General features: G+C 41.1%; 1 protein-coding gene and 1 long non-coding RNA gene across 2 annotated transcripts; one reads left to right on the top strand and one right to left on the bottom strand.

Moving 5' to 3' along the window:
- The first annotated feature begins 30,277 nt into the window (after nt 1-30,277).
- On the top strand, nt 30,278-32,571 carry LOC139770818 (T-box protein 2-like). Its single transcript, XM_071703038.1, has one exon. The coding sequence runs from the start codon at nt 30,339-30,341 to the stop codon at nt 31,266-31,268; it is 930 nt and encodes a 309-aa protein (XP_071559139.1). The 5' UTR covers nt 30,278-30,338; the 3' UTR covers nt 31,269-32,571.
- Nucleotides 32,572-34,089: 1,518 nt separating this feature from the next.
- On the bottom strand, nt 34,090-35,290 carry LOC139770871 (uncharacterized). Its single transcript, XR_011717837.1, has 2 exons — nt 34,337-35,290; nt 34,090-34,203 (listed from the first exon to the last, which is right to left on the bottom strand). It is a non-coding gene; the product is annotated as an uncharacterized lncRNA (long non-coding RNA).
- Between the last annotated feature and the right edge of the window lie 36,799 nt (nt 35,291-72,089).

Below are 72,089 nucleotides of genomic sequence, written 5' to 3'. Positions count from 1 at the left end.
GACGCGCGCTCGTGCGGAAGCGAGTAACTCGAGCACGAGGAACGACGAGAAAAAGGAAAACTACGCATCCTTCGGCTCTTCTCCCGTTCCTTCCGGAGTTCGATTCGCGCGGATCTCTCTCTCGCGAGATGGACCCAAGAGAGAAACTGAACTCTGGAAGCAAGGGAAAAGGAAGAAGAAAAGTGAAGAAGGACTCTTCGCGAATCTTCATTTCGCTTCCCTTCTTCGCTGCACGACTTTGAGGTTGGAGATTAGAATCGTGTTTAAAACCTAAAAAAGTTTTTTTTAGTGAAATTGTTAGTATTAAATTGATATAAAGTATTAATTGTTGCACTGTGCATTCTGAGGAATTGTTTTGTGTATTACAAATTGTTGTGTATTTTTCTTTATTACAACTATGGGTTCACTATACTCCCAATATATATTCGAGATATACCCGGAACGGTCTCCGTGACTAGCGATATCGCCGGTTGGAGCTAGACTCCGATTGTCGCGTGCTCCGCATACACGCTTGATTCCCCTATCGGCGATACGCGGATTTAATTGTGTCGGCATTAAATATTTTAGCAATCAAGCTCTCAAAATTAAGATCCGGTGTGCCTCGCTTTGTATTGGAAACATCGATTTCTAAAAATACAGGATTTGTTTGACGATTGCACATTCGTGGCAACGATAAAAGATAAGCAAGAAACACGACCAAAAAGCGCAAACATACATACTAATTCATCGGTGAACAGAATTGAAGCTTAAAAACTTGAAACTCAATCTCAGATCGGATCGTAGCATGTTTTATATCGTAGACGTGATTTCACGAGATGCAAAAAAAAAAAAGAGACGGCGCGGAGACGTAATCGACGCCGTTTCCTAATCGTCCTATCCCTCTGGTCCATCCCCGCGTCTCTATCCGGAAAAAGGTTCCTTTTTCTTCTCTGCGGATTGGAATTGCGCACGCTTTTTCGAAAGGTCGGATATTATCGCCCTACTCGACGTTCGTGCTCCGAGCGAGCGCTCTCGAAACGCGTCGTCCTCCTCCGCCCTCTCTCACTCCCTCGCGTCGTTCTCTTCATCCTCTTCTCGGATCCCTGCACCTCCTATTCCTCCCTACTCTTTTTTTTTTTTTATTATCGGCCAACGCTCGACGTCGAAATGATTTTTCGGGGCTTTGCGTTTCCATGACGATGGTACAGAACAGTGCGCGGGATTAATACCGACCGCCTGCAGTCTCGCCCGTAATCGGGAAAAGGGAAAAATCGCCGCCTCGCCACCTGGTGACCCTCTTCGCTTTGCCGGGTTAGACGATAATTGGCGGATTTGCGAAATTATGCATGACGAAGCTGCATTCTTCTTCATCGAGATGCCTCTCCCCATAACTTTTGCGACGAATAAAATTAATTAGCACTTTGCAATAATTGCTACGATGAAAAAGAATTTTTACAATGATAAATAGGTTCTTTTTTTTATGAGTTCACGTATTATTTTCGTAACTTTTTGCCAAGTTTCGCGTAAATTTATGTACATCTCGTTTTAGAAATTTGTATGCGATGGCTTTTATTCTCATAAAGAACAGATCGTGCACTTCCTAGAATCAAAGGAAACCTTGCTCCCCATCTTTGAAACTCACGATATTCCCTCGCATTCAGATGGCGAATTCAGATCGAGCACGTCGGCACATCTCTGCATTCGCGAATCTTAATTCCGCGATGTTTCCTCGCTTACCGCTGTTGCGCGAATAAAAGCGCGTCGTAAAAGCGGGTCGGAGCTTTTCCATCGCTCAGCCATTGGTACTCGGAAATTTCGCTTTGGAGGTCAGTGGAGTGCTCGCTCGTCGTGAAGAAGCAGCGACGAAGAAAGAGAGTGTGAGAGAGAGAGAGACAGAGAGAGAGAGAGGAAGAGGGAAAGGCAAAAAGAGATGAACATCCGCGGCTTTTGCTGCTAAAGACGCATAGTTCGAATTTCCCCTCGACCCCTTCTCGTCCCTTTTACCACTCGGACGTATTCTTTCGGCTTTTTCTCGTCTTCTTTTCCTCTCTCTCTCTCTCTTTTCTCCCCTTGTCCAAGAAAGACGACATCTTCTCTTCGTCTCTCTTTCTCAGAACGTCCTTTCTCCTTCACTATCCTTCTCTTTTTCCTCTTTCCTGTGCAGCATCCATCGTCTCTTCCTTCGCACTCAGCACTTCCGCCATCCCCGCAACCTACCCCACTCGTCTTTTTTCCTCTTTCCGACCACGAGGGAAGAAATCGGGGGAAAAAGGAGGGTGGGAGCGAGAGGTGGGTGGCTTCTCTTCTTCCCGCCACGACGTTCCTTTTTATCCGGCATGGTGGACGCGGAATAAAAGGCGAAAGCTGCTCGACTCTTTTGATGCTGCGTCTGGCTCAACAGCGCGTTTCTTACGTGTGTACGAACGTTGCCATATATCGGGTAGTCGAGAGTGATTTTGCCTTTTCTACACGCGAGATTTTTTACGTAAAAGAAAATACATGTATCTAGATTCCTCTGAAGGATTCTTGCGAAGTCTTACGTAATACCACCGACGATCGTCTCTCTATAAATGTGTTCTATATTTAAAAAAAAATTATTCTCTTCTAAATTTTACCGAGTACCTATACATGTCTGACGAAGCTCTATAGGTATGTATGTGGAACTGTATAAATTATCGCAGTGACGATTATATTTGTATTACCAATCATTCCTCGATATTTCTCTCCTTAAATTCGCTTTTTGCACCAAGGAGACGCTTAGCTCAGCCGCAACCGTGTCGGTCGTTTTTTCGCAGCGACGCGATCGCTGTGATATATACAAGGGCCGAAATTTCCCTTTTTCCGTCTCTCGGGGCGCTTTAACCCTTTTCCTGGAAACTACCGGCCGACGACGTTATCTTCCGCAACGTGCACGATTAATAAAACCGGGATTCGCCGCCGGTGCGGGCGACCGGCGAAGGTTTTAATCTTTTTTCCCCTTCCGCGCTAATGGCCGCTGTAGAACCCGACGCGGTATTGTGCAGGGGTTTTGGAGGATTACCACGGTCCACCTCGACAACCCGCCGGGTATATCAGAGACTCGGTGATCCTGCGAGCTACCCTCTACCCGCGCCGCCCTCCAGCCCCACGATAGCCTGCCACGGCTGTCGCAATTGTCGAGAATCTCCCGGTTTTGCGTGGAGTTTCTTGCACGCCCGAAAATTTTGCGTGAACGCGAAAGCGTGCTCTCTCTCTTTCTCATGAAAATGAAATATCGCTTTGGAATTTTACATCACGTTATTGCGTTTCTTTGGACATATTTGGACACATAGAGTTTTGGAGTTTTAAATCGCTATACCTCTAAATATATCTTACTGTTTAGGATCCCAAATATAAGTTGTATTGTAACAAAAATGTTGGCAGTTATTTGGTATTGATTTGATATCCTTGGCAAATTTTTGACAAATTGAATTTCATGGATAAATAATAAATTTTTTTTGTAATAAAAATTTTCCCTCTTTTGAACGTCCTGTTTTAACGAAATCTTAGTTTCAGTTGTGGTTTGATCACCAATGTATTAAATGTCAGAGATTGTAAAGAAAACTTATATGACTACTCAATTTGAATTATATCCATTTATCGATTTAGTCTATAACTTCTCTGGAAAAATATTTGAGAAAAAATATTATTTGCATTATTTTGCTCTGTAAGTCTTCTTGTGCAATTGTTCAAATATATCCGCTGTGCGACCAAATCGATATGAAAAAAAAAACCGCGTAACTCCGGTGAAAATCGCGACTCGCTAAAACCTAACGTTTCATACGTCGCGTCGGCGGGCAATTTTTTCCGCATTCCTCGCACAATAATTTTCGTGGCTCGCGCTGTCGCTCGAGAGTGACGTGACGATTTTTCCCTTCGCGCCTGTCATAGCTCGGCTCTCATAATACGCCCGGACCGTTATCCGCAAGTTTAAACTTTCATCGAGCGATCTCTCGTGACCCGACTCTGTGTCGCACCGATATCTCGCTTTCAGCATTAATAGAGCGCCGCGTTTAAAAGGCACGCGTCATATTATTAACGTTAAAAGCGAGACGAAGATGCGAGAGAGAACCAGCGGCGCCCGCCCCCGAGCGTTTTACTCAATTATTCGATGTCCATCGCGCTACACCGCGGTCGAACCTGTTTGGTTAATTCTGAATTAACGTTGCGAAATTGGAAACGCGGATAGTGCCGATGCAACGTGATTTCGCGGCGGTACTTTGGTACTTTTTTTTTTACCATTTGAACCATGTCAGATTTTTCAATAATTTATAAAGTTGTTTATAAATTTAACAAGAAGACTTTTTATTTTAACGTGACGGTGTCACTGGTCGCTGATGAGACTGACCTAAATGTAACAATTATCGTCGAACTAGTTACGCATTCGTTTCAGGGACAAAGTTCTTTACAGTGAAAATTTAATTTAATAAGAATAATAAGTAATATCAATATATATACAACTATTTCCCGTATTCTAGACAGTGGCAGATTTACGAATAACAGAATATTTGAAAGCTATATAAAAATTTTTAACAATTTTTAAATTAAATTTAAATTTAAAAATTTAAAACAATTTTTAAATTACTCTAACAATTAAAATACGAAAGCTTTTGCGTGCTAAGAGTATTATAGTTGTATTAAAATTCGATCATCGTCGAATTGAAACTTTTCTTTCTAGAAATAAAAATATTATATCTTGTATCTTATTTAACGAGACGTTGCAATATTCAAGGAGAGAGATTAGATCTATTTTATGATCCTCGCTTCTTTAATAGCTGCAGGCTATGAATGCCATAATTCTGATGCCTGGGCGCGGTTCGAAAAGCGCGATATGTTACTAATTACATGTTACACATACAACGTATGTGTGCATGCAACGTAAAACGCCGACACACGATGCCGTCGGAAAATCCGCCATGTATCGCCGCTGTATCGGCGAAATCGGCGATCCAGTGGCATTTCAGTGAAACCGAATCGCCATCGCTTTGGCGTTATTGAAACACGATGCTTTTGCGCGCAATCCTCGTAATTCAGAGAGATGTTAATCCGTTAGCATCCTAGCTTGTGATCAGTGAAAGTCCGGTAACGGCCAGTATACAATCGCGAATGCGTAAGCGTGCTTGCGAAGTCTTATCTATATCGTCACGAATATAAGGTACGTCACATAATACGCTCAAATACTGATTGTTCGACTGTATCGTTGTTACATGATAACACGATACATATGCGTCTTTTTACCATTACAAAAAGCCCTAAAAAGCCCTGTCATGCTATAGCGTCTAAAAAAATTTCCTTTTTAAAATTCATCATTTTAATTTGTTTCCGAGTCTTTTAAATTTTCTTTTCACCAACTTATGTCTTCTTTTATGTAAGTTGGAATTTTTATTTTTTTATCGAAGTCTGTATAGTCTCTACCTAATGCTTCTAACACTGCCTTTTCTAAGGATTTTGCGTGAATCACTGGATGATCATTGGACTCAATAAACTGGACAAATTCTCGGATCAAGCATACTTTTTTATTTTTAAATTTATAAATTTGGTTAATTAATATGGCTTTTTTCTCGATTAATATTTCTGACATATTTACTGAGTTTAAATTAAATCCTAAATATTTGCATTTCACGTTTGAATTTAAATTAGATTTCTTCATATTTATTATAAATCCTAACGCTTCTAAAAACTTACATGTAGTTTGAATATTAGTTTTACATTTTTGCTTTGTTTCACCTAAACATAATATATCATCAAGATATATCACAGATAAAAACCTAGTGATCTCAGTACATTTATTACTGGTTTCATTAATTTAGTGAACACTAAGGGGCTTGAACTAAGGCCAAACAGTAAACAAGTAAATTCGTAAAGTTGATTATTGAATTCAAAACGAAGGAACTTTCTAAATTTTCTATGTATGGGAATAAAGAAAGTAAGCATCCTTTAAATCGATTGTACCCATGTACATACCAGGTGCTATAATTCTATAGGCCGCTTTTAAATCCTCTAATTTAAAATGTTCTGTTTTTACAAATACATTTAATTTTTTAAGGTTTAAAATAAATTTCCATTTGGTTTAACTTTTCCCCATATTATCAATCTTTCTCACGACGATTATACGTGTGGCTAGCTTCGGCACAAAGAAAACGAATGACGAACAAGGACGACTGAGGCCGCCACGATACATATATATTGCGGCAAGTTAAAAAAATTTGGCTCTAAAGTTGTGGAGTAAAGTTCGGAGTAAAGTAGCGGGACTACCTTCGTAATCTCGAAGGGCGAGACACGAAGTTTAATTGGAATATTATTGTTAGGCTACCAAGATCCAGCCCGGATCTTAAATGACAATTTCTCTAATTGATTTTATTTTACTACTTTATTTTTATTGCATTTATAAAAACGTATAATTTCTTGATAAAAGAATAGATATTATATTTCAAATGCAGAAAATTAATCATCTTTATGATAGTTGCAATGTGATCATTCGTTTGATATCTATTTCTCTGCAGATCACAATGACAACGTGAAAAATCGCGAAATAGACCACGGCCGATCGTGTCTGCGTGTCGGAACGATTAAATTCCATCAACTCGCCGAAGTAATTAGCTCATGCGTCGCTCCGCGTTTCGTCGTGTCGTCAGAAACCAGAAGTGTACTCGCGTGCGACGTTTCTCGTCGCCCACTCGTGCGATCTCGCGGAGATTTATAGGACGGTTATCGGTTGCGGCACGTTGCGTCGCGTCTCTGTTTATCGTATCAAAATAACGGAGGACGGAGGCGGTCGTGCGCGGGTTTTTGTAGCGTGTTATCCAATTATCGGCGGCAACGGGAACGACGACGACGACAACGACGCGGCCGATTAAAAGGCAGCGGCGCGAATAAATTAGCGGCGCTGCGGGCCGCCTCTTCACGCACGACGGCGCCGAGCGCGATTTATCGCGCTCGCTCTCGGCGCTCCCGCTTCCGTTTAATTGCCCGCGCGCTGCCGACGTTCATCTGATAAATGCGAAATCGCTGCGCGAGATTACAATTAGCCGGGCGAGCGAGCGGCTTAAACGTCTTAACAGCCCCCGTCGCTTTATCGCGCCAGTCTTCGCGCCGGAGCGCGCTAATGTACGAATTAGCGCCAGGCTTATCTTTGAGATACGAAATAGAAAAATTGCACGATATACGTGAGAAGAAAAACGAAAAATTCACGTGTGCTACTTAATTGAACATGTTCCTTTCAATATTTAAGAAAAATATACACGATAATAATTTAAATGTGTGTAATTATGCCCTCGAGAAATCTACCATTGTCTCAATTTATATTTTAAAAAATGTTTATCTTTTGTCATTTATATAATAGAGATTTTAAAAAATCGATGATTTCGTACAGTTTTTTTTATATATAATTTCTTTTGACTCTGATGCGAAAAAGGGTATGAGGTTAAAGTCCTCGTTTTATCGAGCGATAAAACGTCTAATTAACATACACGCAGGATGACACATACTGTTGCGAATCATGCGTTCGCGCGCCAACGTATGATTTGGATTCCAATTATGCGCGACCGGTTGACCAAGGTACCAATAAACCATATCGCCATACGCGTATCGATTTCGACTAGACGAACATATGTAGGCTCACATACAGGACGGGGGATGTCAGGGAAAACGCAAAGTGTTTCCGTTTGGAAAATTAGAGAGCGATCAGTCCACGTTACGAAATTCACATAAACAACCCGATGCAACGTCAAATTTCGGCCAGCCGTTCTAAATTACACATTACAATTAAGCTGTTCATTATTTTAGATATGACATAATAAAGATAAAAATGTTACGAGATGATTATCTCATAATCTAATTAATCATAATCAATACGTATATTTTTGAATGCATGCTATTTTCATCATTATGAATATCGTACTACACTCGTGCTTGAAATAATTATTTTATTTTCAGAATCTTATTTTAAGTCCCTCTGAAGCAAATCGAAGAATAAGATTCTGTCCTCTATCTTCATTCTGAAATTTGATGTTTATTTCAATCTGAAATTTCGTGTTTAATCGGATATTTTTTTGAATTTATTCGTAAATTTTCGTTTAATTAATCCTTCTCGCGTCCAAACTGACCCCTCGTTCTCCTTCGCTGGGGAGACGTCGAGCTTTCCGTTCAAGCTACGCGTTGGTGTTACTGAAACACGCGAGTATACACGCGTCCACCTGCGCACGGAGCCTACGCGAAAACCACGAGAGTGCGAGCACGCCAGCCGCCCCATTCCGCCACCCCGTTGACGAGAAACTGAAATCGAATCGGGCGCGCCACAATGAGTCACTGGCTCCCATTAATTATACTGATTGAGCAAACACGAGCCGGCAAGCAAATCAACGGGGTGTAAGAGAATGAGGATGAGGAAGGGCTGGAGAAAGAGCGGGAAGGTGGATACATGCCGGCGACTCGATATCCAAAAACGGATTTTACGACTGCATGTAAACTACTCTAACGACGTGATAATAAGAAAATACAGCGTTTCTTTATCGCGCCGATCTGCTTTTTGGTTATTCGTATTTTTTTTAAACCTAACTTTGCGAGTAAAAGCTATTTTATCTCAAACGCATTAATAATGAGAGAGAAAGAGAGAGATAACTATCGTATTTATAAAAACATTCTTCAATTGCCGCATTTATTGGCATAATTGTATTTTTTCTGGATGGAGATAAAGAAAATGAAGTGGGAGAGGGATTGAAGTACCGAAGTCTATTAGCATTTTCCCTACTAGCGAATTAAAAAATTTTAGTCCCCTCAAATTTTTACTCTCGAATCGCGTCGCAGCGTTAATGGAAATATGCCGTAATTGCCGCTTGGGTGCACTACACCTCAAACGGCAATAAAAAATCAGCAGCGTTTTTCGCGCAGCTCGTGCGCGCTCGCCCGCTGAAAATATAAAATGAAAGCCGATATGGGAATGAACGGACTCGTCCATCGTCGATGCGAATTAAGGCAGCATACGGACGCGTTCGCACGCGAAATGCCTTATCTCGCTTCGTGCCGCAACGCTTCGTCGCGTTTATCGGCGCTGACTGTATAATATCGCCCGTTCCCACCCAAGCGTCGACGTCAACGCCGGTGGCTTCCACTCTCGCGCCCGTTTTTCGCCTACTTTTTCAACGGAATCCGCGATCAGAAGTGGTGGAGCGTATTGGAAATACATCGCCACGCTAATGACTCGCCGCCACATTAGCTGATTTACCTCCGAAGATATTTCACTTCCACATAAATTTGCCTGCCTGTCTTATCATCTCATTATCATTGTCATATCATCAATATTATTGCTTCTGTAGATCGATACTGTGACGAATTTTATCTATGGATTCTTAGATCGATTTTCTTTGAAAAAAATGTTTGTAACAGTATAAACTTTTGAAATCTGAGCAATTAATAAAAATAGATGGCTTTAATTTAGTTAGCTTTCTCCGATGCATCTATAAAAATTCTTTTTTATCGTAGCAGGTATTGCAAGTGCTAATTAATTTTATTCGTCGCAAAAGTTATGGGAGAGGCATCTCGATGAAGAAAAATGCAGCTTCGTCGTCATGCATAATTTCGCAAATCCGCCAATTATTATCGTCTAATCCGGCAAAGCGAAGAGGGCCATAAAAAAGAACCTATTTATCATTGATTTCTAATATATTATTAAATTATTATTAAATTATATATATACATATGTGTATATAAACGGATAATTATTAAATTAAAACTTAAAACTAAAAATTAAAAAACAAATCCTATATAATCCATTTAAATATTCTATCTATATAAATTTCAATTATTCTCCTTATTTTTACAGGATTATTGTTATTGACAATAAAAATATAATATTCTGTTAATTTTATTCAGTATTTTTTTGAATATTGAATCGTCAATCCACAAAACATCTCAAAAATTTAAAGATACACATATCATGATCTATACTTTCGCGTAACGCATTAAACCGAATTCAGATCAAGCAAACAAGCGCAAACACGAATGAATGAGCTCGCGATGCCATCCGTATTGAAGCAAGTTCTCGAGCAATAAATAAAAGAAAATCAATTAATAATTTACTTACCCTACGATGGTTGCTCCATCATCGCCCGATACGTCTCTTATCTTCCGTTTAGACTCGTTGGTTGTACTCGTAAAACACAACACTCGTATTAATCACACGCGACGCGTACTTTTCTATTATACATTGCGACGGGATTCCGCCGAAATGCGATCGTGAACATAGGCTGGTATTCATAGTCGGATCTTATTTCAAGACTGTCTTAAGTAATGTCTTGAGATGCTAATACGGCTTTGTGATTGGTTAATGACATCTTAAAATTGTACTTAAGACGGTCTTAAATATAAGAACCGACTATGAATACCGACCTTAATGCGAAAAAAAATACGAAGCTCAATGATTCGCTCGACACCCGAGAATCTCGATGTGGTTAATAAAATCAAGTTAATGACTAATTTAGAAACAGATATCCAAAAATATGCAATCAAAATATAGTATTGTATATGCAATATGTTTTGAATGCGCAAATTCAATGAAATACATGTATTATACCAATAAATGATCGATATATCACGGTTTTCCATTACTTGGACAAATTCGATCCGGCAGATTTGTATGTTATTCCACGCTCACAATCCAAAAGTGATGAGCAAATTACATCGAAATCAGCGAAAAATTCAAAGCGCGATACATTCGAATCTAATTGTTACAAAGAAATTGTTACCGACCGTATAAATATCGCAATAAAACAATAATTTATAGCTCCCATCCCTTTCGATTCCGTGAGATGAATAAATTGCGCGAAATACTTGATTCGATAAATAGTCGATGCATTTACAATCGTTAATCGCGGGAGTTAATTAATCCGGCTGATAGCAGCTAATAATTATTCGTAAAAGATACTCACATTTAGTATCTTCTGGTACTTGAAATGATCGCATTTCGTCGGCTAATATATACGGCGACACGCGGTGCGGCTCGTGACGCAACCTGCTCGTTCGAACCTCGCTGCGTGAATTACAATGCTAGCACAGCCGCGGTGTCCTTGTGTACCTATCAAAGCAAACGCCAAGGCCGCGCGCCAACCGACTTGTCGTCTTTTCGAAATACTCAACGTTTTATTATAAACGATAAATTTCAAATACCTTCTTCTTTACCTACTTACATCTTAGATTTTAATTTCAATGCATAGACAGTTGTAAAGTAATTAATTTGACATTTATTTAAAGTGTAATAAAATTTAAAGTGTAATAAATCTGACATTTATTTATGATGTAATATATCGAAAAATTTATATAATTTAATTTATTATTACTTTTAATGACAGACTTTTACATCTCGAAACGATTTAAATGACGTGATGTTATAAATCAAAAGTTTTCCCAAGATTTTTTCACATTAGCGAAAATGTTACGAGATTCTAAAAACTATTAGTGTCGAAAAACTATAAATATACACTTTTACATATAAGCTTTTTCAAAGAATTTATTATTGAACCGCGAGGAATGAAATTCAAACTATGTCTCAAGACAATTGTATTTAATTGTAAGTTCTTAAATTGAATTGCGGTTGTAACGAATATTAAATTGATTTTCAAGATATATTTATTAAATCGTATTATTGTCTTTCGACTAATTTCAGTTAAATTCTTCGGCAGAAGTGCGACTATAAATACGAGCGTTAATTGCGTATACATTATGCATGTGCTAATCTCATAGCGGCGAACTTTCGGCTTCCTTTTTTTTTCTCGCGTCGGAGCGTATATAGAGTCGCATTTCGTGTGAACTCGCGTGCCATAAAACTTGGGTACTTTCGGGTGGGAGCTTTTTATGTGAATAGGTCGCGGGCTTCGCTATAACCAACGCGCGGCGTCTTTGTTCTATGCGCGTTACTTGGCATTCTTTCGCGCGCGTCCACGATCATTCGATCTCCCTTTCTTTCTGCTTTCTCACTTCCTCTCTGCTTCTCTTTATCGTTCCTTCCTCTGTATGTGAAAATGCAGAGTTCTCTTCAAGTTAAAACGACAAAATTATGCGGCTTATATTGAAATGACTTTGCGTCACCAATTGTCGCCGTAATTGATACTGTAATAATAATTAAATTATTAGAAAAAATGTTCTGAACCAAATTTTCCACATTTTTACAAGAAAATTTTTGTTAAAGTACTTAATGTAAAATTTAGCTATTTCTTTTTTGTAAAAAAGGGGTCTAATTTTTTATATCACTCAAAGAATAATTATGCACGAAAATCTAATATATATGCATATAATTTTAATATCTTTTTGATACTGTTTTATCTATAACGGCTTTAATTGTATTTAATGTAAAAAATGTATTTGTCAGCAGTAACTTAGTTTTATTTTTTTCGCCCCGATTTTGCAATTGAAATTTCGTAATCTCGTGTATTATGCTCGTAACTTCGTACTATCTCTCTCTCTTTCGCAACTATCGCGAACGCCCGGAGCACTTTTCGACGCTTATCCCTTCGCATCGGTGCAATTATGCGAGCATGGCAATTCGTTGCGTCTCATACGCGTTACGATCGATGCGCATTTTCCGCGGAGAGACTAAATGGGTTAAAAAACCAGAGGGGTGCGCGTATAACTGGGATGCATGCCAGGAGAAAGAGCCGGTGAAATAGAGAGAGACATGCGACGAGGTGCGTACACGCTGTCGCGAGATTTTCCGGGAAATCGCCGACGCGACATCCACAAGCGGGAAAACTTGTAATTGGTTTGCGGTAAGCCGACGTTTAAATTTCGGAACGCTCGCTCGCTCGCTCGTGTTCACGTGCATTACGCCGGAAACGGACGCGAGCACGCAACTTCCACAATTCGACTAGTTCAGGCAAAACAAAGCGATCCCATCGACCTTTTTTTCACTCGGTAGTTTCATCAGTTTGTGCCTCGTAAAATACGCGTATGCGCTCTACGATGGATTATGCGATTTATTCTCCGTTAACATCAGTTATATCGATTGATAGATAGTCACATTGTGGAAGATTTCATTGTCATAAAGCAGAATTTACCGAAGAATATTTCATCGAGATGTGTTCTCACTTATGTATGTCCATTAAATATTTTCGTCACAAGAACGACTCTTTCGTTCTGAAAGAATAAAATTGTTAAACGAATATTATTTATTTCGACTTTCGCATAACATTTGCCTTCCAAATGACTCCTGAATTAATTCGATGAAATATGCTCTGTGAGAATTTAAGTTTGAATTCCGTAGTTTGAAAAAAGATTGAGCATTTCATGAATTCACAAAATATTGAAATACATTAACTTTGAAGCTGCTAGTTAGAAAACATTTTTTACTGTACAAATCTCGATTGTACATGACAAACGATACTCTTCATATGAAAGAGACCTTCTTTGAAACAGCCTGTAGGGCAATATCGGCGTTACCGCGTGCGGCAAATATTCGGGGCGTGTAAAGTTGGCACCCCTACTTTAAAATTCGATAGTTCTGATTAGAGTTCCAGCTTCTTTTCGAAGAGTATAGGAGTATTTTTATGTTTATAAAAAGAGTTCCGGATTAACACTATGAAAAAGACAATTAAAAAATGGGGTGCTAACTAATTCACACCAAATTTTAAGACCGAATAGTTCTGAATAGCTCATCTGAAGCATTTTGACGAGTACTAGAGTTCCTGATAGAAGAACAAATTTTTTTGATTTTTTTCAAAAAAAAAATGAAAAAGTCTGACTTTAAGCTGGAATAGTTCTAAGTAGCTCATTTGATTCCTTTCGAAAAGTTCTAGAGTTCCTGATAAGTAAAAAATTCCATATTAATCCATACACTTCGCGCGACCTGATACCCGGCGTCGGTAGTCCAGTGCCGGATACGTGTGAAACGGGGCTTAGTCGAATTTCATCCGTTGCATCGAATATCTTCTTAATTAAAGTGGCCGGATCGCCACTAGTTAGTGGAAGAGTTGCAGGCGTTTTGATGGGAGTTTTGGATAGATCTGTAAGAGTTCTGAAATTATTATGGTCGAAAGCGATCCGGCTACTTAGTTAAGGCTGCATTCGAGGAGTGCGCTATTAGCACTATTTGCTTATTCCATCTTTCTTTTGCACCTAATGAGCGACAAAGATAGAATGATGCAATAGCGCTAATAGCGCGTTTCGAACTTCGACCTTCGACTTCGAAGGTCTGCCATGAACATCATTTGCGTTTTGATGATGATTTTTTAAAATAATTCTAAGGTTTTGCAATTTTTTACTTATCTCAACTCTATAGAACTTTTTTAAAGGAATCAAATGAGCTACTTAGAACTATTCTGACTTTAAATCAAACTTAATTTTTTTGTTTTTTGAAAAAAATCAAAAATTTTTTTTCTTCTATCAGAAACTCTAGTACTCGTCAAAATGCTTCAGATGAGCTATTCAGAACTATTCGTTCTTGAAGTTGGGTGTGAAGTTAGCACTCCATTTTTAAATTGCCTTTTTCAAAGTGTTAATTGCCGGAACTTTTTTTATAAACATAAAAATACTCTTATACTTTTCGGAAAGAAGCTGGAACTCTAATCAGAACTATCGAATTTTAAAGTAGGGGTGCCAACTTTACACACCCAAATATTCGCCGGGAGCCACCCAAGTGGACCACCGGCTAACAGAAAGGATCAAGGAGAGGCAGAAACGGTGCAGGAAACGAGAGATGAAGCAAACGGATCGTTCGAGATACTAGAACACTTACCGAGAAAAGAGCGAAGAGCTGTCGCGAAAAGTTTTCTTTTGGATTTTCGTGCTTCCATCGATTTTCCGGTTTCTCCAAAATCTCTGGACTTGCTAAAATTGCTTGTATTCATTTCGATCAACGGCGAAACCTCAAACTTTTGTCTACTCACATTTTATCGTTTCTATATGATATCAAGACGGTTAATTTGATCGTAAAAAATTGTTATTTTTATGCCTGCGGGAAGTGGAGAAATCATTTTTAATCGATAGAAGAGACGTACTCAAACATCGTTTTCAGTAAGCTACGAAAGTGCAGTTTACTTGTTCGCGTTCCTGAATCGGACACCGGCAATTCCGGCGGCGCGGCGTTGTAACGATCCGGTTGCGAGGCGGTTGCGAGGACGAACTTGTATAATTTTCGCGAGCGCCGTCGAGGAGTGATTCTGAAGTGACGGCGACCCTCGTCGTCGCACACGGTTGAACTGGTAGCGTGCCGTCGTTGCGAAACTTTCAAGTGACCCTCGTCGTCCCCAGAGGCGAACCAGACGGCCGCTCGCTGACTCCGAGCGTCCGACCGACACGAGGGACGCGTCCGCAGGTTCGGAATAAGTGGCGGGCGAGCCTCTCGTTAATGGCACACGTCTCTCTCTCTCTCTCTCTCCGGAAACTTTCTGTTATCTGTCTAGCGACGCGACGCTTCGATCCATAAATAAACGTACTTTATCATACTTTAAGGAATTTGCATGTGAGACTTTTAAAATAGAAGTTGAAATTTTATATGCGCGAATTAGCCGCTTTAAATATCTGTGACCGAAAATGTTACTTTTTGACGGATTACCTATATATTCCGCTACTTAATTCTTAGAGATTATTAAAGAGTAGGATATTTGGAATATGTGCATTATTATAAGTAAACATTGTTTAAAATAATTGCTGCAAACGTTATATTATTGATAGGACAGGCTACAAGAATTCAGCATTAATAACGTTAGCGACGTTACATTTGCAAACGCAAATAGAAACATTTATGAAAGTTTGTAAAAAACGTGTCACGAAAACCTGGACGTGTGTTCATACATTACCGAGAACAAAGACGCTCATTTTTCGCACGTCGCCGAGAACCGAACGAGAGTAATTATCGAATGCTAATGGCATCGACGGTTTAACCGTCGTCCGTAATAAGCAGCGATCCGCTCTCTCAGCACCTCTTCCGTTCTCTTCATCCTTGTCCCCTCGCCCCTTTCACCCTCTCTCATTCATCGCGCTCGTTCGTCCTCGTACTATTTTTTTCCTTCATCCCCCGGTTTCTCATCCCACCGCATTTCATCTCTTTTTCCCTCCTGCCGTCTCTGCCATTTCGCTCGTTTCTCTCTACGTCGATCCTTCTTCTTCCTTTCGCGTCACTATGTACGTGCCCTCCCTCTTTCTCCGTCTCTCTCGCTTATATCTCATTCACTCCCTCTCGTTCTCTCGCGCTTACGCTCGTTCCAACTCCCTCACACTCCAAGCCTCTCCAACAGCACCTCCACCTTCGATGGCCGCAAGCGCAAGCACTCACGGAGGCGACTCTCGCGCGGTCCTTCCCATCCTCTCTCCGGCCGCCGCCACCGCCTGCACAAGAGTTCCATCGCTGCCGCCAGTCCCTCCACCTCCGCTCTTTCTCTCTCTCTCTCTCTCTCTCTCTCTCTCTCTCTCGTTGCACAGACAGAGGTGGGTGGAGGCGAGGTGGTTAGAGGGCTGGGAACTCAACCCGCCCTAACGAGCCGGCGTTCGGGTCGCGTTCGCTATCACCCACGCGAGTCAATGACGTCACCGCATGAGAGACCGTTAAAGAGCGTTCACAATGGCCGAGCGATTTTTCCGATTTTTCAGAAGGGTCGCAACATCGATCGCACAACGTCGCACTGACATGGAGTGTTCTCCAATTTAATATTTGCTGCATTCGCACTGTTTGACTTTTTATTTATAATTTCCTTCTTCCTTTATATTAAAAATAATAGTACCTATTTTCTATTAATAAAATATACGTGAGTGTTTAACACTCATTTTTCTGTTATTTAAATTTGCGTAAAGAAATTGATAAAAAATGACACATAAATATCTAGTAGAATTTTCTATTGAATAATTTTTGACATGAATCGATTGTTAATCAAGAGAAAGAAAACATTTTAGTTATAAATTGCATAGCTAACTCGCTTTTTCTCAGTGCGATCGCGAAATGGATTTTCGACGGTGGCCGAAACCACCGGAAGTCGGGCGTCACGAGCTCTTCCGTTGCCCCGTTATTTCCGGGCAGGCTTGTAATTTTCGTCCTATGACGCCGCGTACGTGGCGACCGTGTTCGTCGGCGATCATCGATCAATTTCGCGGGGAAAGAACACGGGGATAAATTGAAAAATTGTCAGGCTCGAATTGGTGGGGTGGCCGCCGAAAAAGGACGAAAAAAATAAATAAATAAAAAAAAAGAACGCACGTGCACACGTCGAGATTTTTTTGTTCGATTGAACGCACTTCCACAGCGGCGTGACACACCGCTGAACATCATTCGCTTTAAAACAACTGCGAAACGGTATTATTTGTCGGTCGAAATTTCCAAGAGCGGGACAGTGGCGACGATTTCTCGGGGTCACATGTGTACGGGAGTAAAAGAGAAATTCGGACGCGAATCTTCCTCCGTCGAAGAGTCTATTCGATAAACCCGACTAGCCTTTCGGCAGGAACGACTAGCAATGGTTTAGGTACCTGTAGAATTTAGCTGTTCGTTTATTGATTCACTAAATACGTTGCAAACTATTCTTGTGCACAAAATATTGCTGTATTTTTATTTCTCTCTCTCTCTCGCTCTCTCTCTCTCTAAAGTTTAGAGAGTAAACTTGGAAGTTTATTTCTCAGTTTCAACTTAAAGGTATCTAGCACACATAACTTTCATCATTTTTTTAATCGCACATTCAGAAACAACTTGCGGACAACGAAAATAGCGCTGTCTGCTTTTTAACTGTGATAATATTGCTGGAGCACAAGATACGTCGAACGAAAAAAAAAAATTGATCGCGATTATCGAGTGCGCTTAGATGGTCTGAAGTTTGATCGGGCGGAGGGAGGAGGGCGAACAGAGAGTGATCTCTACTCGAGAGGTCTACGGGGGTTGAGCTTCGTTGCTGTCATACACAGTCGACGTCACAACGAGCGTCCGCTGCGACGACTCCTCTTCGTCATCATCCTCATCCTCGTCCGCCACCTCCTTCCGCTGACTGGTTACCCGTTCTGACCCTCCTCCTTCCTACGGCCAACCTTTCAATCAAAAGCCATTGATGAAGTCGCTAATAGCCGGCGCCGAACAATCCTCTAGATCACGGGAGAAAATTCGCTGAACTACACATGAGCGGAGAGACGGTGTCCCTGAATGTCGCCAACGAAATTATTTCCGTGGATCCGTTCTTCTGCCTTTTCTCTTTCGAGTAATGCAGTTCGTTGCAGTAGGGCTTGCTATACGACAACGCGTTCTTCCTATTTTCTTCTCGTCGTCTAATCACTTTTTATTTTTTCTCTTTTTCCCCCGGAAAAGAGAAGTAGTAAGTTTTGCGATGACACGCGGGTAAAATTGGATATTGCTCTGCCGTAATAATTTTTTATTTAATACTTCCACACAGGAGCTCGCGTATTATTCGATATTGCGTCTAAAAGTGAGAGAGGGCAAACGCGCGTTTCGCTTTCGGTCAAAAACAAAATAATAAAAAAAAAACGGAAGTTGAGGGAACGATCGGTTTGGCTGTATCCCCTGTTGTCCGTCCATTATTTATTCGGCGAACTATGCATTCGTAATCTGCGGCCGTATCGGTCGCGCTTCTGCTCGATTCGCTTTTTTGCGTGCCCCAGCCGTCGCTTTTTTCCCCATTTTTTTCGGCAAAACGCGACGCTCTCTTCGAGACCGGAAATGAACGATGTGCGCTCGTGGCCTCGCGCCGGTATACCGCGCGTCCGGTTGACACACGCCGAGCGCACGTCCGTGTAAAAAAGAGTAGTCGTTCTCCCTTTTTTTCCGATAAAAGAATAAGAGCGCAGTTATGTCTAACTTGTATAAGTCAGTAAATGCTGTAGCATTATAAACCATTTACTTAGAAAACTATCGTGTTGCATCTTTCGCTCAGCGAGAATAGACTTTGAAATAGAATATAAGAGAAGATATATTTTTTATAGAATAAAATTTTTCAACTTGAGGTATTTAACGTTGCTTCAATAAAAAGATAACGTCAAAGTTGATCAACGTCTCTCAGGCGAGGCCGGTAAAACGAAAATGCAAATACGCAAGAGAAAAATATACAGGATACGTTCAGTATTCAACCGTTTCTCAAGATTAGTTTGCAACACGACGAGTCAGAGTCAGTTGAATCTCGTCAAGCTATCTTGTCGTAGACAGTCGCGGTTGTTCGAGTAACCGGCTCGAGAGCACCGGCGCGCTCATTCGGGCAAGCGTATCTGTCGACGGGGCTCTTATCGAGCCCGCTCTCTCGCTACTCCCCGACCCCCGCCCGCCCCCGCGACCAACCCCGTAATCTTTTTCTCGCCCTCTGCCTCTCCTCGTAACCGCGCGCACCGGTTGTGTAAAGGGCGATCGCAACGGGCCGGAAAATAGGCTCATCTGAATGCGGCACGGCGGACTCGGCGCCGTAGCGCGAATCGGAGGCATCGGGGGAGTTGAAGGAGGACGGAGAATGAAGATCGTCGAGAGGGAGGTTGCGCGAGAGTGGTTACGGAGGTAACGAGGACTCGGGGACGACGATGCGGCTAGAGATACGCTCCGCTTGATGGCGATACCGCCTCGAGAGAGCTTCGCGCGGAAGTGAATCGCGCGGGGACGTGGAAAGCACTCTTCCCCCCTTACCTACTTCCTGCTATGTAGATGGAAAACGGTCAAGGGAGATCAGACGTGGTCGTCGAGACTGCGGAGGCGTTGCCTTCTGCTCTTTCCACTACATTCGTTGCCGTTCAATCTTCCCGATATCGAATACTTTTGGGAAAGTATTTGATTTGTGAAGACGGATTCGAAGTACATGAAACTGAAATTAAACCAAATTAAAAATCGTAGCTGGAAGAAACACGTCTCGAACTCATGCATGAGCACTTGATATTCGGCTGACGATCTGTTCGATAATCGAATTGCTATACTTATTTACTTCGTTACGTACATACATATTGGTTGCTATGTGCTTGAGATTAAAATACAAGTCTTATATTTTAATTAACCTTAACAGGTGTATATATATAGTATTTCTTAAATTTGCAAAGCATTCATTTTTTTTTAGAAAATTTTTATCATCAAATTTTTGGCCAGTAGCCGATATAATTTATGTATTCTGACTACAATGTTATATTTCAAAAAGAGGCATTTCAAATTTTCTTCTTTCTCTTTGCAATGACCTCTTTCCCAAATTTAATGCTAATATCTGCGCACAGGTATAATCGCCTCGCGGGAATCATTCAGACCGCCGATTTTTGCAGTCACTCTCTTTCGTTTTCCACACACACACACTCTTTCTCTCTCTCTCCCTTTCTATTCGCAGTTTAATATCACGGACCGCTCTAAATCGGACGCGCACAAAAGCGTGATAACGAATCACGTCCGTTGCAGACGAGGGCAATGGCACCGGCAGCGGCGCCCCGGGGGCTCCTGGGAACGCGCAGCGCATTCGTCCTCCGTCCCTCCCTCCCCCTGCCCTTTTTGCGCCCCCTCGTCGACGGGCGCCATCCCCCGTTTTTCGGGGGGGCGTCACGCAGCGGTAATGATAGCCGGGCGCATTATGTTTTACGTGGGAGTGGCAACAGCCGTGACCGAAATGCCCGTTGCCGTTCGCTCGCACGCTGACGGTAATTGCATCCTACTTTTCCCGGCCACGCGTTGCGCGTTTTGATAAACACACACATGCATGCACGCACGCGGAGAGCGGTCGGGGAGCGCGTTACGGTTCTGTCGAAATGTACGCGGGGAGTTAGATATATCGCGATGATTTCCGTGGGTGTTTGAATGAACGTTTAGAATATATTAGGGAAAACATTTTCGTTCACATTAGTTGAAGGACCGCGTCAAACGCGCGAACGTGTACGAATTTATCATTCTGCACGTATCGCTGGCGGAACTTAGTTAGTCTTAGAACGCACTTCGCCCGGTGACTTTCGAAGGAAAAGTTTAGACCGTTACACGTTACAGTTTCTGATACGTTGTTCATACGCTGAATACTTTACAACGTAAATGGCATCGCGTGTCGAACAGTTTTTCTTCCAAGAAAGTACACGCGACTTGCAGCGTGCGACGTGCTTGTTCTTTTCCTATTGGAATAACAAAACGGTAACTTTTTGCCGCGACACGGGGTAGGAGTCCGAGTCAACCGTGAAAATCGCTCGTTACCGAGTTCCAGGTAGTCCCTCGAAAACCTCGTTACGGGAATGAAATACACTTCTGGGAGTTCGACGACCTAGGCTTCCTCGAAGGGAGTCTTACAGCAGCATCGTAGTGATCCTCAGATTCCTCAGAACCATCGTCCTGCGGTCTCTCGTCTACGGTTTATTAGTTTGAAATCTCTGGATGTTACACACTTTAGGGAAATTGTTTTCGGATGGAAAACGTTTTTCGATAAATGTCGACACCATTCTTTAAAGTGCAAAGGCGTACGTGTTTAAAAGTTGTACGTGATCATTCTATTAAAAATTAGAATTTTGTTTTTCCTCCCGAATAAGTATCGAAGTAATAATATAAAAACAATTGAAAAGCCACTTTTTTACAAATATAATATATCCTATATTACTAGTCGATTAATAAATGATCAATATGCTAAAAAATAAATATTAATGTATCTCTTATATGATTGTTGAGGTAAAAATACACATTAGGTCAGCCAGCTCCAGAAATTACCTCAACGGACCAAAACCCATGGTCGAAACCAATAATGTCTCGATGACTGATCCGAAAAAGTGCTGTGCGAATCCGACGAACCAAGTTGGCTCACAGCCCCTCCATATGTTCATATCGGGAAGACACTACACACTGCCAGTCACGGTCGATTCAAATTACTTTAATTATAATATTACAATTTATAATTGCCTAATTTAATTTAAATATTACAATTTATAATTTATCTACAATGATTAAATTTACCGCGAGAGATTCATGAATAATTGGATCATATCGATTTATGTACAAATTTGCGCCCTCGGTGGGATGTGTGTGTGTACACTACTTCTTATATTTTTGCATATGTCTGTGTAGTGTTGATTCAGGTATTTTATATTTTATAGATGCCTGTGATATGGTGAGTTTGTCGTTACGGATATCTTTAATCGCTTCTCTCAATGCTTCTGGAGTATATTTCTTGTAAAAGTTATGCTTAGGTTTCTTCGGGTTATTTTGCATTGCTGATGGTGGTTTTGCTGTTTTGGTTATTGCTGTTGGTGGTTTTGTATTTTCGTTTTCCTGTATCTCTTCTCCATTTCGAGTAGCTTCTTTTGCCGGCAGTCGAGGACTTCTTTTGGGAACCACTTGGCGGTTCTCGATATTGAGAGACGGCCGCCTGCCTGCGCTGTCTCTGTCTCCGACTGATTTAAGGGTTCCTGTATTTTCTTTATAACGCCTTTGTTGCTTTGTTGCCATTGTGCGTATATATGAGCTAATGCGTCGATTCGATGCGCAGCAGCGGAGTTGTAACCGACTACGATGATTAATTAAAAACGCGGCGCTCCGAATCGATCCGTCCTAGAGTCCCTCTAATCTTGACCTCCCGCACTAGTAGACATAAACAAAATTTTCATTTAATTAACGCTTCTGCACACATATACATATATCTCTGATGTTGCAAATAGATATATAACGTCAAATTTTCGCGGAGAAAAAAAAATTATATCATCCGTAAGTCTATAGAAAAATTGCTGCGATTAAAAAAGACTGTGCATTTCAATTACGTTCGTTTTAGCGCATCATCACCCATCTTAAAGTTTATTCTGCGTACTTTCACACAAACTTTGCAAGTATTATCATATGTTATCTCCGATAACGAGAAGAAGTCGACATGTCTTGTCGCCGCCCCGTCGACATTCGTAAAGCGAAATGCAATTCACCTCCGGGGTGGTGTCGGCGACGGTTTGTGCTATCGCGGTAAAACCGTTCGCCCCTCTCTTCGCCATCCCCCTGGCACGGTACAGCCACGAAGGCGAAGGTCCACGAACCGCCTCGTTTCAGGCAGTCGGGTCGAGTATCGTCGCAGGTTGCCGTGTAATTAGAGAGGTAGCAACGTAATCAGGCACAGCCGAGGTATCTGCAGATTGCCCCGAAGCCCGGCCCGGCCTCTTTCCCCGCCCCCGTCAACAACCCTCGGGCTTCCCAGTTCCCCCATCTCTCCTGCCCCTATCACCCCGCGGTCGGTGGATCTCGTGCGCCACAAAATGTACGTACGTGGAGGTAATTTCTGGCCTGACCGCGTAACCAGACACAAAAAAGCGCCACGTGCATTTCCGCGCGAGGTTATTGCGGTCGCTGCAATCGATTCTTTTGCGTTTCGATAGCTACCGATTTGCATTATTTCTTTGCGGCTCTTTTTTTTTAGCGATATTAAACGAGTCTCGCAATTTACAGTTGTAACATATTGTTACACCTTATATGTTGCTTTGTATACATAATGTTAATCAAGAGTTTTAACAGTTGTTAATTGAAAGAATTGACGCAATTTTATGTATAAGACCTTTCATGCACTTTAATTTATCTACGGCTTTTATTATTTTATACAGAGTATGTATAAAATAATGTATGATATGTTTATAATATAAATTCAAATATAAATAAATTCAATATAAATAAATTCAAATATAAATTTCTAAACGCAAATTTTTAAGGCAAATATTGAAACACTAGTTTCAATTGCTTTGTTTCAAATATTAGTAATTTAAATTAATAATTAAATGCTTTATCATGATTTATCGCAATATCGCATCGTGAGAATAAGTTCGAAAAAATCGACGACGTATATTTAGTTCCACATTACCGCAAAATGAATCGTATAAATTTAAATCAGGGGTGCCGCAGGAGTGCTCGCGAAGGGTTGAGTTTTAATCATGACACTCTTTAAGTTTAGATAAGATATAAAATCTTAATCAAACACGAACTAGGACTCTAATCACCATTGCAATGGCCACGTTTTCTAAACTGTGATAAATAACCACCTTGGCTGACATTTGCGAATAGTTGGTAAAAATTAACGCGCGATTATGGGCTTTCTCGCGTCGTTATTCCCAAGGCGTCAGCGCCGACGCCATAAATCATGAGATTCTTGATCTAAGCACTTCGAGCCTAGACCGGAAGTCCGTCGAAAGTAAACCCGGAAAGATATCTACCCGTGCCATCGTTCATTTCCGGCTAACTTCCACTTGCTTGTCGCTTTCCTCTCTCGCGCGTCCCGCCTTTACCCTGGGGTTTTGCTGCGCCTTATGATGCACAGGAAGTCCTAGGAGATGTCTGCTACATTTCGACAATGTATTACTTACGCGAAGGCCCGATATAAAGAGCTTTTAACCGCATAATTAAATTCAGCGTTACGCTTTTCGAATAGCCGCTACAGGTAAAAACAATTATCTCACTTTATAAATTATTTGCATTATTCTGCTCTGCGACTTCACACATTTAAATAAAAGGGATAATAATGTATTGCTTGAACGGAAACCGCAAATTGTTATTTATTTGCGTATTTGACTATACGTTGTAAAGCTAATAGACACAATTAGGATTTGAAACGGTACGATTCATGAATTGTTTAGATTGAAAAGATCGATGTGCACACGTTCAAACCGCGCGTCCGCGCAATTTTCCAATTGAAATTACTTTTAGGAGAATTAATTATCGGACGCGAGTATGCGAACGGGCGCCGCATTATTAAAATGGCGAAAATTTTTTTCCCCTCACTCGAACGTCTGAGAAACAACATTGTGATAAAGCGAAAATGGAGGAGGGAGAAAAAATAGCGGACGACGCAATCAATGTTTGCTTACGTAGACCGCGAAAGAATTTAATTATACCGGGCGTATTTTCTTGCCGCTCTTGCGGAGTATGCGAAAGCCAGGGGGAAGAGGATAGGCTCTGTTCGGAAGGGCGCGTGGTGAATTCCATTTTCGCGTTCCCCACGAGGATGACGGTCCTCCCGCCGTTGTCGACAGCAACAGGGAGCAAAAAAAAAAGGCTTCGTGCGTTCATGTCACCTGCGTCGTTCGCCGCGATTTTACGAGGGGTAACAAGATCTATTTATTCAGCGCGCGGGTCCGAGGGGATGCAACGAGGATAATTGCGAATTCGCGTCCTCGAACAGTCGGCTGAGATTCGTGAACCGCGAAATCGCCGACGATTATCGAAAACTCATTCATTTGCAATTACTATGCAATTACTACGTGCCCTTAAATATATGATTTATTTATGTTGAGTTCAAATTGTGTGATTAGCCAGTACTGACGTAAAAATAAAGAAAAAAGATACAGGGATATATAAAAAAGTAGGCAAAAGAATTTATTTAGATATTATAGAAAGTGGAAAAAATTTCTTGAAAATTACGAACTCTTATTTTATGTAATATTATTTATATATATGTATTAACAGTTTTTGCATCTCGTATCAGTATGAAATCTTAATTCATTAAAAATTACATATGAAACCAAAGAGAATTAAAAAATGATTGTGTTTAAATACTTCCAATAATTTAAGCTCGTATTTATAATCAGATATCTACTGAACAGATATCTACAGATCTACTGAAGAATTCAATTAAGTTAGAAACCAATTTCGAGACACGTAGTTTAAATTTTAATAATGTGATTGTGCAATATTTTCTTTTATTTATATTTGTTAAATGCATATAAAAAAAATCTAAATATTACTTTTTTATATCAGCTTATATAATATTTAATCCTGGAAATATATAAAGCTATCAAAAGCAATTCTTAAAGTTTATTTTAAAAATATTTAAAAAATATAAGATAAATTAACTCAGCTATAAATTAGGTATTCACTTTTCCTGATGTTTTACAAATAATTGATTTTTATTTCACGTACTACATAATGAACAGAAATAGTACACAAAATCTTGTTCCAATCTTCATTATCAATGAGAGAAGAACAGTGAAGTTAAATAGAAATTTTACATTTTAAAAATGTATAAATGCTTGATTATTACTTAATATATTTGATAATAAAAATGCCGATTAATATTAATATTAAGATGTCATATCTTAATGACATTTTCACACACATAATGGTATCTCTTGAAAATCTAAGTTTTGTATATATCCTGATTTGCACAATAAATCAATAAATTGTACGTATTTCAAGATTAAATATTCATTATGTATACTTATTATCTCTAATTTGTTCAGCCCATCCACTTTGAGGCAATAAAATATTATATATACATCTGTTTTATTCTTATATTATTAATTTGATATATAGCATCTCATACATCTTGTGTATTTTATGGATTTATTATTCCCCCAAATTAAAAGATAATCTGTCACTCACCGATACGAGTGTCTGTGAAGTTGGCATATCATTTTCCAGCAGATCAAAAATAAAAGGGAGTTCTTGTCGCATGCAGTCGAGTTCTATAGTTCCTGATACTTTTTAGTAATAGTTCTGGTGATTTTACTTAAAAAAAAACAGTCGATCGAAAAAATGATCTGCTAACTTCCCGTAGCAGATCATTTTCTAGCACATCAAAAATAAAAAAGAGTTCTTGTCGCATGCAGTCGAGTTCTATAGTTCCTGGTACTTTTTAGTAATAGTTCTGTTGATTTTGACAAAAAAAAGTCCATTGAAAAAATTATCTGCTAGTTTTCCGAAATCTCGGAATTCCGGTTTATCTAAAATATTTTTCGAATAATTCTGAGCATACTGAAGCATTTTCTAAAGAGTTTCCGACATTGGCAATGTTGTATGATTGTTTAAAAAATTAATACCGCTCGAAAACCGAGTATTTAGAGAGAATAGGGTGATATGCTGTACAAAATATCGCAGTTTCGGTTTATCTAAAATATTTTTCGAATAGTTCTGAGCGTACTGAAGCATTTTCTACAGAGTTCCCGACACTAGCAATGTTGTATAATTTTTTTATAAATTAATACCGCCCGAAAGCCGAGTATTTAGAGAGAATAGGGTGATATGCTGTACGAAATGTCGCGAGTGTGTGAAGTTGGCACCCCTACTTTAAAATTCGATAGTTCTGATTAGAGTTCCAGCTTCTTTTCGAAGAGTATAGGAGTATTTTTATGTTTATAAAAAGAGTTCCGGCGATTAACACTATGAAAAAGGTAATTAAAAAATGGGGTGCTAACATCATACCCAACTTTAAGACCGAATAGTTCTCAATAGCTCATCTGAAGAATTTTGACGATTAGAGTTCCTGATAAAAGTAAACATTTTTTGATTTTTTTTCAAAAAACAAAAAAATGAAAGTCTGATTTTAAGCCAGAATAGTTCTAAGTAACTCATTTGATTTCTTTCGAAAAGTTCTAGAGTTCTTGATAAATAAAAAATGCCAAAACCTTAGAATTGTTTTAAAAAATCATCATCAAAACTTACGCAAATGACGTTTACGGCAGACCTTCGAAGTCGAATATCTTCTTAACTAGTGACTGGATCGTTTTCGATCATAGAAATTCCTTTCAGAATTCTTAGAGTTCTACTAAAAAACGGAACTCTTATCAGAACGTCTAGAACTTTCAAAATAATTTTTATGCGGACTTAGTCGAATTTTACGCGTTGCATCCTCGAAGTCGAATATCTTCTTAACTAGCCATTAAGAAGTTAATATATTATGTCTTGCTCAACATTTAGAAATTAAGTTAAAAGTACCAATACCCGGACATGTACCTATATCTGAACACCGTTATTATTTATAAGTATAACGCGAATTAAAATCAAAGATAAAAATATTTTTTTTGTAGTTTGAAACTTTAGTTATGGTATCCAGACGTTTATTTCCATAAATTTATATTTTTTTAAAGGTATTCAGACCTAGATACGTGTCCAGGCATTGGTACATTTACCTACTCTTAAGTGTCCGTGTATTAGTACCTTTATACCTTAATTGGATCTGAAAATTAAATAATTTCCTTCCACACGAACCGAAATAATTAATAAGGTATTTTCTTTTTACTATTATATGCAAAATAAAGATAAACTTTATATTCTACAAATTTAGGTTTTGTAATGATTAAATGTCTAATACAAAATCTAAATTTGTTCGAATTTTTATTAGAAAATTCGATAATTTGTATATGACAATTAAAATTAAATCCATATAATTAATTGCATCTTTAAGCTTATTGGTTAAATGAGTTTTGATAAATGATAGCATTTATTTTGTGTTTTTGCTAAATCTAGAATTTATTGGTACCTACAGTATATGATAATGAATAGTTTACAAAAGGGTACTTTTTAATGAAAAGTAGATTACAGCGGATATACTGAATAGTCCGAGCTTGTGAAAATATCGTTTTGTTAATAATACCACGTAAATGTAATTTTCAAAAAAGGCAAAAAAAGTGCAATAATTTCTTCGTCTGAATTATCGTTGTTGGAATATTATCGAATCATTAGAGAATCTTAATATCTTGAGTTCGATTGATCGAGATTCAGCGGAAAGGCAAATATGTATAATATATGAGAAGCTTGAAGAAGTGCAGGATGTCTCTACTGAGATTACTCGGAAAAGGAACAGACAGTATCTGAACATTTTTAACCCTTTAGGGGCCTGTGTATATAATTATGTACATAAAAAAACAAAAACAAAAACAAAGAAACAAAAAAAAACAAAAACAAAAAACTTAAAAAACTAAAAAAAACTAAAAAAACTAAAAAACTTTCATCAGAGACGTCTTTTAAGACTATCTTATAAATTATAACATTTTACTCCAACGGGATCGATGTGTGGCCACTAAAGGGTTAAACAAAGAGAAAGTTACGACAAATGGATTAACAACGCGTAATGAGTTAATATTTATTTTAACTGGCTTAGTAGATTAGTGTGATTATGGCATTTAAAATTATCACGTGAACGTTATTTGTTACCTTATATATTATCTTTTGTCAATCGTGGCAGAAAGGACAAAAGATTTATGCACGGAGAACTGAAAAACCGTAACAGTTCCTGTATTTTTGCTCGCTCTCAACTTTTAGTCTTTCTTTCAGTAACTATTACGTACTGCTACAGTAAACATTTTTGCAGTAACCAGTACGGATTTCACAGTAACTATTACGGATTCTACAGTAACGAATACAGATCGACTGTTAAGGTTTATTTCCTAATCCAGTATTGGATCAGTATTGTATCGTTCCATAACCATTACGATAAAGACCAGTAATGATTCCGGTACAATATTATAACGAAAAAAAAAACAATTTTTTCTTTTTATTTTTTAAATTGTTCTTATTTTTTTTAAATATTTTTATAGTTTAATTTGTATTCGTGGTTCCGCATATATTCTATTTTATTAATTAAAATTACGCATTTGTTTTACAATTTTTGAGAACGCATCGACGGGATTTGAACCTAAGATGTCCGGGGTCGCAACCTAACACGCTAACGCTGAGCTAATCATACGCTTGTGGTATCTATCATTATAACAATCTATATATTTCTACTCTTTATCAGTATGACAGATTTGGCTGTTATGCCACACATTTTTTTCTAAAATTGCACGTAGAAATCTTTAGATTTTTTTAATGTCTATCTATAATTCTTTTACTTAGATTTTCTTAATATAATAAAGTTATTTTTAATAAAAAATTAACATTTGTTCCTTAAAGATTCGTCATTTCTATCACGGGAATAATACAATTTGTTGTATGCATTGTTTAATGTTTTGTCGTGCCGGTGCCGGTACGTGTCGTTGCCGGAACGTGACGGTCCGTGCCGTATAGTGTGAATCAACCTTAAATCACTTACGTTCTTATTTGCACTTTATACTTTTTTTGACAATCAATCTTAACCTTTACGCACAAGAATACGCACGACAATGAAGCTGTGATTTTCCTTTCTCAGCCAACTCGTCTGAACACGTCGCGCTACTGTCAATTGTCATCGCCAGCGCTGTATTCTACAGTAACTATTCTGAATCACCTGAATCTCGATCTCTGAGGTCGCGCGATAGAACGAATACTGAGAGCCAACAGTAATGGTTACAGAATCGCACATGATTGAATAATGAAACTCCTCAGTAATTATTTATTTTTTCAGACAATATCGCTTACAATCTTAATCTTTAGATACTACTGTGTTTTTCAGCAGACATTACTTTTTTTTCAGTAAGCATCTGTGTATTGAGACTAAAAGTTGAGAATGAGCGAAAATTCAGAGATTATTACTGTTTTTTAATTCTCCGTGTGGACACATAGTTGTCTCATGTGTTGGCGCCGAACGACCGACGACACAAATAGTTCGCCTAGTTTCGGCGGTTTGCACTGGTCCCGTTTTGTGGTAGGTCACTGGTAGGCGAGAACCGGTCGTCTTAGTTCCATTCTACAACTGCACGTGATTTCGACGTTCGTTTTGAGCATTTTCGTGTTTGCCTTATACCTTACACCGACGGTGTCGGAGAAGAAACGTCAATCATCGGAGATGTTTCTTCAGGATCCAAACAACGCACTGATGCCTCTGGAACTGAATATGCAACTAGCATCGCCACTTTTCGCGCAGTCACCGATCGCTCTACAACGCAAATTAGGTGAGAGGATGAATTCAAGCGAATGGGTATTTCATCAACCCTTATTGCTGCGCGGAGTCAACGTGGAGCTGCTTAATCGAAACCTCTGGCAGCAATTTTACGAGAATAATACAGAAATGATAATTACCAAAAGCGGTCGGCGCATGTTCCCGTCCGTTCAGATAAACGTAAGCGGTTTGGAGAAACGTGAGAATTATTATGTCCTCATGGAGATAGCACCGGCCTCCGATCGCCGTCACAAGTACTGTGGATACCAGAACGGGGGCAAGAACAGCAATATGGGTAGCTGGAGTTTTACGGGGCCGGCAGAGACGCAACAGCCTTTCGGCTATAGGATTTATAAGCATCCCGAGAGTCCGGCAACGGGGAGCCACTGGATGGACAATTCGATCACCTTCAATAAATTGAAGCTCACAAACAACATCAACGACTCCAATAATAACGTGGTATTAACATCGATGCACAAATACATTCCTAGGATCTGGATAGTCCGTTGCTTCGATGCGAAGAACTACAACGAGCTCTTTACTCATCCAACCGCGTTGTTTGCTTTCAAAGAGACGGAATTTATCGCGGTGACGGCATATCAAAACGAGAACATCACAAAGTTGAAGATCAATAACAATCCATTCGCGAAGGGTTTCCGCGAGACGGGTCAGTCACAGTTCAAGCGAAAGCATCATTCGATCGATCATCAGGCCCAATCGGATTCCAGTCCCGACGAAGGGGTCTCATTGACCTACGACTCCGAATCGAATCAGCCGAACGACCCCCCCCTTAAGGATTCCAAGCCCATTAAAGCATGCGATTATCTTTTACTTTAGCCGGGGAGTCGAAGTTGGCTGGCCTTGCAACGTGGGAGAAGCGGACGCGAATCCCGCCACCGTTGCGAGTCGATCCCCGGCGCCGGGCATGCTTGAAACGCAGTGCCCGTGCACTGCGTTTGACACAGATGGATATCCATTCACGAAATAACTTATTACTATTTATTTTTATTTTAATTTGACACGGCTACGGGGGAAAGTCTCGTCGAGATCGTGGACATGTTCGGACGTGTTTTGTCCTGAATAATTTTTGAAGATTGCTGATGCAATCAGCGCCGAGTTTGGTTTGAATCTTTCGAGTCTGTATTTATTATTTTCGACTTGTTCTTGGCCGTTATGTGATCCCGAGGAGGATTAGGTGCTCTAAAATTTACAAAGAAGAAGAAAAAGGCTATTGGGGGCCACGGCTACTCGTGGCATGAGTCTCGTGCGTCAAGAGGTGTAATCGTTTCTATACCTGATAACTAGCGCCTACTCTTGAGAAGACAGCTACGCAGTCACTGGGTGTCTCCGCACTAACCGAGTCATCAATCTTGCATCGTGCGTGCAGTGCCCGAACCATCCGAGAACCCGGGCGTGAAGATTCATTTTTGACTTCTTCATATTTATTGCGTGTTGGGGAGCAAACGGATTGACAGTCGAGAGCTTCCCAGATAACCGTGCCCTTCCTTGGCTCCACAATTTACCAGCGGTACTTGGGCCCATCACTACAGGCTCTTAGAGGCGCAGTCAGATTGACGCCACTTGGTTACCGCAGAGCGCGCTGGCCAGCCGACATCAGATCTTGCGACCGAGACGTACTGAATCGGAACAGCCCCATTCCAGCGGTCCAGCGAGACCACTGGAAGGTGAGCGAATGACTTGACTGGGAGAGGCTATATATTTGCATCACCAGATCAGTAACTGACTCTGATCCCAGGCCCAAAGAGATTCGCGCAGAGAATCAAGGGCCTAAGACAGCCTGACTTCTCCGATACAATACGACAGTGCTCGCACCAGCGTAGTTTTCAGGCCAATTGAATCTTTGGATTCTAACACGTATTCGCCACTTTTTTCGCTTTCCTTTCTGCCACGATTTACAAAAGGTAGTAGTCTTGCCACTGTTCGCAACGCGGACTCAATATGTCGTTAATTTAACTAAAACAATGTTAATTTAATTATTAATTTGACTAATCTATGGAGTTAAAATAACATTCCTTGTGTTAAAATAATAAATTTTGACACACATTAAAAAGAATTAAAAAGAACAAAATGTTATTTAACTCAAGGTATTGGTTTAAATTTTATTTTTTAATATTTAATAGCGTAGAGACAACTATAGTGTAACTATACCATTTTTGATTTATATAGAGTATATAGACTAATGATTATATGTATTGAATACTTTGTAATTAATTGTCATTGCAAGCCGTTTTATCATACACTGTAAATCCAAGTGTGTTATTTCTACACACAAACGTTTAAAAATGACACATTTGACTGAAGCTCGTTTTACATGTTTTGTTGCGTGTTAAATCAACACGTTTAACCGTATTAATATGTTCAACTGTGTTAAATGGCATCATTCAAAACGACAAGAAATGTGTAAGAAGAGCTTTAGTTAAAATAACACACTTGGATTTGCAGTGAATTAGCCGTATAGAAAAAAAATTTCTCATTATTTCATAAAATTATACATTCCTTTTTTAAATGAAAGAAAGTTACGCACGTTGCACGTAACATTCTTCAACTTTTTAATACGCCACCATGAATGTCTGTACTCGATGCAATAAATTATGCGTTTTACTCGTTGATGTTGTTTACGATAATCTTATCGTTGCATCTTTAATCGATTATACGCGTATATATCGATGCTGCGAGATTTATATCAATATTACTCGTATAATGAACTCCCTCAGTGAATATATCTCTGATTTAAGGTCGATTTAGACATAACCGTGCCGTGTCCGTACCGTTTACGGACAGAAAGATTTAGGCTCGTTTCACACGTAGGTATCCGGCACCGGACTACCGATGCCGGGTATCCGATCGATTTTCTTTGTTTTCACAATTCGGCTATCGGACAAACGTGTAAATGCTCCCATATTAATCCATACACTTCGCGATCGGATACACGGCGTCAGTAGTCCAGTGTCGGATACGTGTGAAACGGGGCTTAGTCGAATTTTATCCGTTGCATCTTCGAATATTTTCTTAACTATAGTGGCCGGATCGCCACTAGTTAATGGTAGAGTTGCAGGCGTTTTGATCGGAGTTTTAAGAAGATATTCGACTTCGAAGGTCTGCCGTGAATGTTATTTGCGTTTTGATGATAATGTTTTAAACAATTCTAAGGTTTTGCAGTTTTTTACTTATCAGGAACTCTAGAACTTTTCGAAAGGAATCAAATGAGCTACTTAGAACTATTCTGACTTTAAATCAAACTTTTCTTTTTTTGTTTTTTGAAAAAAAAATTTTTTTTTCTTTTATCAGGAACTCTAGTACTCGTCAAAATGCTTCAGATGAGCTATTCAGAACTATTCGAAAAATATTTTAGATAAACCGGAACTGCGACATTTCGTACAGCATATCACCCTATTCTCTCTAAATACTCGGCTTTCGAGCGGTATTAATTTATTTAAAAAATCATACAACATTGCTAGTGTCGGGAACTCTTTAGAAAGTGCTTCAGTATGCTCAGAACTATTCGAAAAATATTTTAAATAAACCGGAACTCCGAGATTTCGGAAAACTAGCAGATAATTTTTTCAATGGACTTTTTTTTGGCAAAATCAACAGAACTATTATTAAAAAGTATCAGGGACTATAGAACTCGACTGCATGCGACAAGAACTCTTTTTTATTTTTGATCTGCTAGGAAATGATATGCCAACTTTACAGACATCCGATACGATGCGCAGCAGCGGAGTGTAGTTACGTTGCAAGCTGCGTTGAACTGTAACATACAAAGAAAAACCGAAATTATAGCAGCGCTGAAGATAATTAATATTTACAAATTGTAGCGCTCATTAATAATAATATGCAATTTATTTCTACAAGTAGTAAGTAAAAAAATAACGTTTACTCACCATACGTAGTTGATCAGCCGTCGCCCGATGCTTCCCCGGACCTCCTCCTCTCAGGTTCCTTGGCTGCAGTCACGCAACACTCACTGGCGAAAATACAATTAATTAGGATCGCGCGCGCATTAATTATTAAAAGACGATAATCGCACGATACTTTAAATGGCACTCACGACGTATGCGACGCGTATTTTATTATTTTATTAAAAATAATGCGAGAAAAATACGATTGCACATAGTTACGATGCGCCGTTTCTTTTATAGCTGCCTTCTAAGTTAACAACCTAAGATTAGCTTCCTTAACTAACGATTAGTTTTCGCGCTTTCCATCTAGAAATGAGCAGATCACATTCAAACCGACGAAAAGTTCGAAGCACGATGCGAAAAGCACAGTCAAACAAATGATTAACATCGATGAACATCGCGAAACGAAATAATTTACAACTCTCATTCTTTATAGCTCTACTGCCTACCTCAAATAAAATAATTCGCGCGAAATAACGCTTCGTTGATTACCCGTCCCTTCAATACGAAGTTTATAAGCCATTAATTGCGTGAATTAATCGATCGCGCGCGAATTAACGATTGCTAATTGTTCGTAGGGGATGATCGCATTTTTCCTGGCACTTGTTACGATCGCGTTTACGAGGGGTAATGACGACTCGGAGTGAGGCACGCTGCATACCGGCCTGAGTCTCGCTGTACGAATAAACAAGATGACCGTGCGTTATATGTATACGCCGCGAGTATACCGAGTGATAAATTTTTGCAGCTATTTTTCCACAAAAATATTCAATGCATTGCAAAATAAACGTACGCCGAATATGTTATTTTTCTTGCATCTAAAAGGAATTGTTAATAAGGAATAGTGCCATGCGGTTATTTGAACATTCGATTCATTACTATACCGTTCTTCGTTTGGAAATGGGCAAATTTATATTTTATTTAGGCTGCGGTCCACTTGACGCTACAAATACTTCGGAGCGTTCTTCTTCTCCTTCTTTCTTCATTGAAAGAAAAGAGAAGAGGAATGCTTCGAAGCATTTGTAGCGTCAAGTGGACCGCAGCCTTAAACGATGAAAAGTGCAAAGAGCGATGCGACATGTTCAAATTTAAGCAGCATTACAAAAACGATCGTCCGTGAATATCGCGAAAATAATGTATTAATTCTCATTCCTTATCGATTTCTACTTGAAGCGTATAAATTACGCGAAATGTCAGCTGCGACGAGAATTACCTCGACACATCTTTAATAGCGAAAGTCGACTAATCGCGCTGATAACCGCACAACGTTTAGAAATGATTGTATCTTTCTGTATCTATCTTCCTGTCGCGATTGCGTATATATCGCGTCGTAATAATGCGACGATACACGGAGCGGCTCGTGATACTGCCTACCAGCTCGAATATCGGCGTACGAATGATAGCGCGGCGACCTTCTGTAAACACGACCCGCCGTACGCCGCAAACAAGCGCCAAGGCCGCGCGCCAGCGCGCGTAACCGTTATCGTTTCAAAACATTTGATGCCTTACAAAATAAAATTTGTAACCGATTATTCTACCGTTCGTGCGTCGCTCGCGCACTTGTCGCGAGACACTACCATGTCTCTTGATTCTTTACATTTCGATAAATGATCTGTTATCGCACATTTTGCATCGTTTTCTAAACACTGATTTAGGCATCGCCTAGAACTTTTTCGTGTTAGTTTTTCAAATAAGTGGTGATCATTTTCTTCTTATATCACCACACACAAATGTGACGTAACAAATATTAATTAGATTTTAAAGATCTATTCAATCAATTTATTAATAAAGAACAACACGGAAAAAAAAGATTAGCTACTGTAGCTAAAATAAGTCGTAAAATAGGGATAACTAACATTTTTTGCAGCGAGAACAAAAGGTTTTGCTACTATTGCTAAACTTTAGCTCTCGCTGCAAAAAATATAGCTCTTGCTGCAAAAAAATTAGTTATCCCTATTTTACGACTAAATTTAGCTAAATTTTTTTCCGTGAACTAATGATTGTTAATAGCGTAAATAGTATTTATCTTTACAAGACGCCAATATTATTCTGATTTTTCATAGCCTATTCATCCATATATGTTTATTGATAACTTGGTCAATCAAATCAATTAATTAAAATTTAATAAATATTTTATCATACATACCTATATGTAATATTGCGGGGAGAGATTCTGCAACAATTCCCTACAATATTTTTATTTTGAATGGTTTATATTGAACGTGATTATTCCATTTCTTTAACTGACAATGAGTACTGACGCATATTAAGATATGAAATTTTATTCTGTCTATCTTACGTGATACAAAATTGATACGAAATTCAACTAACGACTATTAAATGCGAGCTTTGTTGACCCGCGTCGCGAAAATTCTGGCGGAGAATAATTCACTGTCGCGACGGGGAAGACACGGGATTTTTCATTCGGAGTTCGACTTAGCGACCGTAATGTCATGTCAAATGGAAGGATCGCTCTCCCTTGGTTCTCCGCCCCACAAAGAAAACAGTAAAGGGTGACTCGACCAACTCGGCGGGGTCTTGCGTCATAATCGTCGGTGATGCTTTAAGCCCACGGAAAAAAATATTCCGTTCGTGCAACCGAATTTCGGTTGTGGCAACCGAAATTTTCTGTTCCCTGGGAACCAGACAAAAACTCGGTTGTAGCAACGTATATAGGAACCATAATGACGATTCGTGCTACCGAGTTATTTGGTTGTTAGAAATATGGTTTCCGTCATCTGTGCAATTAATTTCGTGCTGTTCATACTAAAAATAAAATATAAAACGTCATACAAGCAACAGATTATATATTTATCAATTTATATTGTACAAAATATATAAACACACACGAACTTATATTGTAGCTTATACTACTTATTTAAGAGAGAGAGAGAGAGAGAGATTTAAACTGTAAATAATATGTAATATGATTATAAATATTTAATTATGTTGTACATAATTAATCTCTATTAAATGGAAATTCGTAGAGAAACATAATAATCTCCATTTGGCATTTTATGAAAAATGGCAGGAAATGGACTATGTAAATTGTCTAATAAACAGCATGTGTAAAATTCGCTTTGTGACACTTCAAATGCGCAGAGTTTGTCATCATACCCTACATTAGTCCATATCTTGCATACAAAGCATACGTGTCCAGTTATATTACAGAGTATATTATAAATTATTCCAAATACTGGTACAAACTCTGAATCAACTGAAAGAACCACACAGCTGTTAGTGCTGTATCTTATTCCCATTTTTTCTATCCAAGGTACTTCCACACTTCTCCATTTAAGAAACAGTATAATAATGACTTCGTGCTCTCCTAACCTATCGCTGAGTGATATCAAATTAGCAACAGAAATTTTCGGTTCCCACAACCGAAAGCATTTGTTAATGTGAACTGTCTTTCAGTTAGTGTAACAAAACTTTATGTTACTGCAATTGAAACTGAATTAACAGAATTTTCGGTTGCTACAACCGAGTTTTCTTTTCCGTATAGCTGAATATTCTGTTGTGGTAACAGCACATTAGTAACAGAAATTTTCGATTCCTCGAATCAAAAGCATTTGTTGATGTAAACAGCCTTTCAGTTTGTGCAAAAAGGCTTGATGTTACTGCAACTGAATCTGTACCAACTGAATATTTCTGGTTGCTACAACCGAGTTATTTTTTCCGTGCCGGACTAAGCAAAGCAACAACTGTCGTTTGCGTTCATTGAAGCAAATTACTTATCCGCGTTTATTCGTGCTTGCTTGGATTCGGCTTTACGCAGTGAAGAAAAAAAAATAATTAGAAGCTATCGCCCCTCTTCCGCCTACACGTGTACTGTTTATGCATCACGCATATCAGCAAATTATTTCCCGTAGCACTGACACCAACTTGCAAAATTCTCAAACCTTTTTTGCTTATAACTTTTAAATAAGCAATAAGCGACGATTAAATTTGGACACCGAGTAGATTTTGGGGCCGACATCGCCGGTTTTTTATACGGTTATAATCGACGAGGGAGAGGCGTATCTCGGGGGCAAATAGAACTCCGCTTCCTCCGCAGTCCTTTGCCCCTCTGCTCCGCCGTTCTCGTCCTCGTCGATTCTTAGAGACGAAGACGACGACCGCCTCGTGGAGTCAGGAAATTGCGACTACGCGATTCCCCATCCTCGTTTCCATCCCGGCCTCATCCCTTTTAGCTCTTAGCCTCGATTTCACCTATCAGTTTCGGATTTTCAAATCTTGAACGCATCTTTATGACAATTTTTTCACGAAATTATTTTACAATTGTCTGATTACAATTGCGATTACAATTCGTTAATTAAATTTACAGTTTTGCAGGCTGACAGCAGTTTTTTAAATTATAATGTAGGATTTTTTAACGCGAGATAAAGAAATTAAGAAATCTTACCCAGAGTTTATTTTACTCTGTTTATATATTCATGAAAGAAAATTTATTATGAGCAGAGCGATAGAGTTAATTCAATCTCAGATCTATACGAGACTTCAAGAACTGTCGCGAACTACTTCCAAGTTCCAAGTACGTACGTATTTCGTACGTAACCTTCGAGATAATGAAACGGTCGAAAAGCGTATGATTAATGCCGAGGCGCGAATTAATTAACGAACGTGATCGGAATAGAAAAGAGAGCGAAAGAAGGAGGAGCGCGACGTACCGATGCACGTTTCGCGGCACGCAATGGAATTTACATAATAAACATAATAATAATAACGATGATAATAGGTTAATACAGGGGGAACCCGCGGCCCGGTTATCCCCCGCACATAATTAACTTCATCGGCGGCTGTATCCTAATTACCACGCCTCGAATAATATTTGTTGATAATGAACATTATTGCTGCGTATTGCTGATCGGGTCTCCGACGTTCGTTGTAATCGTTCTGTAAATTTACCTCTCCCTTAGCTTTTTTATCAGCCAGTGAACGCGTATAATTGTTTGCTGTTTAGTTTATGTGATAAATACTCTACAAATTAATGAGAAGGCATCGATACAAAAGAGATAATTTTACATTTTATCTAATAGAGAGTTAAAAAGTTTCAGTTAATCAAAATTCGAAGACGTACACGTGTAGAAACTTATCTTTTAGTAAATGCTCGAATGGATTTTAACGGAAATTTGTTTGCGAATATATTTTTACATGTCCGAATTTATTAAATAATAGTTTACTGAACCGTGACTGAAACGCGATCGTCGATGTAATGGGAATCGAGTCTTGCGTCTCAAATTTCGCCCCGGGGTCATCGAAGTGACAGACGTTGATTTCGGTTTCTACAACCCCGAGGGTGGTTTCACCCTCCGTAGACGAAGACTCTTTAAATCGACAGTAAACTCAGACAATTTTTATCATTATAATTTCAGAACTTTGTATCTTCTAATTTTTACAACGCTTATTAGTTACGTGTTAATAATAACAGGTATATGCATGGATTAGTGAATGATATTTATTACTATAAATACAACGCACGACTCGACGAGTTACAAAGTCGCATGTGAGAAAGACACGAAAGTTCGTGCGGTTCTTTGAAAAAAAAAAAAAAAAAAACCGAACCGCGAGAAACCGTGACGCGTTTCCTCCGTTTCCCGCTTTCACCTTCGTCCGTCTGATATAATTATTCTCTGACGTCTGCTCCTCCAGACGAATACGGAATGAAATCGCTTTACGGTCTTTCGACGCTGCGGAATATTAATAAATGCTTCATATCGCCGCCAGCTGACATCTCTAGATCGCATAAGGCACTGTCGTAGAATAAATCCATCCGCGCATTCTGGTGCATCCTGTATAGTGTATAATGTGCAGTATTATATTAACGTAAATAATATTATAACAACAAGCAGTAATATAGAAATAGATTTAATCGCGATTGGTAAAAATTGCCAACTTTTTTTTTGTATATCTGGTTCCTACTCGTCACTACTGACATTAATAGCAGATTTCATTATCTAAACAATTGGGAATAATTTTTGAAAATAATCTAACTAATATGTAAATTAATTTAATAAATATAGTGGAATGATGCGGTGATTATCCACATTGATGAATTCTATTTTTACCACCATGATGAAAAGTACAACTTTTTAACATTGACAAGCGCGATCACGTTGGGAATTCGCGGAACGAAAAACGAAGAATTTTCGGTACTGGATAGCGAAGAGTAGATGCGTTTTCCGAATTCTGGCAGACCTAACTATTTGTAGCGTCTGTATATTATCGGGTAGGGCGAATAAAACGATCGATGAACGAAACCGCAGCGTCGTGGTCCTTTTTCTTCTTTCTTCATCACCCATACTCTTCTCGCTTCTCTCTCTCTTTCTCTCTATCTCTATCTCCTTCCTACTCTCCTCTACTTTCTTTCTTCGCGTTCACCGCTAATATCCAGACGCCAGGTCGGGGGTGGCGATGACTCGGAGGCGGAAATGGAGCAGCTCGAGTCCGGTGAGTCGGTGTGCTTGTTTCTCATCCTCCCTTCCCCTGATCGTAGTTTCATCCTCGTGCCTTCGTCCACCAACTGATCACCGCGCTGCACTTTGTCGGTTCTCGACCATCTCCGCCCTCTTTCTGCTACGACCGTTCCATCCAAATGGTGCTTGGGAGGGGTGGATTAAGGGCGAACCGCGTGATGAGGGCGCGCGAATATATTACGAACGGCGATCGAGAGAAACGCTTTTTTTCTTTTTTTTTTATGAAAAATTCCCCGTCTCCGTTATAACGTCGCGCATACGAGGGGTAAAGAGCGTGGAGAATAGAGGATAGGAATCGATGTTACGTGATTCTCTCTTTCTCTTTCTTTCCCGATGGTTACGTCTCGACACGATTGCGAGTCGTTCGATTTTATGATTCAGCCGAAGTGCAATTGTTCGACTGCTCGACTTTGCAAATATCGTATCGATTTGAAAAATCGCGGTCCGGCATTTCGAGTAAATGTAACTTCGGATTTTAAAAAATTTGTCTTTCTTGGTCTTCTCGTTCTTTTCTTTTTTTTCTAATTGCAAGCATGGTTTACTCACAACAGTAGAAATATTCCTCACTGTGTTTTCTCGTCCAAAATTCAATTTATCGTTTTTTTTTTTCAATTCGTTGTCTAATGTTCCAACTTGCGTTCTTTTAGCAAAGTAGAATTTTATATAAATTAAATTGAAATACATGAGACGCTCTTATTTAACATTAGCATTAGTTTAAAATGGTGCGTTCCTTTGTAATTTAGATAGTCGCAAATTAACAAGAATCGACGTAACGTTCTTATATGGAGCATTCGTGGAATAACGGAGCTCGACATTCTGAATATCCGCAGGACATCTTTGCATCTGTCCGCATACCAAGTGTCTGATCACGCTGACCGCCGTTTTCTGAATGTTACGACCGGCCCTCTCTGGCAGTTGCGAATCGCCAATCTCGCAGATATCGAGTCGTACCGTGTCGTCCGCGGAAAATTGCGCGGCTGATGAAGAAAAGTCGATAACGCGACGAGGGAAATATTTTTTTTACAGCCCCGGCGCGACCCCAAGGTGTAATGTTATTTTATGTCTTTATTAAATTTCAGCCTATGTTTGTCAGTGAAACATAGTTTTCATTAAAAATTGAAAAGCTGAGAAATCCTTTTGCCACGTTTAATAAGAATAAAACGCTCGCATTTTTTGATTAACACTTTTAATTGTAGTAGAATAATTAATACAAATCAAGGAACTCAATTTAAAGAATATAATATATAGAAATTGAAATCTAATAGTATATAGAAATTTTAAATCCTCTCTTATATAATCAAAACTTAAAGAATAATTTTAAATGTATGGTATCTCAAGTATTCTACGTAGGATCTCTGAAAAAAACTTTGACGACAATTGACGACGACTGTCCAATTTCACCTGCTCACCCTTAAGCGTATGTCCTCTTTAAAGCGCATCGTATAAGCCACGCGTCTGTAACGGGTGTTCGCGAAAAAAGGCATTAACGCTATTAAGTTTGACGAAGGAGACTCGAATCTAAAGATAAGTTACAACTTTTAAATTACATCGGTTGGCATTGCCAGCTATTTGATTACCATTTCTTGCTTGGGAACGTTATGCACGTTTTGCTGTGCAAGCAAAGCGAAGAAAAACAAGGGAGACGACCGATCAACAGGCTTTATTGCGCTTTCACGAAAGAAATAAAATAAAAGTTCTATTCAAATCTCGCGAATCTTTTCGAATCTTCTCGATTTGGTTGATTTTGTGTAAAAATCTCGTAAGTAAAGAGTTTTGTATATCTTTCGGATGCTTCGAAATAAAAAACGTTTGAGATTTCTAGAATCGATGTAATTTAACATGTGCATCACGTTGTACAAATGCCAGCAACAATTAAAAATTTATAGGAACTCAGAGTATCATAGTTTAGCTTATTTTGATTAATTAATTGACACATTATTTGTGTTAATTATGTTCATCTGGATAACAACTATCCCATCTTTCAACGCCGGCGTAATTTTTATATCCTCCCGTTGCATATTCGCCTTTTCGCGCGGCGCTTCTGAAGTCTCTCTGGATTCTCTCTCTTCCGCCATCCACGGTCCACCGCCTCTTTCTCTAACGACCCCCGCCTTCTTTTATCTCGGGCCACCGAGTCGTTTTAGACTTCCCTCACGGCACGTCCTTGAGTCTTCTGGAATCGGAAACGGAGCTGCCGCAGGAAGATGAACGGAGAAAGTCGTTCTGCGACGGAGACCGATATCCAGAACGACGGAGGCTGATCGAATTACACACGTCCCTTACCATCGCCTGTCCCTCGAAGGGGGAAGGGATTTGGAATTGCAAATATCTAACTCGCTCGGTGAATCCATCCCGCAGGATCTTCTCTCGTCGACGGCGGGGTCCGTCGTGGTCCTAAGAAGCCACCGAAGGCTTTTCCGGTATACTTGGCACGTGCGATTGACAACACAATGCGTGCGCGTGTGTGCGCACGACAACGGAAAATCGGAATAATCCACAATAATTCAGCCATCTTTCGCTTCATTAACATTTCAGAATTCGCAATTTTATACGTTTTTATTCGTCTTGAAAAGGGGCAGACTGAATATTGTTCTAAGGGGAGCGGCTGGCTCTTGAGTCATGATTATTTTCTTACGTTTAGCATTGTATAAATATCATGCGATGGAAGATCTTAAATTAAGCGTACATATCTTTGTAACGAATTATGTGTATCGTTGCTATTTGTGTCTCATGAGTTAGATATTCTTTTCTTCATAACAGTGTGTATTAATGAGGAATACATTTATCAGCACACCGGATTCTGTTGCCCCCATCGTTCAAGCGTCTCGATTCTGTCCGAACAACCGGAAAATAGGTCGGCAAGAACGATAATCCGTAACGACTCGGTCGAAGATAAAAGGAGGAAAAGAGGGTCATTAGGAGGGTAGGATATATAGCATGACGACGGATGCAGGCGGATTATGGAGGTGCACAGAAAACGAAGCCATTGCAAGAACCGAAGAATTTATCTGGACAAGTTCCGCGAATGTCCGTCAGCATCCATAAAGAATCCTATCCGAAGTCAGACGAATCTCCTCTGTAATCGCAACGCTACCCCTTCGATCGTTGAATGTCGATTCCAATGTCCTTTAATCGCCATTATAACTTCACTGATTCACTATTTCTTTCTAACTCACAATACTTGAGATAATGCAGGCAATGACAGACAATTTCACTAACTAATTGAAGTCGCTGCATCTTGAGTCTCCAGATTTTTAGATTGTCAGCGTTTTTAGCTCTCTCGTTTTCTATTCTGCAATCTCAAATCTTTCTAGATCCTTAGATTCCTATTTCGTTCGATTTCTACCTATTTATGAATCAAACTAATTTTAAATGTTACGAGACATTTTCGTTTCTTTTTTTTTCGTATGATCGCTTAGACCGTTTATCGACAAATACAACCACTGCGTTCCACCACCGGGCACCGACGATACTCTGACGAATATTTGTGTCAACGGAAATATACAGGCGACCGCGTATATATCTGACCCGGATCGTTCGATAGTATCGATACACCGAGAGCGCGACAGAGCGAGCGGACGATCGCTTATCCGTCGTCACGAGCGTTTTTTTTGCTCCCTTCCCCGAGGATTTATATTTTACCTCGCGATCGCGCGTTGCGACGGGGTGGACGGGGTTGAAAAAAAATCTGCGGCAGCGACCGAGTACGACCTCGTCGGTGGCTCCTGTAAATTCTTCGGGATATGTATCGATATCGCACACCGCGAGCTTTTACTTTGCCGCGGACGAATAAAAAAAAATATCTCGATGAGAGAGAGAGAGAGAGAGAGAGAGAGAGAGAGAGAGAGAGAGAGAGAGAGAGAGAGAGAGAGAGAGAGAGAGAGAGAGAGAGGGGGGGGGGGGGGGGGGAAGAGCGGCACGCGAAAGCTGTATTTTTACGGAAAAAATGTTGCGAGCTGTCGAACATCGGTATTATTTGCGTATCGTGCGCGCGCAAGCTATCGACGTGACGAAATTACGCAACCGATTGGCGACAACTAACTGCAAGCGGACTGTAAACTTTACCATCCGCGAAAAATGGAGTAAAAAAATATAGCGGATGGTCGACAAGCAAGTCAAAGAAGCATTTTTTGAGAGCCTTGAATGTCAATGATTATGTCGCTCATGAATTAATTCCGGTAATGAAGTAGACGTCATTCGATTCCAAGTTCCAGATAGCTAGAGGGATGATCGGAGGGGGTGGAGGGAGGCTCAGAGACAAGCGCGAAGCGAGCGAGCCTCGCTCGATATGGCATAAATATTCGCGGCTGCTCGCGGCGCGGCGCGGCGCGGCGCGGCGCGGCGCGGCGCGGCGGCGGAGTCGGAAACGCGCGACGCCGAAATTAGATGACGTAAATTGCATTACACAGGGTGTCTCGGAGCTGTCGCCTTTTCTCCCCTGGGCCGAAGATACCGCCCGTTATCGGGAAGAAGAATGACGGCCGCCTCAATGTCGGGACATCGATCGTTTCTAAATTATTCGGGGCTGGAAATAGCCGACGCCAGTTCAACCGCTGCCGTCGCGGTCTCGCGATGTATATTTTTCGTATACACGACATGTATACACGGGCGTGTGCGCGCGCGCGCGCGCGCGCCAACGTTATCCGGAATTTAACGCAGCGCAGCCGAAATTTTGGCATCCGGCTTCCATGATGTTTCGTTTTTCGCCTTTTACATGTCGTTCCGGTTACAATGGATCAGCGCGGGTTACAATGCTCGCTGTGATAGCGTTTTGTCCAACTCTGTCGTTCCGTTTTTTATTTTGTTTAAGATGGCTTCCACGCGAATTAGTAGTTATTCCGGACAATGTTGCATACGTAACAAATATATATATTTTTTTACTCTTTTGTTTCCTTTAAAGTGTACATTTATTTAGATTTTTGACGAGACAGAGAGAAAGAGAGAAATATAAATATAATATTATATACTTAATGTAATATTGTTATTATTATTAATAGAATAAAATATAGTAAAGTGTTACCGCGCGTTTATCAACATCTGTAGTCATTATCTCTCGCGTCGGCCGATGATAATTACGTGGGTTGTATTGATCCATTTTTTAGGAAACGGTAATGCGCCGAAATTAGCCGGAACTACGATATTCGTATTACAACGTTCATTTCGTAAAATACATGATTACGCGTTGTTTGATCCGGCCGACCGGTCAGCGAAATAACATGGCCGATCCCGAGTTGCGGCCCGAGTTTTGTAAACTGAAAACCGATTTGATATTAACCCGGGTGAAATTCTAACTTTGCGGCGCAGTCGGAAATACCGCGCGTTGATAACGGCCGCAAAACAAAACCTCTCTCTCTCTATCTCCATTTATTTGCGGTGCAGTATGATGATCAGCGATCATCCTGAGTGTCATCTGATATCAGCAATCAATATCAAGCGTAGGATGCATATAGCTTTATATGGCTTCATATCAAATACTCAACTAAAAAGCAATAATTAATTTAGACCGTCTAAATGTAAGTTTTAAAATATCGTTCTAAAGTTTGCCCCGAAATTATTAATAGGAGGGGGGGGGGAGAAATCTCCCTAATATTACAAGCTATGCAATACCATGCGAAATATGTATTTCTCGTAAATGTTGTATATGCATCTCTGGTAAATCAGTCAATAACTGCTGTAGGAAGATTCTTAATTAACTGAACTTAAGGCAATAGCCCGTCATTGTTTTGTACAGTTGAGGTGTTCGATAGGAAGTTCTCGTAGGACTAGAATCGTAGGATCCAGGCTTCGAGCTGAAACTCGCGCTCTATCCGCTGATACTCCTCCGGCAGGAGGGATCTCGCGGTGGCTGGGGGATTAATCATTGAGCGCGGTACTTCGGGGTCCGCATGCAAAATGGTTGCGATCGATCCATCGTAACGCCAACGAAATGATTTCGTAACGAGACTCCCTCTCCGTCTCTCTCCCTCCCTCTTTCTTCTCTTCCTGCTCTATCCGTCCACTCTATTCGTCTCATTTTCTCTCATCCCTTTCGCCTGCTCTCTCTCTCTCTCTTTCTCTTTCTCTTTCTCTCTTTCGCTTCTCCACATTAGCTCGATCTCTTCGTCTTTCTTCCTCTCTGTCAATCTCGCTATCTCGTTCGCTCGCCCGGCTCTTTCCGACCGTCCGACGTCTGGTTCACGACCTCGTTCTATTCTCGCTGAAATTACGAGCTCTGTCGGCTCCGTCGCGTTTCGAAAGAGCGTACAACCGCACGCCACGACGGCGGAAACTCCGTCGCGACGCTCTTCCCCGCGCGCGAGAAAGGAAACCCAGTTCGGGGGTGGAGAAGAAGACGCGTTATTTTCGGTGAACGAACCTCGTTGCAATTTGAAGACTAATTCGCCAAACTCTCGTTGAAAAATTAAATTTTTCTACAATAATAATGTTATTTTCTGCTATACTTCTCTGTGATGCGATTAAATTGTAATTACATCTTCAAGTTAACCTCTTGCCCTCCATATTCATTCATGACGATAGCAGTTTTAGGGCATAAGATATATTTTGCCATGACCGCATCGCGTGGAGAATTATATCAGTTTCGATCTCCGGTTATTTTAACGTCACCGATCGAAACCGAGCCGGAGCGACGCGCAAATTTGATTACGCCCTTTTTTTTTTAAGTGCTGTTCATCCTCTCTCGCGGTCTGTCTGCCGATTACGCGAGCCGAGCGCGCGATGTCAATTATTCACGTGTAACGAAATTGATTAGCCCAGGAACGGCGCGCAATGCGTAAAGGCTGCGGTCGTAAAATGGTCTTAATGGTCTTACCTCGTCCGGTCGGAATTAATTTAGTACCGCTTTGTCGCGCAATTATGAGGCATGCAAGAACTTTTTTTTATGATAGTTGAAGTGTTTGCTTCATTACGACAAATGGCAATAGTAGGGACGTTTCATACATACGATAAATTTTATATATAGCAGATAATTTAATTATATGTTCTGCGATTGAAATTATTTTTGACTGCCTGAATTAATCTATTAAGATAAATTTCTGTAGAAAATTTAGAAAATTCTGGCCAATTTTCAATCAAATATCTATAAGGAAAATTGAAGGATATTCCTTCATTGGCGCCTCGGGATTTTTTCCGACGGTATCAACGATACCGACGAAGATCAACGTGATAGAGAAGCGAGCGGCGAGTGACGCGCGCACGTTTTATATTTGCGTTATCGTTAAATTTGCACGGAGGCGAGGGTCGCGCGAGGTAGACCGCAACGGGTTCGAGCATTGTTTCTGATATGGACATTGACGTAAATGTTGCCCACGCCAACGCGAAACCTTCTCGCGGAACCGCGCCGCTCGCTATCGGTCGACGTTGACAACGCGGCGTGCACACATGTCACATGATCGTTATATCGATCACCTCCGGCGTTGCTCCACTTGTCACGAATCTCCTTCGCAACGGGAACGTAAGCGATATCTAGAGGAAAAACATCCATTCGGGAAAACGTATCGCGAACGATACTCGCCCGCCTGACAATACTCTCGAAATAGATTCATCATTTAAACAAAAGAATTTTCGAAAATGGGAGAGGTAGCTTTAATGAAGTAAATTTAATATATAAAATGATATAAAGTTATGAGAATAATATAAATCCATTCTTTAAGTACTTATATTTCTGTGTGCACCTCCCCCCCATCGTTACGACATTTGAAATAAATTAATTGCAATACATTCAACATTCTGTACCTTCGCTTCTAAAATTTCAAATTACGCGAGCGGTAACTTTTGAGACAAATATCGTTCGACCCACGCCAATTTTAACGTCTCCATGTAACGACGACCATTTTTCATAGTCGTGCGCGATAAGGCGCGCGGGGGAGAAAATAAAGAAAACCCCACGGACCGGCTCGCCCACGCAATCGCGGCGACATTTTTCTCGCCCCCGTTTCGTCGCCCCCGCGAGGACTATAGTGCACAAGGGTGCTTGAGCGAGCCAACTATGGTCGGCGGTGATGGCGACTCGCGCCCGAGGGAGATTTTATGACAAACAAGCCGGCAAGTGCCATCTGCGGCTGTCAGTGTCATCGTGCCCTCGCTTGATGCCACCTCCCCGCGCGCCACCTCCCCCATCCTCCTACCCTCACGTCAACGTTAACAACGTCAAGGGTGGCCTGCTAGCTTTGCCAGCGAAGTGTTTGTCGGGGGATTAGACCGCTCGATGTCGGCCTTGCTGTTGAATCACGACGATCCGTAGGACATTTCAGTGCGGATGCACTCCGGCCACCCTTCAAGCTGCATCCCTTCCGAGCGATGATCCCATAGGCGCACGTGCGGTGCAGTATTTGAGGCAATCATTATCGAGTTCCTGCAAGTTACGGCATCGATGTTACGTGGTTTCGCTTTTTTTTATCGAGCTTATAAGTCCTACGGTCCTTCATGCTCCTTTTTTACGATTCGATTAGTGTTTCAGTCTTATTCAGTTTTAAGTACAGCTGTCTTACACGGAGTTTTATCCGATGTAGACATTATATCCTGAATTATTATTTTATTATTAACTGATTTTTAACACAACATTGAATAAAACTTTTCAATGTTTTTTTTCAACTTTTTATAAAATTGAAAAAGAAATACATATGAGAAAATTTAGCGATACACCCGGTATAGCTCGTATCTCGTTTTAGTGCGATTTCTCTCTCTCTTTCTCTGATGTACGAAGCGCGCTTATTAATCCTTAACAATCGTGCATCGCTTGCATGGAAACATACTAATTATGTTAATTAACATTGAACTTTATTAATCACGTGCATGTCGATATTTATAATTCGAAAAGGAGGGAGCAATTATTTATACTGATATTTTAAAAAGACGTCTCTAATATTAGTATTCATACAGTATACTAAAAATGTTTATCAAAACGCTCATTTTCTGAAACAAAATTATGAGAAACAATTAATTTGAAACCAATTTATTTTCGGGTTAGGTAAGGCGCAATCCGTGAAAGAATATCTTTCTACAAATTTAGAATATATCTGTTAGATCTTTCTACAACTGAAAAAAAAAGCGAATTATTGATGGCAGCTTGCTAGGCAAGAAACTTGCGAGAAACACGCGGCATTCGTCACTTCGTGGCCACCCGTAGCGTGAAACGGTCGGAAGCGTCGTCGCTCGCAAGCGGAGTCTGCCGGCTTCCGTTCCGCCGCCCCCGTCCCTCATCCCGTCGCCCGTTCGCTCACGCTGCCGCCTCGCTAACCTCCCCAGCCATCCTTTTGGTCTCACCGAGTGCGCCATCGCGCGCCCCGTTCCGCGCGCCTCCACCGTGCCGCGCCGAGTCGAGTCGAGTCGCGCTACATCTCGCCCCCATTCCCTTCGTCGTTTTCCGTCCCCTCGCCTGCCGCCACGAGTCGCCACTCTGCGCGCACGGCCGCGCTTAAGTATCCCCCATCCCCTGTGTGCGTCCCATTCCCTCCCATCCTATCCCGAGCGACCGACCGACCGCCCCCGTCCACGCTCTTGCCGATATTTCCCGACGGTGGATGGGCAACTACTGACCCGGGTCCTGCTTCCAACCACCGGTACCCCCTGCCATCTCGCACTCGTCGTTTCTGTCGCTCTGCCGAGACCCCGAAACTTCGATCCCGCTCGTCGAATCTCTCAAACTTGTCTGTCTGTCTCCGTCTCTGTCTCTCCCTTGCTCTCCTTCTCTCCCTAACTCTTGGCGCCCTTTTGTCTCTCGGTGAGCCACCTTCTCGTTAGATATCTGCTTTCCTCCCTCACTCCCTCCCTCTCTCTCTCTCTCTCTCTCTCTCTCTCTCTCTCTCTCTCTCTCTCTCTCTCTCTCTCTCTCTCTCTCTCTCTCTCTCTCTCTCTCTCTCTCTTTCTTCCCCCCCTGCCTCAATCTTCTTCCCCGCCTTTCGTTCATCCTTTCGTTCAAAGCGCCGCTGTACTTTCTCCGCTGCGGAGACGAGGCGGAATCCGAGAGACTCCGCGAGTGAATTCAGCGTAAAGAGTCCGGGGACGAAACTTTCGCCGTCGAGCGAGAACGCGATGCGATGGTACCGACAGAAGAAGAGGGAGAGAGAGAGAGAGAGAGAGAGAAAGGGAGGGAAGAGACTCGGTCGCGTAATAAGCAAGCGAGCCGCCAGTGCGCCGTAGGTGGCACGAGGCTCTGGAAGCACGTCGTCCCTTTTTTTCTCGCCTTTTTTTCTCCTCTCTTTCACGCTCGCTTCTCTTCGCGCTTTTTCTTTTTATCCTCCATTCCCCTCGCCTATCTTTTTTCGCGCTCATTTCAGAACTCTCATCCTTTCCACCTCCTCTTCTTTTTCGGGTTCTTTTTTTTCTTGCTTGCAGCGAATGCACTTTTGGAAAATTTAGGGATACCGATGCGCGTCCTCGGCCCTTAAGTTTTCAGGTCACCCACCGGGACGAACGCGAAAAGTAAGATATATGTTGCATCTCGATCGATGATCTCGGCGCAGGAGCGAAGCGGTCGCCGTTCCTATTGCTTTGAAAAGTCGGATTGAAACGTGATTCATTTTTTTTTCTTTTTTTTCCTTTCCTTCGTGCTACTTAGTGCCGCCACCCTTCCACTCTTCGTCGCCTGTCGATTCGCTTCCGGACGAAGTTATCGAGTCAGCGACGAGTGATGGAGCTCGCGGTGGACTTCATCGCAACACGATATAATTATATAGAAATATAATCATAGTCAGAAATACGTAACTTTATTTCCCATGCGGTTATATCCATAAGGAAAAAATGCGGCGGATTGTAATAGATTTTAATGTAGAAAATTTAGAGCTCTTGTTGCAATTTTCATAAAATTATATTGCTTGAAAATTCATCATTTGTATCATCATAATAAATTAAATAGCTACCAGGGACCCGGACCGGACGAAAATATCGGTTCGATTCCGGTTTCGGTCCATTAAAATACTTAATAAAGGTTTCGGTTTCGATTTCGGTTTTCTAGCTAACAAAAGTACCGGTATTGCGCAAATTACAGTTTTTTCCGGTTCCGGTTCATTAAAATTTTCTTGAAATTTTTATTAAATTAAATTATTTACATATGCATACCGCGTGTGTGGATATGTACTTATAAGTTGTAAATCTTAGTTTTTGATACATGTGTTTTTATTTTACATTACATACACATGTTTTATTTTTTATTTTAATTTATACGGATTGTATATAAAATATGTATAATAATTAATAATATATTACAGTAAATGATGATATTTCGACGTAGATGTCATTTCTTCATTTTTTCCTATGTTTTCATCTTCTGGTCTTAATTCTTTTGAAGATATAATGACTTTTAACGGTACCGGTTTCGATTCCGGTCCTATAGGCTTTATAAAATTTCCATACAGTTTACGGTTCCGGTCCGACAAAAATACCGGTTACGGTACGGTTTTCGTTTTCGGTCCGGGTCCCTGAAAAATATATAAAACAGGGAACAAGATATTGAAAAAGAGACAGCGATAAGATGGAAAGGGATAACGACAGCAAAGAGGAGAACTCCGATTACTCTTGTTCACCAGTAACGAAGAATGAACTCCTGACCGCGGCGAAATATCGCGCCATAAAGTTCGCCATCCTCCTTGTTCTATATAGCTATCTCGATCTCTCTGTTCCTTTTCATTTGTTCAAAGTCCTTAAGCAGACTTTTTCTCCATGTTCTCCATTGGAAAACCAAGAACGAAAGAAAATTTCACCTCTCCCTTCTTCCATTTCCCATTCTAGAAAATCTCAATTCTTTCAAGACCTTGTCTTTTTCATTTCTTTTTCTATCCATCCCTTACATCCTTTACATTCTTACATTTTATTTATCATTTTCCTGTCGCTTTTGCCTTTCCTGTAGTTCTTTTTTAACATATTAGTTCAAAAAGCTTGTCCTTCATCGAATATCACGAAATAATTATCTATTGTATTTTTACATATTGCATCTTTCTTCTTCTTAGTCGTTTCCCTCATGGCTGAGAGGATTGTGACCTTCATGGTCAGTTGACATGTCTACCATGTGTCTCCAGTAGGAGCGGTCCTCTGCCTTGCGAAGGGTTTCGTGTAAGGGGGCTCCAGTCGCACCGGTGATTTGGTCCACCCATCTTGTTGGCGAACGTCCTCTGGGTCTTTTGCCGTCGACTCTACCAGTCACTATTAGTCTTTCTAGACTGTCATTCTTTTCCTTGCTAAATGCCCAAAGTATGCAAAGTTCCGCTGCAGGCACACCGATGAAAGGCGTTTCTTAATGTTGAGTTCTTGTGAGATGGAAATATTGGTTCTAATTGCGTGCCACGGTATATTCAACATCTGTCGCCAACACCACATCTCAAAGGCATCGACTTTTTGCCTTTCTTTAGCACGCAGAGCCCACGTCTCTGCACCGTACATAAAAATGGAAAACACTAATGTTTGTACCAGTCTGATTTTCTTGCTGCGATGTATATTGCGGTTATCCCACACTCTTCTCAAACGGCTCATTGCCGATTTAGCCATGGCGACTCTGCGCTTAACTTCGTCCTCACATCCACCGGTGTCAGAAAGCAGGGAGTCCAAGTACACGAATTTATGGACAGTTTCCAGGTCGTCTAGGGCATCAGATCTTTGGAAGGTGTCTGTTCGGTCAATAACCATTAATTTTGTCTTCGACTTATTTACAGTCTAGCTATTATTACACTGTTGGAAAATTTGTGTTAAATATAACATAAATCACATGTCCAAAACGGTCCACTCAAATTTTTGTGTTAATTTAACATAATATGGATGTGTTAAGTGGTAACACTGATATTATGTTAAAATATTTCAACAGAAAGGAAATGTAATTCTGATCGTAATTTGAAGTTAATTATGTGTACAATTAACATAACTTTTATGTTGAAGTTGAGATTGTAAGATAAAATCAACACTCTATTTCTGTAAATTTTTATTCCTACTTCTTTTATAGAGTAAAATCAACATTCTTTTTCTGTAAATTTTAACACATTTAATAAATACGTTCAAATTGTGTTACTTTAACATATTTTTTAAGTTATTTTAATTATTTTACATTTTGAATTTGTAAAATTCAATTAACATAGGAGGCATATGTTAAATCTACACACGGATGTGTTGATTATTTTACACAAAAATTTTAACAAGGACTTTTTTTTAACACACAGGACCTCTGTTTTCAACAGTGTACAAATGTATAGATTAAAATGATAATGGTTAACTGAAAAATGATAATAAATCGGCGACAAGTAGAGTTGAAATTCATCAAAGAATCACTCATTATAATAAGGTGTGTCTTGTTTTTATACGTTCTGTAAATCATATCTCGCTATTTGTTTATCAATAAAACTCGTCGACGCACTCGCACCCCCAATTAAGGCCTAGGGCACTTAGGGCTACTGTCGAAGAAAACTTACAGCTTCGGGCACGTATTACGAACGGCGCGATTTTATCCTGCATTATCCTACATCAATTATTAATCCAAAAATGCGCCACTCTCGATAGGACGGCCGCGCTGCGTCACGCCGCGAATATAACGCTTATCGATTTTCGCGGCGCGACTCTTTAATCTTGGTAATCGAGCGAGCGCTCCCGCGGCTGCCCCTACCGTTGCGTCGCCTATTCATTAACGGCGTAAACGGCGAGTGACAGCTGGCGCGTTGTCAAGTCCCGGCGTGCGTACGCACACACACACACGCGTGTACACGCGCACGCCCGCACAAACGACGAACGCACGCACGCATGTACTCACATCAATCGCGAGCGTATATCCGCGGGTGCAGAGCGGTAACTAGAAAATGGTGCACGCTGCGAGTCCAAGAATTTAGGATTAAATTCTAATTTTTTAATTATTTGATGTGAATCGCCTTTATCGACATTATTTTTTCTATAAAAAATTTCATTTAAATAGCAATTATCTGTGACGACTTGTCTATAAAAGTTATCTCGTATCGAATCTTAACGCAGCTAATTAATAATTTTATCTTTATTTTATTCTTTTTATTGTGTTTGTCAAATCGTAAATTAAAAGCCGAATTATAATGCTCTCCCCTTAATTTTCTATTACTTTTCAAAGAAACTCAATTTTTGTTTAATGCATAATCTGCTGTCCTTTCTATTTGCAACCAATTTTTGCTGAATTATTGTATTATTAAAACTTTATAATAATGTTATTACACCGTTACGTACGTACCATAATTAATCTTGTCTCTACGTATGCCATTTGGTGGCAAAGTGGCGATTAGAGGCTCACTACGGGCGCGTGTAACTCTAATTACTTCAGTGCGCGTGTGTACACGCGGATTCACGCTCATCTCGAGCACGGCACGTGGAGCTTGGGGTTGGCACACGTGGTACACAAGAAGTCCCCGGAGGCGCTTTGCACCCTACCGTCAGGAAAATACGACCGCCGATGTATCTCTTTAACGCCTCTAATATCTTTAATGTTCCACCTCCCCCGGACAGGGTCAGACGGGGCTTGGCCAAAGATTCTCTTTAATGCGCCTGTAATATCGGTAACGTCCTGTAAACTGGCGGATCTCGTTATCTTTTACGAAGCTCGGCGATATCAACTAACGCGCCAATTACGTCGTCACGTTATTTTATGCGTCGCGACATATCGATGATCTCAACGTTGATCATTATGTGTATTTAATCTGCGTAAGAATAGATAAAAAAAAAGACGAACGCAAAGTTCTTAGTGTAATCTACCGCTAAGGAAATATAAGAAACTTTTTTTTTTCAGAGACCTCTTTTCTGTGACAATATTTTTCCATTTTTATAAAGCATACGTTTAATCGCTCGCTTGTCGGTGATAGCGCGAGATCGCTCGTTATCGTAGATAAAATATCATCGCCGTGAAAGCTTGTCGAAGAGTACGCGCGTCCTTTTAACTTTCCCGTAATATCTCGTAATGTCTCTCAAATTGGCACGAGCCCGTAGAACGACAGACAGAGATAACGCCACGAGCTGGAACTCCAACACCTCTAATGTCGAATGGTCGTCAGCGGCGCGGCGTGAAATATTCAGGTCAGCGACGAGAACGTCGACGATCTTGGCGGACTTCGCCCCGTCCGTCGATCGATCTGTCGACTCGCAACGCGAATATACGCGACAAATGACACGAGCCAGGTGAAGTAAAAATCTCGGATTTATCTTTGTGACATGCGTCCAATCCAGTCTTCAACTATCAATAATACAGATGCATGCGAGCGATGTCTTTGCGTTTAGCTTTAATCAGTCGTATGAATGAACGATAGCAAATAATGGATATCTTGGTATGAAATATGAGCAAAAATGACAAACCTGTCAATATGACGAAATATGATTTATTTATGTATTTGGTTTACAGTTTGAATTATTATATTATTTCTATACATAGACCGAAGATTTTTATATAAATATTTGTATGAAAATGAGATTTACACAAGCCTTAAAAGTTTCAAAAATCCCTTATAAACCTAAAATTATTACATTAGATGGCGAGTAGTTAGTGGTTATTGTGAACGCTTGATACACGAAGAGGCGATTAATCCCAGACACGTAACGTTTCAGAGTTTAACGTTCACAGTTCACACGTGTCTAAGATTCTATTTCAAGAAAGATGCGATGCGGTTGGTGACAGACGGCTGCTCGTGCACAGCGCCAGCGCGATAAGCTTAATGACACGGTCTGTCGGCGCGATCACCGACGTCACTCCGATATTTAGTCCGGCGGGAATTAAACGGCTGGACGATAACGACGGCGGCGGTGGCGGGACTCTAATATCTCTAATGTCAATTCCCTGTCCCCGGGCCGTAATATCGGTCTCGTAACCGACCGAACGACGGTCTTAATAAACTTGCGAGCTCTCGCGTTATTGCGATTTTATATTTTATTATCGTTAGCCGCCCTCGGCTCTCGCGAAGGACCGTGGTGATTTCGCAATCATCCCCGTAACAACATTTCAGGGTTATTCCAATTAAGAAATAAGACAGGAGACTAGCGCGGATTTTATTCTCGTCGCGAGTTATCGTCAGACGTTCACAATTAACATATTTTTCAAGAAATTATACCGATTAGAATGTTATATTTTTTATTATTTTATAAATGGAAAGTCGTCTTTTCCACTACTGTGAGAACAATTTCACGACGCTCTCGTTCTCCTTCTCTCTGGTTTCTTCGCCTCTTTCTTTCCGTTTCTCATATCAGGTAAAATATTAAGTATAATAATTCGGTGGATCCGTCGCGAAAAGTTAGCCATCAGCCGCGTAAACGACGCGAGGCGAGAAAAGGTGGCCAAAGGATGAATAGGCGATCTCGCGAAGTAGGCTTTATATTTATCGCGGCAATAAGGCGAGACTCGACGCCGGGCGTCGTCGGACCGAGAGGGAGGCAAGGACCGACGTCGTTGGGACAATCGGTGGCCGTCGTTATCATTAACGACGCGACGTCCAATGCGACGTCGGCGTTCACTCCGCCTCCCTTTCTCTCTTCCTGTCTCTCTTACCTTCTCCTCTCCGCTCTCTTTCATCGTTCCCTCTTGCCGCCGACTCGTCATTGCTGCCTTGTTTCGTTCCTCCGTCGTTTCGGCTCCCCGCACTTGTCCTGAGATCCACGACCGTCTGCGGACTCTACCGGGTGTCCACCGTGTGTGTCGTATAGTTCTTTTTCAGAATATTTGCGATGATTTAAGAATGTCGTATGTGGCAACGAAGAATCGAGATTGAACTTCTGACTAATATAAAATGCATCATTGAGATAAAAGTATCGACAATTGATAATTTATATCAGGAATTATTATTAAAGGATTAAAGGACGTGAAGAAAAAAAATTGCGATATCATATTTCCTAATTAAAATTCTAATACAGTCATACTTGGATAATAGTTATCGGATATTGGTGTGGAAAATATAACTTTTACGCGAGAAGTCAAAAAATCGGTGACAAAATTCACTTTGCGCGTCTGAATTTTGTTAGGATTTTCTGCACTTGACGAAATTTCACGGAGGATTAGCTTGTCTCGTGACGCGCCGCCGAGAGAGATGAATCATCGTTAGCGAAAGTTTCGCTGTTGTCACCCCCTCGTCGCGGTACTCGATTAAAGGCATTAGGATCGTCCTCCGTGGCGAGGGTGCGCGCTCGGGGGAATCCCGTAGACGAGGAGAGGCGCGGGGAAAGCTTGTTTGTTCGGCACCTGCCGCTTACGCGCGCGTGTACGAGGTCGCTGGTCCCCTAATCCGATCGTGACGCACGTGCGTGCGTCTACGGACCCCCCACTAAAAGAGTTTACACAATGCTGCCCCTTTCCTCGTTCCCCCGCCGAATCCTTCCCCGATCGGTCGATCGAAGGAGGCTTCGCCTCGAATCTACCGCGATGAATCTCAATGAGGCGTGTGAGTCGCGCGACGTGACTTTCGTTCTATCTTTTGCAACTGCACGCTAATTCATTTAACTCCGGATGACGAACCTCTACATACTTCGAAACAACTTTTTCGGCTATTTTAAGTTACTTATCAAGATGTAAGTTGAATTGAAAGATATTTGTGTTTGAGGTACATTCTTCTATCGATATATATTTATTAATGTGGTTAACTAAAATCTATTTGTATTTGTCTATTGTGGTATAAAAAACAACCATTATAGAATTGCTTATAAATGTCTATTCTATTTTAGAATAGAGCAACTATTCTTTATTTAATCCCGCAAATTATATTTAGTTTTATTAAGAGAAGCTTAAAAAGATTTCACTTTTAATACTTTTAATAGCTCTCATAGTTTTCCGTCTCATTTTTCTCATTTATTTTGGCTGCAATATATCTTCTCGGCACATTTAAAGCCCCCATTTTCTAACCAGCCTGTCAATTGGTCTTTACACAGTGATTGCGGCCAGTCTTGATCCGGCGCTATCGAGCACGACGCGCGGCGCGATGCGTGCTCTCTCATTCATCTCTGTTTCCGATGCGGCACGTGTCACCGCTTGTTTCTCCGCTCGTTTAGAGGCTCGAATTAATATCGCCCGAGGACGTAGCGACGCCGTCCCATAAATAAAAGCCGAGAGGGTCGTGACGAAAACGAGTCGAGGGGATGACGATACCACGACGGGGGGGCAGCGTGACCGTCAGTAATTCGATTTTTGGTTTCCTTGGGAGAAGTTCTCTTTTATAAAAATGTCGCAATGCATAAAAAGCTGAAAACCCTATTACATATGTCGCCGCCGCACACACAGCAGTTTAACTTAAAATATATTATTTTTTCATTTTTCGACACGTCTATGAAATAGTACATAGTTAAATAGTTATTCTGGGTAATGGCCCGATAAATTCTCAAAGGTTTAGTTAAAATCCCTCATTAAAGGATGTTTCATGATTTCCGAAATATTCTACGTACTGCACTATGCTTAATTTAATAAACGCGTTTTGGAAGTGCACGGGTATGCGGAATTTTGTATCAAAGACATGAACATAATGGCGGATTGTGCGTATAATCGTCAATGCGTACCGTCAATGTGACATTATGTTCGCACACGTGTGTCCGTGTGCATATACGTGTTCATCGTAATTTTATATTCCGTTACGAAGGGCGGTAGAATACGTAATGTTGAAATAGCTCCATCATTATCACCGACATGTTCCACATATCATTCTATGTATCATTTTATATATTTTACGCGAAAGTTAGTAGCTTATCGCAACGTTACATAGAGCTATTTGTTACGTCAAATATTTATGGACTATCAAAAATTGTGTATCAAACGCCAAGATGAATTATATGAGGCACAGTGCGTGATGTGTATCTCACATTTAATTACATTTGTTTATGTAGGTACATATATATCATACAAAGAATATAATGCGAAAGGAAAATCATAATTACTTTCTCAAGCAACGTTGGCCAATGCGGTAAACAGAATTTTAATTTTAATTTCCATTTAATTTGACAAGGCTATTAGCTTTCAATATTACAAATTTGTGAGAAAGAACGGTGTCATATGTTTCCAAGATGAATATCCAGGTCGAAGAATTTACGTACGCGAGGAATCTAGAATACGGTAGTTTTACGTACGATAATTTTTCCTAAGGCACCAATAAGTGCGTCATCAAATCGTCATCTCCGATGGCTGTAATGACATTTATTTTCGCTAAAGAGCCCGCTGTCCCTGCCCTCGCAATTGATCGCGCGATCGATCACGTTTATATATCAACGACTCTCTCTCTCTCTCTCCCTCTCGTCTTTCTCTTCCTATTTTACATCGCTGTTGTTTTTGATTTTTCCCCTTCCAGTCACGTTTCGCGCTTACCTCCCTCGATCGATCAATCACTCGCGTTTCCCAACGCGTCGCGACGCGTCGTCGACGCGTCGCGTCGATGGTAACGGATCGGTGGCCGCGGAATGTGACGTTACGGATTTCGCAATAAATGCGGCGACACGCGCGGACGATTTCCCGTAGCGCGCGCCGCGAGAGCCAGGGGCCGCGGTATAACGACCGCAATGCAGATTTTTATGCGCGACACGCATAATATTGGCGTCGCGGACACGCGCCATGTAACGTGCAACTGGCAACCGATTGGCGCGCTGTAGTTTGGCAAATGTCCGGCGTTGTAATCACCGAAAGTAGAACGTGATGCAGCGCCAGAGAGAGAGGTGAATGGAATCGCCGACGAGGGCGAATCGAACTCCGCATTAAAAACTTGCCCGCAAACTTACTTCTGCTCGCGCTTCGGTTTGTTATACTAATTCTTCTGATCGGCACATAGAAGAGGGAGCAGTTACTCTGATATCCGTACTTTCTTCACATTACGATTCTTTTCCGATTTACTTTCCAATCGCATTTATCTTGGATTGCAGGAAAGATCAAGTGGCGAATGAAACAACCGAGCAGGAGATAATTTCACAAAAACAGCTATTAAATTTTTGATCGATCGAAATTTTCCTCCAATAATTTTATGAATATGTAGATGCGCAAGACTTTGATTTTTCGTATCTCAATACCTTATTCATATCGAAGTCACAATAAAATATTAACAAAAATTTTACATGCTTAATTTGAACTCGAAGTGTTAGATCCGTTCGGATTGAATTTTTTATCGTCCATTAGAAATTTTCACGAATTAAACGTTATAATTGCAGATGATCGATGAAAATCTATCTGCTTCGCAGTGATGTGACTCGTCAATTTGCCATGGAAATGTCACTTTTAATGCACATTTGCGATCATGCAAAATGCACTCCGTGCTTCAATTATATATTATCGAAGGACCGGGCGCGTTAAACTTTAAGTCAAAAATTACACGAAGTCACGAAGGACGCGATATAACTGTAACGTGCATGTTGCAATTAAACATCTCGCGTATGTAACACACGGATACGAGACGCACGCACGTTCTCGCACCTTTCCGCGCAATCATCGTCGAGCAATCGAGATAAATTACAGCCGCGATGCTGTAGATTGTTTGACCTTTTATCATGAATTATGTATGGCTGTCCATCGGCGATGCGGTTAATCGTTCCGTACGCGAGGCCGCGACCGACGGCGCAAAAATTCATAGTCGGTCTCACGCTTCACGTGAGCGGAAGCGTTCCCTCCGATCGCCGGCACTCGTTCGTTTCGCGCGCGTCGTGCTTCGTATCGTGCCCAACCATCTCTCCAGCCACGCCTCGCGTCTCTGCGCGATATAGCGCCGCACCATCGAGAGCCGTCCGGCGCGGCGGAACGACTTTAACGAGGCGGCGTCCATTACAAGCGTAAATCGAGCCCGCGCATTAACCGGCGATTTACGACCGGTCGGGCGCGCTTATACCTCCATACAGCGAGAAACGTCATCGCGTTCCGCCGCGCGTAGCCATCGACAACGTTCGCCTGACCTCGATTCATTCCGCGGCTTCCGGCGATTGTCAGGGAGATTATCAGGAAATGACGCGAGGAGGGATGCAGCTGCATTTCTGTATTTTGCAGAAAAGAAAAAAATAAATAAATTGGGCAAAAAATAAAAAGAATTTAACGCGGTGACGATTCGTCACGACGATTATAATCGTTGCCACGATTATAATCATTGCCAGTATATAGTCAATTAAAAATTCTTAAAAAGAATTTAAACCTAGAAACTACAAATTAAACCGTAAATCGTAATTGATCGTATGTTTTGTTTTTTTCCCCTCTCTTCCACACTTTTTTTTATTTATATCGACGCGCCGGAGTAACGGTTAACCGCGGATGTTTTAAAACAATCAAGCGAATGTATCAGAGCGCCGCGAACGATTCGAAATCGGAATGAGTGCGCGCCGTTATAAAATCGAAACGAAATTGCCTACATTGATCAAATTTGCAGCAGGTGTCGCGGCCTCGATTGACGAGTAGGCGCAATAAAAATACAGCGTGACTTCTCTACGTCATTATCTAAGTATATCCTTCTTCCCTTTCTTTTTCACGATTAACTTTTCTTTAGATTAACGCAATTTTCTTTCGGCAGGCGAGCATAATAATTGAACGTAAAACAATGACCAAAAAAATTTCTCTCGTCTTACGTATAAGAATTTTAAAATGTTCCTTCGCTGTCTAGAGAGCAAACATTAAAATTCCTAACGATGTGGATCGATGATAAGGGCAACGGGGAAAACTTCCGACAGCGCGCACATTTCATCCGTTTCCTGTCGACCTCATCCTCGTCTTGTAAACAAAGAACGAGCATTAAAGTTCTTAGCGAAGCGAGGAAACTCCTATAGCGGAGGAAGCGCGTTTTTCCGCTGGGCCCATTTTAATTCCGCAGGAATACCGCGCGCGACCGTTTCGATCGGCGACGCCATCCCTGAATTATGCTAATTAAGGGTGGCACACGGTCGCGCGGTAAACGGCTGGAAATTAGGAGATTAGGGCATTAGTCGGGGGGGTAATCGCAGCCGGTGTGCCGATGCGAGACGCGCATTTTCGAAGGCAAACCCTCGCACAGCGGTCGCTGAAACGAAGGGCCGGGGTTCGGGAGGGAGAAATAAGCGTGTAAATTGAAGGGAGAGACCGCGCGTTCGGGATGCACGAGTGTGAGATCCGAAAGGACATTTCTGAGAGAGCGTGCATTCGCATTTCCATTTGGTTTCTGAGCGACGGTTTTTTTTTTAATATATCGCATTATTAATTTAGAAAGTTTTACGAAACAATTTATCTTATGTGTAAAAAAAAAGAACTTTGCCATTGTTCCGTGGTGCTCTGGAGAAAATTTTGACGGCGACCACACGGTGTAAACAGGCGAACTTTAAACCGGAATTGTTGTAGGGCGGGCAAATGGGTCAGAAAACGCAGCTGTATCCTTCGGCCAACCGTAGCATCGAGTCTCGGTAATTAATTAATTAGCTCACCGGCGCTTCCACTTGACTGTCTGGCCGGCATCTCGTTCGTTCGCGTCGGCAGTTTCTGTCTTTCATCGTGGCTGAAATTCATCCATCGCGTAGCGCAATTTTCGTAGTGGCATGAGTGAAGAGTGACGGTTGCGGTTCATCGAGCAAGTGCGATTTCGGCAGTACAACTGTGTGTGTGTGTGTGAAAATTATAAATACTTAATAAACTTAATGTTTTTCACGAGAAGTTTAATAAAGAAGTTTAAAAATAATTTCTATAATATATATTTAGAAATCCAATTAGATACGTAATATAAATTCTATAACAGCGTTTAATAAATTTTATAATAAAGTTTGTAATAAGTTAGAGATCCATCGAGCTTCTGTTCTCTAAACTGTAAGACAAGCGCACAATTTTTTGGTGGATCCTTCCTCATTTGAAAGAGGAATACAAATTGCGAGTTAGCATCCTACACGCGTAGGACGAGCGTGTACAAAGATGAGGCGAATCACTTGGCGGGAAATGAAAAAAATGTCGAGATTACTTTCCACGGTTGTTGGTGCGAGAAGCAAGCGGACAGCCGCATTAATAATCGCGGCTCGGGGCTCGTCATTTTATTCAATTAAACACGAATGCCGGAGAACGACTCCGTGGTCGTCGGGGCGGATGGTTCCCGCGATTTACTTCCAACCGCTCTTTAAAAAAGCGACCCGTCTCACCTCGTCAACATATATATATATAATTGTCTTTGCAACTGCGCAAATTATTCGTCATATATCTAGATGTCTTCTCTAAAATTCTTGTCAATTATATCGACTCGTTTGACTATTTACTTGGGAGTTGTATGGTTTCGCTAAATAGCGCTGCGACAGATATTTCTCATACAAGATGATCATGAAAGTTTCAGAGATGTATTCTTCAACTTTGTACGTTTTCAAAAATTTATCCAAGCGTTATAGACTCGGCTTGTTCCTCCTAGGTTTGCTGTAATCACTTTTTGATAAACTCGCGATCGCACGGCACAATTAATCAACGCGGTATGTTTATTCTCCAGCAAGTTAAACAAAGTTTAAGGTCCGCGAGACTCGGACGGGAGGTGCGGGTCTTTGTTTTATACTCGAGGCGGAAAGGACGCGGAAGACACGTCTGTTTGCTTTTCCCTCGAGTAATCTCCGCTTCTCGAGACATCCACACGCGCGCGCGGCGTTCTTCGTTATTCCGCGCAACCCTCAGGAAACTTAACGGGGTATAACGCGCGACCCGGCAGTACGTGGCGGAAACGCAGCTGCGTCGTATTATGAATAATGGCCGGTGAGTAGTATAGCGCGGCATCTCATTTATGGTCCCCGCGAATCAACCATTCGATGTCTGTTTGGCGTGAATATCGGTTTTCGCCGCCCGATATTTTTGGAGAAAGAGAGAACGGAACGTCTGGACGGAATAATTATGTGTGGAATCACAATCAGAAAGTATAATTTGTAATTACCTCTGATGGACTAAATAATTTTTTTTTTGTTTCGCAGCATGTAATCAGAAACTTTATTTTCAGTATTCTAGTGTACAATGTAAATAATGTCAATTGATGCTTTATAGAAAATATAATTTAAACGATAAAAAATATGATCAAGCAATCTTCGTTATTTTTTTAATCCATTGCAAAGTATATCAATTATCAAATATAGTATCTAATACGTTCCACGAAACGCTGTATATTAATAGTCCCAAACGACAAGTAAAAATTAATAATAGTATTTGAAATTAATAATAGTAATTGAAATAAGATAGATGAACAAAAATGATATCTCCTTCACGTTTCTTCCAAAAAAGAGTAGTCAAGAAAGTCTCAGTTCAGTACTTTATTAGAAAATCCTGAGAATATTGCTCATTAGAAGGAAAATGTAAATAGTATCTCGAATATCAGTTGAAAGATCGAGATAAATATAAGACAAGTCTATTCTTATACAAGATACCAAGATACTTCACGGGAGATGTGGTTAAACTATCCGCGGATTAAACCGTTGTATTACTAGCCAATCATCATTCTCGATATCCTGGCAATTCTTCTTGAAATCCGCGAGTCCGATCAGTACCTCACGTCTGAACAAGTCATATCTGAGCGTTGCTTCGCGCGAGGATGAGAGAGGGTGGACGAGAGAAGGAAGAGGAAGATCACAGGGCGGTGACGGCTGGAAAAAATGGTTAGAAATAGAAAGACAGAGAAAGAGAGAAGGGAAAGGAGGCAAGAGACAGAGAAAGAGAAAGAAAAGGAGAGAGAAAGAGAGAGGATCTCCGCTTCCTCGCTTCCTTTCCCGAGAGATATACGCTTCTCGATAAACGTCCGGACGAGACTCCTCCACTCCATCCACCCTCTTCATCCTCCACCCCTTCATCTTCCTTTTTCGACTGCACCCTCGGCTCAAAGCCAGCCCTCGCGTTCTCTCATCGAAGGAGAAAGATAGATAGAGAGAGAGAGAGAGAGAAAGAGAAACGAAAGGGGTAGCGGGGATGAAAGAGGCGGGAGGATAAAGGTGCGGGGGCGGCGAGTTCTCTCTCCGCTTTTTGCCAAAGGCCGTCATCCCCGCGGGGCTTAACCCCGGGTTTATCGCGGCGTTATTAATAACCGCCGCCCGCACCGGTCCCCTGCCCCCGAAACCCGACGGCGATACCCACGAGCAAGAGAGCCGCCCTACCTCGCTCGTAAACCTCGAGCGACGAGCGGCGCTGCCGCGATAAAGAAAAAGTCATGAGGAGCGTTCTCTTTCTGTCTCTGCCTTCCTTTTTCTCTTTCTCTCTCACCTCACTCTCCATCTTCTCCGATAGAGCGACAGTTCGAGAACTCGATTCCCTGACATCGGCAGACCTCGTCATTCTCGGTCCTAGCAAGTATTAGATGTGTGATAGCACCTGACATAGTCTATGGAGAACTATTAACTCCAACATTTTGGTAGTTGGCCTCAATAAGATGCATCTTTGTTTGGACTGGTCATTTCTTACTTGGAATTAGACGTGTTTTTAAATTGTTAAATTTACGCAGGTACACTAATATAAAAAAAAAAAGATATCGAAACGCGATTTTTTTTAAATTCTAGCTATGTTTGCACGACTACTTAAGGCTACTTTTATTTAGTTATTATTATTACAACGTAACTGGTTTTAAATTCGAGACGGATCAAGAAGCGGAGAAATGTCACCAAAAATGATAAAATAATCATCTTCGCAGGAAGCGCGGTGTGTATAACGCCAATGTTATGCAATCTAGAGATAATGGAATATGTTAGTTTCACACAAGCTTTGTGTATTTCGCCATTAAGCAGCATGCCGAAAGTGCAAAGATTTATGGAACGACCATAACGAGTACAATGAATACTGTATGAATCGCGCGATCATGGTACGCTCGCCACGTGACAATTTCGCGTCAAAATACTGAATATAAGTATAGATATATTAGTCACACGGTCATATCGTCACAGAATAATGTAATAATTGCAATTCGTATTTAAATAATATAACAAACAATTTCTGAAAATATGTGTGTGGTGAACATAATTCCTTCTCTTGTTTCAGCGCTTCGGTGCAAAAGTTTTCTTACTCTCTCTCTCTCTCTCTCACACGCGAATTTCATAGAAATTATTATTGAAATGCCGCGTCGTACTTATTTTTTTCGAGAGATCATCTCATAATACTCGACGCTTTTACGGATACGTGGAAAGAAAGGCGTCGCAAACGCAAAGAGATGACTTCGCGGCGATCTTTGCCAAGAGGCACGTACGTTTTATACCCGCCGAGGGTGACGCTAAGGTCTTTCGTGGAGGGCTTTCGTGTGCATGACGTACCGACACGGCACGTACACGGCGCTCTCCGGCGCTCTCCGGCGCTCTCCGGCTCTCTCTCTCTCTCTCTCTCTCTCGCTCCCTCGCCCTCTCTCGTCTCTCTCTTTCTCAACAGAATATCGAGTCTCGATATCTCCGGTTCCCCGTGGTGTCCCGGTCGATCTCGTGTCCGGAATGTGCGCCACGGGCATGCGACGTGTGTACGTGTTATCACGCGTAGCCAGTCTCTTCCGTCTTGCGCGTTTACGCGAACGTATATCCGGCACACTTGTATCGCGGACGCGGTATTACGCCGCCTCTGGTCACATGGAAATAATTCATTTGTCGTGTAACATACGGCGCATCATAATACTTTTCGGGATACGGTACGATGCGAAAAGTGTTAATCGGATTTACATATAGGCCGTAATTGTAAATAGTGAATTGACTTTCGCAAGCAGCAATAATTTTTAAGAAATATTTTAAATATTATTATAAATTACATACATAATTTGTAAAATTTTAATTAATTATTTTTTAATTTGCGATAAAGAGACAAGATCAAGTCCAATTTTGTCAGATTTACTCATCGTCCGATTAACACGAAACGATCGAAACGATATCGGCGAAATCGCGATAAATTTCTAAAGGCGTTTCGAGACGCGTGGCGTTCTTTCCCCGGGCTTCCTCTTTTTATTCGCAATCGAGCGACTTTCCGACGCCATTCCATGGGCGCGTGCGAGATCGATTTTCGCGCGTAATCTCTCGAACGAGCTGCCTACGGTGCAGAAGGCGAGGCAGCCCGCCCGCCTTCGGGTTTCTTGGAAAATATCGGGTCTCTCGTTGCGTCGAATGCTATACATATCCCCACGTTATTGCCACGCGTAAACGGCTGCCTTCGCCTTCCTCGCGAGGTTCTTACGCAAGCGTGCAGCGTGCGAGGCGTGAGCATGCAGCCGCACGAACGTGACCGTCGTGGTTCCCGGCAACAGCTCCGCTCTAAAGCCCGATTCAGACTGCATGGAATTGTATAATACATTCCTCGATTATATTATTAATGATCCGACGAAACGAATCCGAACAGACAGAAAAAGCTATCGCTACTGTTTATTAGTTTTTCCTCATATTTACCAATATTATTTGTCGACTGAATATAAAAGTATAATCGCAATTAAATGATTGATTGAATTTTATTCGGTCAAGGTTACTTTATGAAATTTCATCACAAAGAAGAAAAAAATGCAAGAATTAAGATACCTATTATAAAAATATCAGTATAGCTTCTAATCAAAGGCGCCAATCTTTAGCACCAAGCTTATTTAGTTCATTTTATAGTTATCAAGAAATTTATATTTATTTACCTATATGTGATGAATTAATTAATAGCAATTCACATTTCCAAGAGATCAAAAAGTCAAGTTCCAGTGATCCACATGTTTCTAATTTAAACAGAACTTCTTGATGTCTCTGTCAGTAAGCAGAATTAAACAGAGGATAAATTATTGATAAGATATAATATAAATTATTGAGTAGGTCAGTAGTATATCATTGTAACATATGATGCGTGAGAAAATTTTCGAAAATTATAGAAGATCAAAATTATTGGGAAATAGCGTCTCGTCTGAATCGGGCTTTACGTTTTATATTCTCCCTCTCCACTCTTTACTAGCTAGCTACTGCTACTCGTAGAAGCACTCGCGCGACGTGATACACACTGGAAACGTAATGCGCGCGGTTATCAGATACGATTCGAGTACCGGGTGTCTCGGGAATTCTTTGCCGCTAATGCGGTCAGCCTGATACACGCGACGGTCTTGCCGCTTTAATGAGCATCCGCGAGCACGATTTATCCCCGTGATTCATAATTAAATAAGATATGAGGCTTGGAACGTCGTCCAGCGTCGACGAAATAAAACTCGATGAATGCTTTTTCGTTTTGACTTGTCGCACCCTTAAATCGACTCGCGTTAATCGAGTAAAATCCATTAACCTGAATTCAGGTGCAGACTTGAGCATATTGCATCTCTCCTTTTTTATCTTTAAAGTTTCCGCAAGAAACTTGCCATCGTTTAAGTAAAATTATTTCGCGACTATACACGCTGTCGCTACACACGCAACAGCGTAATTATTATTTTCATATTATAGAATTTTTTACGTCCGCGTCGAATTTCGTGTCTCGCTTTCGCGTTCTGGCTGCCTCCCGCAACTGCGACACGGGGAGAGGAGCGGGGCGAGAGCAAAAATCGATGCTGCCGTTTCTCATTGGCGAGTATCGATGCGACGCTCCGCTGGCGCGTATTAATATTTTCGGATAGGAAAGTCGCGCGCGCGAAGCCGGCTTTCGCGTCGCATCTCGATGATCACGATAGCAACCGAGCGCGCAGAGTTTCTCGCGCGCTGCGCGATGCACCCGCGTCCTGCAATCCCAATTTTTGCCTGTTCTGCTCGCGTTCTGCTGGAAAGTTATTTTTTTGCTAATATTTCGCTGTTTGCCGAATAAGCAGCTTAATGCCTATAGAAAATTTCGCCCGAAAGCAAAAAACACTAATTCCATCTATTACGCTATGTTTTTCACGTATAACTTGTCATTACTCCGTTTGCATAATGCAAATGCGTTGATATTTATTTGTATTTGGCATATTTTAATCGGTACATCGACGAGTCGGCCAAATATGCGTTTTACAATTTTCCCGTATGCTTTCGAGCGACTTACATTTCTTTCAAATTAAAGAGATTTCTATAATTTTATATTACTGATTTCGAAAGCAATGTTAAATAAAACACTTCAAAACGCATGATTATCTTTTTTTATATATGTTTATAAAAAAGATTCAGATAATGAGAATGATGATAAATTATGGATCTACCTACTTCCCTCTCTTTCTCTCACACTCTTTCCAGGAGTAAACGTATTCGCACATGCACGTACATAACATACGTTGCCGTCCTATGCAAGTATCATACGCGAATGAAATGTACGCGGTTGTGCAACGCGCTTCGAGAATGACACGCACCTCGTTATCAGATGCGGCTCTGCTACTGGTTGTCGCAAAAGTCTCAGAAATCCTCGTAAAATACACGTGAAAACGACGTGAAAGCGAACGCGTGAAAAACTGGGGCAACAATTTGTTGAGATAAGAGATGAAAATAATACCCTATCTATTGTCTCGCTCAACAGACTGTCTAGTGTGGGGTTATTTTTGGCGCTATTTAGGAGTGCGGTTTCAATTCGGTGATTTCTCCTATCTTTTTCTCAAGCATATCCGTATCGTTTTTGTACGCGTCCGCGCTGAAAGTCAGGCAAACGAAAAAGGGGACGCGGAGGTGACGGCAGCGGGGTTGTTTGCGCCGTGCAGCGTCGAGCCGTTCATTAATTACGGCGAACGAGCGGGGGTGGTGCGCGCAGCGAGTCGAGTCGAGTCGCGGCGAGGAAAGAGAGGGTGTGGGATACGTAGATAGAGAGGCACGAGCCGCGTCGGAGGCATCCATTGAATTAGCCTCGTTCCCCGTGACTACGGCCCTGAAGCCCCGCCGCCCTTGTTCGCCACGTTCAAACGTTCCGCCGCGTGCCGCGATATAACTGAGTACCGACACCTGTACAGGATGTTCCAAAATTGCCGATTTTCTAAAACGATACTGTAAGATACGAAAAATTAAAACTTGAGTGATTGAGGAGGTAAGTAAACGATTGATGCATCGGCATCATGGATGTGCCGAATTTTTTCATATTTATCGATCCATTTCGATACTTTGGTATCGATACGCTCTTTGTGATATTAGAAATGGTACGGATCCTTTAAGGCAATTATTATCTCTCTCGTTGTGTTCATTACTTTTTATATTTTTGAGGAGAATTATGGGAAAATGACTTAGGTTCATTTTTAAAAAATTCGAAAGGGGGACTAGCACGAGAATTAAGGATACAGGACTAGTATCCTATAGTCACGCCTACCACGCCGATCCTTTCATCAGCGCAGTTTACGAGCAATCATAATTTGTCCGCGTACCGCGTCGTAAAAGGACTTTAATTTTTCATATTTGCCCTCAACACGACCGTGGCGATATAGAACTATACGTACTAACATAGCGCACCCATTATTACCAGTTAACTCGATACTTCAAGTTGCTATAGTATTGATCATTTCTCTCCAACGGTATTTGTCACGTGGACATTTTTCTAATTGTTAACTCGAGCGGAGAAACTTATCCATAAATCATACATTGAAATCTTTCTATATAAATATATTACGATATTTGTAACGAAAAAAATACAGGGTCAATTATTTTTAAAAAGAATTTACTTTCTTCATGTTTCTTAACAAATGCGTACTTTTTGGATTCCTGATCATTTCTTTGTGAACTTTTATCCAAACCAATGTTTAGATTTCCAACGTGTATGACTGAAGAGATATCGGTGTTTCAACGCTCATCAGACACAAGTATTATTCATCTCAGTTCGTTCCTCTGATACCTGCAATTTAGAGAAAGTGCGCGAGGTACATGAAACGCTCTACGCACACATCACTCCCACGCTCGTATCGTCCAAAACACCCTGTAAAGTGGCGGCGATATACAACCGCAAATATAGGTCCGCTCGCGCATTCTATACGGTGCGATCAGTTTTAGCGGATTCGTGTACGCTGAGCGTGCGAGGGTTGCGCACGGGTCGGCCGAGGGTGGGTCGGCGGGGTGCGAAGGGGGTGCCACGTATTCGTTTCGTTCATTTCGCCGCGCCGCCAATCAGCCGACTGATCGCCCGACCGAGGTCACGTCGGGGGCGAACTGCGGGGGGGATGCTGCGGGACAGCGTGCAAGCGGCAGTCCCAAATGGGGCGGGGGAGCCGGGGCAGGCAGGGGGGTGGCTCGGTCCGGCTGGCAAACGGATCGCGGCGCGCGAGCCCCCGAAACTCGATTACTCGTGCCACGCCACTCTAAACGGCATTACCCACGTGCGCGACGACCGGGATCCAGTGGCGTCACGTGGGCGGAACACGTTAGTTCGGTTCTGCTCCGTTCGGATCGAATCGGATCGGACAGGCGGGCGGACGGACGGATGGATCGATGGATGGATGGATGAACGAACGGATGGACGGACGGACGGGCGGACGGTGCAGCGTTTCACGAAGTCCGGAGAAGTTTCGATTTAATCTCGAGACTCCTCTGGCAGCGCC

The sequence above is a fragment of the Temnothorax nylanderi genome, unplaced genomic scaffold (assembly GCF_030848795.1).
Source record: "Temnothorax nylanderi isolate EJ_2023f unplaced genomic scaffold, tnyl_v1.0 TNYL_tig0033_pilon, whole genome shotgun sequence".
Taxonomy (NCBI): Eukaryota; Metazoa; Arthropoda; class Insecta; order Hymenoptera; family Formicidae; genus Temnothorax; species Temnothorax nylanderi.
The sequence above is the reverse complement of the archived record's forward strand: the minus strand, read 5'-3'. Positions and strand labels throughout refer to the sequence as shown.

Bases quoted from the DNA above. Each gene is read 5' to 3' on its own strand.
- LOC139770818 (XM_071703038.1), top strand. From the start codon at position 30,339: ATGTTTCTTCAGGATCCAAACAACGCACTGATGCCTCTGGAACTGAAT.